The sequence below is a fragment of the Euphorbia lathyris genome, chromosome 2 (genome assembly GCF_963576675.1).
Source record: "Euphorbia lathyris chromosome 2, ddEupLath1.1, whole genome shotgun sequence".
NCBI lineage: Eukaryota > Viridiplantae > Streptophyta > Magnoliopsida > Malpighiales > Euphorbiaceae > Euphorbia > Euphorbia lathyris.
Window position 1 is genome coordinate 86,598,285 of NC_088911.1, and position 72,089 is coordinate 86,670,373.

The 72,089-nt window shown below is 37.8% G+C and overlaps 3 protein-coding genes across 7 annotated transcripts in view; 2 read left to right on the top strand and 1 right to left on the bottom strand.

The window, feature by feature from the left end:
- LOC136218830 (uncharacterized) overlaps positions 1 to 10,988 on the top strand; it is a 14,638-nt gene extending 3,650 nt beyond the window's left edge. Inside the window, exons 9-17 of the mRNA XM_066005951.1 lie at positions 205 to 278; positions 389 to 486; positions 824 to 928; positions 5,730 to 5,827; positions 9,028 to 9,165; positions 9,401 to 9,448; positions 10,230 to 10,344; positions 10,470 to 10,570; positions 10,711 to 10,988. Coding sequence (XP_065862023.1) covers positions 205 to 278; positions 389 to 486; positions 824 to 928; positions 5,730 to 5,827; positions 9,028 to 9,165; positions 9,401 to 9,448; positions 10,230 to 10,344; positions 10,470 to 10,570; positions 10,711 to 10,797 — 864 coding nt within the window. The 3' untranslated portion in view covers positions 10,798 to 10,988. The remainder of the gene's footprint in view (positions 1 to 204; positions 279 to 388; positions 487 to 823; positions 929 to 5,729; positions 5,828 to 9,027; positions 9,166 to 9,400; positions 9,449 to 10,229; positions 10,345 to 10,469; positions 10,571 to 10,710) is intronic.
- A 6,867-nt stretch (positions 10,989 to 17,855) lies between these two features.
- Positions 17,856 to 20,080, top strand: LOC136218831 (small ribosomal subunit protein bS20c). Its single transcript, XM_066005953.1, has 3 exons — positions 17,856 to 18,160; positions 18,391 to 18,557; positions 19,676 to 20,080. Exons 1-3 carry the CDS (start codon positions 18,007 to 18,009, stop codon positions 19,913 to 19,915), a joined length of 561 nt encoding a protein of 186 aa, XP_065862025.1. The 5' UTR covers positions 17,856 to 18,006; the 3' UTR covers positions 19,916 to 20,080.
- Positions 20,081 to 22,220: 2,140 nt separating this feature from the next.
- Positions 22,221 to 30,888, bottom strand: LOC136218832 (pentatricopeptide repeat-containing protein At5g18475). Of its 5 annotated transcripts, XR_010683944.1 has the most exons (7): positions 30,445 to 30,888; positions 23,852 to 23,931; positions 23,694 to 23,776; positions 23,367 to 23,605; positions 23,174 to 23,277; positions 22,969 to 23,091; positions 22,221 to 22,520 (listed from the first exon to the last, which is right to left on the bottom strand). XR_010683944.1 is itself a non-coding variant. In XM_066005956.1 (4 exons), the coding sequence occupies exons 2-4, from the start codon at positions 29,319 to 29,321 to the stop codon at positions 26,368 to 26,370; spliced, it is 1,488 nt and encodes a 495-aa protein (XP_065862028.1). In that variant the 5' UTR covers positions 29,322 to 29,473; positions 30,445 to 30,886; the 3' UTR covers positions 26,237 to 26,367. The 5 variants fall into 5 exon arrangements, 3 of the variants coding, with proteins under 3 accessions (XP_065862027.1, XP_065862028.1, XP_065862026.1); XR_010683943.1 differs by having other exon boundaries at positions 23,367 to 23,776; XM_066005956.1 differs by lacking the exons at positions 22,221 to 22,520; positions 22,969 to 23,091; positions 23,174 to 23,277; ... (1 more) ...; positions 23,694 to 23,776; positions 23,852 to 23,931 and adding exons at positions 26,237 to 26,371; positions 27,724 to 28,644; positions 28,759 to 29,473 and having other exon boundaries at positions 30,445 to 30,886.
- Positions 30,889 to 72,089: the final 41,201 nt, after the last annotated feature.

The window sequence follows — 72,089 nt, forward strand, 5'->3', positions numbered from 1 at the left end:
GGAAAAAAGAATCTACATAGCTGATCTTAAACAGTTGGAACTAAGACTGGTTGTTGTTTTTGTTGGTAGCTGTCGTTAAATGTGATTTCCAATAATATACAAGTCTTTATGCATATATTATTTCATTGATTTCATTTTGATATTCTTTTCTTTGTTGCTATTACCTTTTTTTTTTTTTTGGTTAAATGCTGCGAACAAATAAAGTTAGCAGAAGTACAACATGGTACAGAATTCTTGTCAAGAACCACCCTTATCCAACTTCTTTCTTCTATAATCAGGTAGTTGTTTGAGTATATATTCTAGTTTTATAGAGTTTGAGTATTGCATGATTTAAGACTTTTTGCCCCTCGTGTTTTTTGCTATATATATTTTCCCTTCTCTTTTGAAGCGACCCGTCAACAGATCCAATATTAATATCAAGAGGAATGACGATAACAGGAAGGCTCCTCTCGAAGGAAAATATATACGAGTTCATTAATGAATCTTGTAAGATTTGCTTAATTTTTTAGTGTCCACTTTCTAACTGCATGAAATGCATTTACATTTATCCAGTCATTTGTTAGATTCCATTTCTTTTCATTCATTGCAACTTGTGAATATGAAAGGGTTAAAAACAATCATATGTTTTGCCTTTTCATTCAGAACTACTAAAATTGATGGTCCTGATTCTTCATTCCATGTGCTCATGCATCCAGGGGAAAGGTTCCTTATATAATGGCTGGAATAGCCAAATGTGCGGAACTGTTTAGGAACTGTTTATTCATGTAACAGTGCAATTGACTATAAGTGGTTTATGATGGCCCCAGTGATGCTACAATTTCAGGTGTTAAAACTGTTATCTCAGCCATTGATGGAAGAATTGGATTGGAGAGTCAAGATCTGGATGAATGTGAATGTGCACTTGAAGCATTGGGCCAAATTGGTTTGTGTAAGTATTTCAGCAATTGTGATTATGTTATGTGCCATAGCCAATAAAAGTATAAAAGGTTGGCAGATTGGTTTCAGGTGTTTGTTTATGTTAATTCTGCTTTTAGTGTGTTTGTGTTGGTTTGTTGTAGATAGGGAAGATATTTTACATATAAGAAGCTACTGGATTCTATAACAACAACAACAAAGCCTTAGTTCCAAAATGCTTCGGGATTGGCTAACATGAACCGTCAAACGAAACCGTGAAATCAAGTCGTGTCAGCGACATAAATTCTCTCCCTCCACTCCAACCTATCCACTGTCGTATTTTCCTCAATCCCCAATAAACTCATATCACTCTCAATCACCCTCTTCCAAGTTTGCGTAGGTCTTCCCTTACCCCTCAGCATTGCATCCCTTCGTCACTCTTCAATCCTTCTAACCAGCGCATCAAGCACTCTTCACCTTACATGGCTGTCAGCTATTAATATGAAGTGGACTTTTAACTATTAGCTTGAGCTTTTAGTTCAAACGGTTCCATGACATGGTATCAGAGCCAGTGTGACCAAGTGGTCCAGGGTTCGCTTCCATAGTTTCATAGTGTGACTCATTAGTTTGATTCCTCGATAGTTGGCACAATTTTGGACATCGCCTTTGTTCTTATACAAAGGGATTAGGGTACTTTTTCTCCATTCCGATGACATCTTATTGCTTCTCCAAATCTTATTGAAGAAAGTCGTCAACCATTCGATTCCTCTCTCTCCCAAACATCTCCAAATCTCAATAGGGATGCCATCAGGTCCTACTGCTTTCTTCAATCTCATTTTTTTAATGCCATTTTGACTTTACCTTTTTTAATTCTCCGCATGCAGTCACGATTTACCATATCGTGAGGGATGCTTATATCTCCAACATCTTGTCCACGATCTCCATTAAATAAGTTATCAAAATAGGACCTCCATCGTTCTTTGGTATCCTTATCTCCAACAAGGACTCTTTAGTCCACATCCTTCACACATTTAACTTTTTCGAGGTCTCGCGTCTTCCTATCTCTCATACGGGCAATTCTATATATGTCTCTTTCCCTTTCCTTAGTATCCAATCTTGCATACAGATCCCGATTCACCTTTGCTCTGGCATCTCGTATGACCTTCTTTGCTTCCCTTTTAGCCTCTTTATATTTTTCATAGTTCTCATCACTCCTACATTTCCCCAATATTTTATAGTATTCTCGCTTACTCTTTATTGCTTGTCACATTTCTTCGGTCCACTAAGATGTGTTCTTACCCGGTGACATGCTACCTTTAGATTCCCCTAGAATTTCCTTCGCTACTTCCTTTATACTACACCTCATTTTAGTCCACACTGAATCTATATCTAAATCCATGTTACAAGACCAAATATCTTTTGTGGCCATCTTATCCACAAATTTTTGTTGGTTCTCCCCTTTGAGTTTCCACCACTTAATCTTAGTCTCCACTTGTGGTATTCGTTTTCTTATAAATCTCCTACTTCGAAAATCAAGCACTACTCTATGTTGAGTTGTGGATCACCTTAACCTTACAATCAATATAACTCTTTCTCCAAGCACTCCTTACTAGGAAGAAATCAATTTGGCTCGCATTACCGCCACTCTGATAAGTCACTAAGTGGGAGGTTTTTTTCATAAACCAAGTGTTTATGATACTCAAGTCATAGGCTAATGCGAATTCCAAATTATCATTTCCCGCTTCATTCCTATCTCCAAAGCCAAAACCTCCATGGACATTCTCAAACCAATCTCACCCAGAACCCACTTGTCCATTATGGTCATACCATATTCTCATCCCTAGGAACCTGTTGCACCAAGTCCTCCCAAAAAGCTTGTCTTATAGAGGCATCCAGTCCTATTTGTGGTGCATATGCACTTATGATATTCACAACCTCATCCTCTGTCACAAGCTTAATACTCATAATTCGCTCTTTCTAGACACCGCTACTACATCATCAATATACTCCCGATCAGATCAATGAGAATACCTACTCCATTTCTACCCTTATCCTTTCCCGAGTACCAAAGCTTATAACCCCAAGGAGCTATCTCTTTGGCCTTAGCTCCAACTCACTTGGTTTCTTGTAGGCACATTATATTTATTCTTCTCCTTTTCATAACATCTACAATTTCAACTAATCTTCCTGTCAAAGAGCCTATGTTTCATGTCCCAAAGCGTAACCTACTACCGTTACCGTTACTGTGGACTATCTTCTTTACCCGCACTCGTCCATCATGCGGGGACCCTTGCACATTTGACACCACCCTCGGGTGCCGGGGTGGCACGCCGCTTCAGGGCGACGACCTAGCAACCTTTGCATATTTTTCACTACATCCGGGCCTATGAAGTGCAGCGCGTCGCTATATAGGGAACGCCCCCCATGATATTCATATTTTGGTTCATGTCCATAAGATGTGGCTAAGATTTACGCTGGCTGCCACAAACCTACCGCACCCCTCCTCCTTTGTCCGGGCTTGGGAACGGCTGTAAATGCCCCCAAGTGACACTCACAGGCGGAGTTAAGTTACTGGATTCTATATACTGTTTATTTCAGAAGGAATTCAATAGAAAGGAAGCAAGTAGTTTCAGAACTTTAGTCTAAAGAGATTGGAGGGTTCTCTATAAACGAGCCCTTAACTTCAAGAGATGGAAGAGTTCTCTCTAAATGAGCTCTCAAACTAACCAGAAAATCATGCCCTCTCCAAAGCTAGATCCTAGGACCATAACAGATTACCTGATAAAATAATTATTATAAGATGGAGCTGCTGTCCTTTTTCTCCTCGATAGTGCCATCTCTTGTTGTCTTTTGTTATTGATTTTAGTCTTGGTGGAGATCATTATTTAAGTATACCATTGATAGCACATAATGCCTCCTTACATCAGTCTGTAACAGAACAATCATTCGTTTAATGGACATCTTTTGACATGTTTGACAATGTCATTGTATTTGCCTTTCTCAAATACTTTATACTGTCTATAAAATAGTCAAATCCACTTGCATTTTCATGTATTATCATTCAGGTTGCAACTAATGGGTTATGCCAATTGGATATCTTGTTTTTTTTCCCTTGGTAGGCATTGAGGTTTATTGGATGAAGAACATAAAGTAATGATTGAGACACGAACATGTGTTTCACTTAGATATATGCTTTAGATGTCTTAGTCATTTAGGCATGGCTAACTTATTAGGAAAAATGAGTAACCATTTGGACTATATGCTGAAAGTTTGCACAGCTTTAGAAAACAAGAATTCTTAATATAGTTGGACTATTTAGAAAATATTTGTGTCAGCTCATTTTTGGTATTCATTTGGCTATGCAGAACTTGAATCCCTGTCAAAAGACATAGTAATACCAGTTTCACATTTCAATAGCCCCATTTCTTTTATTCATTTCAAAATATGACAATTGCTCTGCTCTGTAAAATTTATTTGTGCCTTATATTAAATTCACACATGGCACTGATGTTTATTCATATTAGGGTTTAAAAATATTTTAAGTGCCCTCAGACACTGGGCAGGATGGCTCTTAGCCTTAGTTTATGCATTATGGCCTATTGAGCTAAGGAGGACAAATAAGTATTCTGATTTCAGATTTACATTTGATTAATGGCCCTTCAGTTATAGTTCAATTCAATGTTCTAATGAAGAAATTTCATCTCATAGTTGTTCTGTGCTACTTTGTAAATGGCAGTTTTTTATTTGTATATTGCTGGCTTCAGTTTTATTTCCTTCTCGTTTTTTTTTCTTTCTAAAATAATAATAATAAAAAAGAGTTATGGACGAGACAAAGTTGTCGGGCTTGTGAATTAGTACACACTGTAGATAATTTGCAAATATACGTAGTTTTATATTTGACAAACATTACTGAAATGGCCATCCCTCATGGTGGACCTAATTCAGCTTGTACACATAGTTATCTCTCAAGTTCTAGTAGATCACTTCTGACTCTATTTTAAGTAACATGATTGCTAATCTTCTATATTATGTGTGTTCCATGTAAAGTATTTGCATAAATGTGCATCTTTTTGATATTTTAGTACATCCTGGAACTATTAACATAATTTATATGCAAACTTGACTAAGAAGTATTCTTGTAACCACTGGTCTCCTTTCAGCAATTTGTGGTTAACCGAATGCCATTCATTCTGATTAATTTCTATGTACTGAGACGAAATTGAAATTTCACTTTTTGGATCCATTTGTTTCATATTTTTTTTTTTCTTTTGGAAATAGTTTTTGCATATCTTGGTGTTGTTGGAGCTTCCCCCAAAATTAGCCCACTGACTAGAAAATTGACATAATGGGAAATGAACTTCCAGTTTTTGGAACATGAAGAACTGAATTCATTTCCTTGTGGCTCTCTTTTTGACAAAGGATAGATTTTTTTAAATTTTTTTTCTCCCATATATAAAAAATAATTCTGTAGCTATTTTTGCAATTTTTTCTCTTCCACTTTTGCGTCAGTAGTGATAAAAGTTGCATTGGCTTTTAAAAGGTCATTGCAGATTTTTATTGTTTGAAAATAATTTATATTTGTGTGGCTTTCCTTAACTGAAGGTACAATTCTCTGATTGGTGCTTTAGAATTTGCCAATTTTATTAAAGTTCATATTTATATTAAAATATGATTGCAAAAAATTTCCTGTAAAATATTTTGTTCAGACAGGGTTTTTTTTTTTTTTTTAATTCCAATGAAATAAATGGAGAATTCGTCTTTTTTTTCTTAAATTCATTTCTCTTTTAGTGTGTGACAACACTAAATTTTATTGAACTGTTTTCATATGCTTCCAGCGGCTCCTGGAGCAAGTTTGGTACTCTTATCATCACCTCCTGCTGCAAGACATGTTATTGAGGCTGCCTTTGATAGACATTCACGTGGCAAACAATTGGTGAATGTCCTAGACTTAAGTCATTTACTTGTTTATTTCATTTAAATAAATGGAAATTGTTCTTTGTTTGTTGGATGACTTAGCAGAGAAGTGTCCTCAGCCTTGTTCATTTCATGATTTCACTATTTCACTATTTCATTTAAATAAATGGAAATAGAGGCGGGTTGGACAAGTTGAAACGCATCTCACTTTAAGCAAGTTCACGGGGCCAATAGGTCACTTTAAGTACGTTTAGAGGATCAATAGGTCACTTTATGTGCTATTGAGACATCTCCAAAATTCAGGGGGGCAATTGTTTTTTTAGGCTAACTACCGAGGCCTCGATGTATTAAGCCTGGGTAAATTACATAAGTGGTGTACAACCTTTTGGTCATAACACACTTTGGTGTACAACATTCAATTTTGCACACTAAGGGCTTGTTTGGATGGAGATTAATTAAAGTAAGGTAGGGTAAGGTAAGGTAAGTGAGGTTTATAAAATAACTTATTGTGTTTGGATGGAGGGTAAAGTAAGTGATGGTTAAACAATGTAATTGTGTTTGGTTTGAAGGTAAAGTAAGGTAAGTTATATATAAAATTACTTTTATATCCTTATTATTTTAAACTAAATAAAATAAATTAGAAAGCTTTGTTATATATATATATAAAATACAAGCTATAAAAGTTTGGACATTGGATTGAGCTGGAGAGCTTTAGCAATCTCCTTAGCAATTACAAAGAGGCTATTATTTTATCAAAAAAGAAAGAGAGAGGCCATTAAAATAAAGAAAGCATATTTGATGAAAAAAAACTAAAATAAATATTATGAAATACAGTAGTTACGGATGAAATAAAAAGGAGGTTAATTTTGTCCAAAAAAACACTTAACCCTCCTTCCCCTCCAAATTGGGGTGTAAAGAAAATGAGGATATATTTACTCTCACTTACCCTCACCTACCTCACTCTTCATTTTACCTTCAAAACAAACAAGGTAATCTTCATACACTTACCTTACTTTACCTTCGTTAACCTCCATCCAAACAAAGTGTAATATACACCACTTTACAAGTGACCTCCCATTAAAGAGTACAACCGGTAAAAAAGACCGGTCACCTCACCCATTTTCAATTCATTAAAAATGAAACGTGGGCCCCACCATAAGCTAAAGTACTTCTATACCCTTTGATATTTCTCTTTTCGTTGCTGCTATCCTTGCTGCTGTTTCCGCCTTGATTCTTTGCTCCTGATGTCGGCAACACCACTTTGAAACCTCCGAGGAAACCTCACTATCCGGCAGCTTTCGTCTTTTCCCTCCCAAGATAGGTGTATCGTCTTCGATCATCAACAGAGTACTGTGAATGCTAGCAATGTCAGAGTTAAGATGGGTGTATCTTCTTCGCCGTATAAGAAGCTGGGTTCACCTGAACTGAAACCACTACCGCCGTTGCCGAAACACAACTATACACCTACTTACAGAAGTTGCGAGGTTCTGGTTGGTTCGTACGAGGAAGATGAAGCAGACAGTAATACTGAGGAAGAAGAGTTCTTTTCTTCTAAAGGATCATCGAGTAGAAAAGGAAGTCTTGTGCGCGTTGAATTGAGTTGTAGACATGAGTTTCCAGGTGTTCAAGGAGATAATTTTGGGTCTAGAAATTTTAATTCAAGAACTGCATCCTATCCATATTCTAATTAGTGTTCTTCAAATTCCATACCTAGAAGTTCCTCTCCAGCATCAAATTTAAGTCCTAGAAGCACAAAATCTAAATCTTCTCCATAGACTACAATTGAGCATACCTTTTCAAACCCAAGTTGAAACCTTTACATTGGGATAAAGTTTGAGCCATATCTAATAACCCATCTGAAATCAATCTTTGTTTTCCTGGAAGATTCAATTCGAGTGGATATGATTTTCATCAGGGAAACAAATCCAAGATGTGGTGACTTCAAGTTCTATGCTTTCCAACTTCCATTTTTGGGTGTTCTTTGCTTCATCAAAACAAGCTCAGTATGAAAGATAATGCTAATTTTCATCATACACCTTTTGAGGACAGCATAGACACATTTTTCATCATATACATTTTTGGGTCCGTAAAAGGATGAAATGTTTCATATTTGAAGAAGTTAATTTTGAAGGATTTTAGAGAGAAGAAGGAAGATGGATAAGGGAGGAGTTAGAGAGAGAAATTTAGAGATGAAGAGGGATGAGCTGTATTTGGGTCTTTATATATTAAGGGCATTTGGGTCTTTACACATTTGGTGGGCCCATATTTTAATTTTTAAGTTCTTAAAATTGCTGTCATGGCAGGTTGACCAACATTGACCGGTCATTTTTACTGGCCGTACACTTTAGTGCGAGGTCACCCATAAAGTGGTGTATATTAGTGTTCAAAATTGAAAGTTGTACGTCCACCACGTATGTAATTTACCCTATTAAGCCTTGATATTATACCTTGTCTTCCTCACAAGTTCGTATGAATCTTATCATCATGTAGACGGGAGGAATGACCGTAATCTCTGATTGTTTCCCTAGATGAGTTCACGCTTCTAGTGTTCAAATTAAGCATGGATATAGAAGTGTATATGTGATATGGCCCCTACTTTCAGCGATTAGTATGATTGCCACATAAATCCAAAACTACTTAGCTATTGGGAAGATATAGAAAAAACTAAACAGAAAAAATCGATGAATAGTGATTTTCTGAATTACATTATTCTATTTAGAAATTCCATGCTTGTGTGTCATGCACCGGTAGTATTTTGTAACTCAAAATGATAAATGAACTCTTGATTTATAGATTGAGGTAAATCAAATTCGGTGTACAATGGTGTTGTATAATATTGTTCACAACATTGAAGAAGCACCGGATAAATATCTTAAAGGAGTACTCGAATTTGGATATACTTGGTATGGAGAGAGGTAGAAATATAATAGCAGATTTGTAGAGTTGACTGTGCTGCCCAATGGGTCTTACTATCTTCTTGGTCATCAACATTTTTATTGATGGGAAGATGGCTAGTAATTTTAATTTTAAATTGGCTAGTGAGAAAAAAAATTCTTGGAGAAAGCAACTTTCTACGTGTGTCCTTTTTATTTGTTCTGTAATTTTTTGTGCTATGCAAATGTTGTGAATGATCTTTTATTGGAGCAAGTTAGCAAAAATGACCATTATTTCCTTAGTATCATCTGTTTCATCTGAAAATTTCCAAAATAAAAATCACAGGCTGCATTGCATTCTCTTGGAAACATCTCTGGAGAATCTCGACCTGAAAAGAACAGGATCCTTAATGTTGATGCAGAAGAAATTCTCAGAATCTTGATCTATGACTTGGCTTCCAAAACTTCAAAGCTGACACCATCAGTGAGCATTTCTTATAAATAAGTTCTTGGTGTTTTCTTTGTCTTGTTTTCAGCTTAATATTTTCTTTTTCATATTTGATTTAAGTTCCTGTGATGTTTTCATGTTCTTGGCACTAGTAATGGCTTGTGTGCTTGGCGCTTCGATTCTCTTGGACTTGATTTAACTCTTTTTTTCTCCCATTATGCTATTCTCTTCAAATTGTTGATAAGAACAAAATCTTTGGAACAATTGGCAGGGTCTTTTCTTATCAGTTCTTCAGCAGGATGCAGATATTCGTTTGGCGGTGAGAATGCTGCTTCTATTATTTTTTGTTGCCATTTTTGTTTTCTATGAAATCTATAATTTGAACTAGCATTGGGTTTGGCTTATTCCTAAAATTCATAAGTTGTGACCTTTGATCTCTCTCCTTTTTCTTCTTTTACTATAGGCATTATTCATGATTGGGTTTGGCTTATTCCCAAAATTCACAAGTTTTTGTTAAAACCCATGGAGCCGTATGAGTAATCCTTCAAACAAAAACACCATGGATCGTCATTTAGGGCTAGTTGCCAAAGGTGGAGTATACTGGAAAAAGAAAAAACTTCAACCATTTTCTTTTTTGGTTACAATTTTCCGAAAATTCCAATCAAACTCTGTCCAGAACAATTGTATTATATACTACTGACCCCTTCCTCAGTTTTTTTTTTTTTTTTTTTTTTTTTTTTTTTTTTCATTTGGCAAATAAGTGAGTTGAAGTGTGCCTCGTAATCTGAAGCTGATAAATAGGGCAAGATATGATCTGTGAAATTTTATGTAGAAGAGAACTATTGCGTGATCTTTTCGTTAATTACAAAGCAGCATGAATTATTTCCATCTCTTTCAAATAGAAGATTAATTTATACATATCATGTTGGCTCTGTCTGCCTCTCAACGTATTTGATGCAGTATTTCATACAAGAAACTGTCTACCTTTCTTCTTGAGTCTATAAACTGTACCTTGTTTGCGATCCAATCTCCAGTAGTTTGAAATTATGAGATCCATTTTATCAATGATGATTATTATGTTCCTTGTGTGAAAATTCCAGGCTTACAGAATGATAACTGGGTTGGTGGCTCGGCCATGGTGCCTGATGGAAATATGCTCAAAACAAGATATTGTAAATGTAGTAACTGATCCAATTACTGAAACCACGAAAATGGGTACATAATAGAATCTCTATTTTTGTTTGGCTCAAACTTGTTTCTTTTATGTTCTTCTCATTTGGTTTCTCTATACTTGGACACGATGTAACAATGTTCAGAACATGGTCGGTGGAATTTTTCAGGTATGGAAGCTAGATATAATTGTTGCAAGGCAATCCACAAAGAGCTTATGTCCTCGTCCAAACTCAGCAGCAATCCTGCTATTGCTGGAATTGCTAAGAAGGTGAGGTTGAGTTTTTCCTGTCTATTTTTTTCGTGTGAAATAAAATAATCGGCCTAAGGCACATGTATAATCCTGTTGTCTACAATATTTGCTCATATTAATTAATTCTTCATTACTTGATTTTATATTTCTAAATACAGTTGCAGGAAGCTGTTAGCAAAGGTCCATACCTTACCGGCAAGCATCGGGAAGTCCAACCTGCAGTTAAGACAGCAGAGAGATTCTAAGTTTGAAGCCAACAAGAACATAAACGTTTCAGACGAACTTTCTCCCTCTGATTATGTGTATACTTTTCCTTATAGTTGCATATTATACGGTTGAGTGCATACTGTAGGGTAGGTTTATGTGGTTTTTCATGCTAATACAGTCTGAAATGTACTTATCTTAATCTGGTGAAGAATCGCCTATGGTTTTTGCATGATTAAGGAGTGCTAGGATTTTAGGAGGGCTATTATGGAAGCCTTCGGAGAAGACTCTTTCTGTGGGTAAATTTCATGCATGGTGTACAACGTTTGTCCCATTTCACACTTTGGTGTACAATCTTTATTTTGTCTCACTAATATGTACGACCTTATAGGTGACCTCACACTATGGTATATAATAGGTAAAAATGACCGGTCAACGCGAAGTCAACGCGCCACGTCAGCAGTTTGACCGGTTAAAAAGTCAAAAATTGACCCACCTAATATTAAATTACTTTTATACCCTTCTTCCTCCTTTTCCCTCTCTTTATTTCATACTCTAGCTTTCTCTCACTAAAACTAGTTTCACTCTCCTGTCCTCACTATCTTTCCCTTTCCCTCTCAAACTCCTCTCTCTCTACCTTAGTTAACTACATATCCACAATTCGACATGAAAACCAATGAGATTGTGTTTGGTGCAGTTCAAGAGCCCGATGAGGCTGCAGTCATTAAGCCTGTTGATTATGGTCATCCTATTTACAGTGACCAGAATATTCGCTCCTGAACCAATTACCTGGGTTACGGTAATAGGTATTGATGGTATACAAAGGATTTTGGTGTTAACTTCATTTGGCTTAAGGATTTTGGTGTTAACTTCATTTGGCTTTGATATTAATCGTTAAATATTTAGGATATAATAAAAAAAAAAAAAAGGGCGGCCCGGTCGCATTACGCGTCCCCGCTGAGCGAGGGTCCGGGGAGGGGTCCCACCACAAGGGTGTATTGGGGGCAAGCCTTCCCTTGCCAATTTAATTGGCAAGAGGCCGCTCCTAAGACTCGAACCCGTGACCTCTGGAAGTATTGGTCTAGGCCGCTGTAGTGCCTTGAAAAGTTTTAATTAGATATGATCAAAATATTATACACCTGTTGCATAAAATGACACTTAAATTATTATAAGTGGTGTAAGAGAAGGCGTCGTTTTTTTTCTCTGATTACCATTCTTGGACATCTCTTCTAGAAAATTTCTTATATTATGTAACTCCTTTGGATCCAATCATGATTTTAGATTTGTTTATAAGATCAAAGGCTCCAAAACTTGTATCCAATTCATCACACACATCAATCAAAGTTCAATGTTACGGTGAAAACTTGAATAATGTGTTTTACTTGTGTCAGTGCGCATTTTGATGTCATTCAATTAGATAACAGAATGTTTAATTAGCTATACCTTGACAAATAGACAAACAATTTTAGACCTTTGACACGACTCGCCATATGATTGTGGTTATGCAGTTAACTAAGGTAGAGATAGAAAGGAAAAGATAGTGCAATTAACTAAGATAGAGAGAGGAGTTGGAGAGAGAAAGAAAAAGATAGTGCAATTAACTGCAGTTAACTAAGGTAGAGATAGAAAGGAAAAGATAGTGCAATTAACTAAGATAGAGAGAGGAGTTGGAGAGAGAAAGAAAAAGATAGTGCAATTAACTAAGATATAGAGAGGAGTTAGAGAGAGAAAGGAAAAGATAGTGAGAGGAGTGATGTTGATTTTAGAGAGAGAAAGCTAGAGTTGGAAATAAAGAAATGGGAAAGGAGGAAGATGAGGGTGTAAAAGTAATTTTATATTGGATGGGTTAATTTTTAACTCTTTGACCGGTCAAACTGCTGACGTGGAGCGTTGACTTTGTGTTGACCGATCATTTTTACCTGCTGTACACCATAGTGTGAGGCCACCTTTAAGGTCATACATATTAGTGAGACAAAATGAAGGTTGTACACCAAAGTGTGAAATGAGGCAAACGTTGTACATCATGCATGAAATTTACCCCTCTTTCTGTTGGATTCTTTGCATAAGCATCTATCGTTGAGTTCATTTGACTTGTTCCTGGTTCCAATTTAGGTGTCATCTAATTATATCAAAACTCACTAAAGTGACAACAATTTTCTGGTAATCTAAGTACAGTTGAGTTGCAAAAGGTATAAATGACGATGAAAGTAAGTGTAGGTTTAGTTTTATAATGTAGATTTAGTTTTATAATGCACGAAAAGCAAGAAATTTTAGCTTAAAAATTTGATTTTTCTTTTTTTTTGGAAAAACCGAAAATTTGAAAAGATTAGTTTGACAGTTATTCTAGTATCATTTTAAACCTTTCAAATATTAATTATATTTACATGCGCATTTATAAAAAAAAAAGTAAATAATTATAAGATGTTTTTTATCTAATATATTATTTAGTTTTTCTGTTTTTAAAAATAATTATATAGTCCTATGGTTTTTTTTTTTGTTAGCTCTTTAGCCTTTATGTTTGAATCGATCGTTAAATTATATTAAATAAATTTTAAAATACCAAAATTATCCTTTATTTTATGTAATAATAAAACATTTATTTTTTCTATTTTATATTTTTTTCTTTATATAATAACAATTTCTTCAATATAAAATAATTGATTTATTAATTTTTATTAAATTATAGAATTTTAATTTAGTAATTTAAAATTTATTAATTAAAAATTGAATGAAAAATATTTTAAAAATTATTGGAATAAGAGTAAGATTATAATTTTAAAAAGTAATTTTGTACAACTCTAATAAGTATGTCAGCACAACATTCAATAGTTCTGGTGAGTTGGCTAACAAATTACAAGTTAAAAAGATAAATATGAAAAAAAATTAAATGAAAATTAAGATAAATATAAAACAAAGGATAAAGGAACGATGGAGATGGAGGTTCCGTTCCATGGGTTGTTCCAAGTCCATTTATAGAAGTTGTAAATCCAATTAGCTAAAGTAATAAAAGGTAGAGTGGTAGTATTGACAAAAAAAAAGAAAGAATACATGTGTTGTTGGTCATATGATACAGAATAAATAACCCAACTATAGGATGATATGGAGAGGCAATTAGCGTGATTACATGTATAAACTAAATGCTAATCATGCTTGACAATTCGTTGTTGAAATCGAGCATATTCATTTACTGAAATAGTGATTATTGGTACAAATTATGTAAGAGATGGTAAGATGCCATCATGTGCGATCACATGATTAAACTTTCTGGTAGTGGTTCTCCTAGAATACTGATTTCCGTGTAATTTCCAATAGTTCTTCTTAATATGTCCTTCACCTCTATAATGATGACAAATTTTAAGAGAGCTACGGTTTCCAATGGTGTTTGGGTGGCCGTCCTTCCATCCACGATTCGCATCACCATTCTTATAAACAGGGAGCAACCAACCATAAAAATCGGAGAAAGAGAGAAGTTCCCCACTAGTTAGCAGTTGGGTGCGGGCTATATCATACTCGGGATCAACTTTGGCCAAAAAAAAAAATTAAACAAATACTCGCTCCTCTTCATCTCGTACTCGTTTGATACCAGCAACAACAAGTTATATGGCTCGTTTCTCTTCAAATGCTTTTTTAGAATCATTATAATATTAGAACATAGTACGACCCTTTTGTTCAACACGATAACTCCTTAAAAGTAAGTTATGAACATGAGAAAGATCATGTTTACTAGCATACATGGATTTAAGATATTCCCTTAGTTCATTGATAGTGTCACAGTGAGATATAATATCGTTAATAGTGGGATCTAAAGTATTTTGTACCCGATTGAACTATCTACAGTCTTTCATCATCCATTTCTTTCGAGCCTCGGCATCAATTTTAGGTAGAAGTTATCAGTTCAATGATCCCTCAAATCAACACTATTAACATAGTCGAGGATTTTGAGGGATCATCTAACATATTTTGATGAGACTAACTGACACAGTGAATAAGTCACTCAAGAGACCCAAACTCTCTGATAGTTACTCACCCACTAGGAAACCCAACCTAAAAAATAGATACCTAAAAAACTTAAGATTCTTAGGCTCTAATACCATCAAATTTTAGAAAGGAAAAGAAATCTCATTTTATTAATCAAAGTTTACGTCCTATTTATACATATATAGGAACTCATGCTACTTATGGAAACCATAAAGTTATGGTTATATCAAGCTATAGTAGCTTATAACAATGTTTAAATGCATTATCGTATCATTTTTATCTTATTTAATTTTATATGAAATTGAGTGAAATTAGTTTAAATTGAATGAAAATTTATGGAATTTGATAAATTGGCTTAATTACATAAGAAATATAAGTGATATATAATAAAATAATCATTTTTTTTATGAAGGTCAAATAATCAGTTTAATGCTGACACGACTTGATTTGACGGTTTTATATGATGGTTCATGTTAGCTGACCCCGAATCATTTCGGGAATAAGGCTTTGTTGTTGTTGTTTGAAAGAAATCTCTATTGTTAGTTTCATAAGAATTTTGAGCAATTAATGGTCCAAAGCAAATCAATTTAAAACAAATGTAATAGTTTATTTTTATCAAAGGAATATATTTCAATTGGTATACTTCCTAGTTTCACAGTTGAAATATTGTGGGTTGGAATTTTATTACAAACAAATATTAAAAAATAATTTTTTCTTAATTTTTTTAAATATAAATTTGTATTGCTGGCAGTGTTCTAAAAATCGGTCAAGACGGCCGCCTAGGCGGTGATTTTTAGAACACCGTCCTGATTTTCACTAATCAGGTGGCATAAATCGGTTGACCGATTTTTGGCCTCCTAGGCGGTCCCATGCGGCCTTTTGGAAAAATTGGTCCTTGAATTTTATGTCAATTTTTTTTTTAATTTTAAAAAAATATTAAATAAAAAACCTTAAACTATTAAATTTATTTTTAAAAATATTAATTTTATTTTATTTTAACACATTTTTTTATTATAAATGCTATTTTATTGATCTATTTGTTATTTTTTTTAAGAACATTAATGTAAATAATATTAAAATATATATGTTTGCCTATCCTAAATATTTTATATTATTATTTTTACATAGTATAATTCATATATTAATTATATTTAAATAATACTTTATTTAATAAAACATAAATAAATACAAAAAATACAAATCCGATTAATCCCGATTAATCTCCGATTAATCAGTAAGGGTCATGTCCGTCCGACTAGCGTCTAACGTCTTTTACAATCTTGATTGTTGGTATCTATATAGTAAGGTGCTGTTTGATTTTTTTTTTTTGGTAAGAAAGGAAAGGAAAAAAACAAAACCAACAAAAAACCTACACCGGGATTAGTAAGGTGCTGTTTGATAAAATTGAAAAATAAGTACAGAAAACATAAGTACTAAATTTTAAATCCTGAATAGTATAAGTGCCGAAAATATTGAGTGATATAATTATTATAAAAATATTAGTTCATAATGTTTAACTTAAAATGTTAAGTTAAATACTTGCCAAAATAAGTGCTTTTTAATTTAATTTACTAATTTAAGTGGTTGATAAATAATTGTTATCAATGGCACTTCAATTAAAGGGTGAATAATTATAAGGTCTCTATGTTTTTGTTTAACTAATTAGTAGGTTCATCATGTTATTATAAAGTGCTTATGTTTTACTTTAATCAACCCTTTAGTCCTTTTATTTATTTTTAGACATAAAAATATAAAATTGCCTCTAATTATACAAATAAAATAACTTATCTTCTAGTCTTCAAATTTAATCAAAATAGTTATAATGAAGTTTGTATTGTATATATATACCGAAATTCTTATAATTGTGTATATTAATTATAAAAAAAATTATATTTCTTATTCTCTTAACAAATCATTTTTATAATTTTATATTGTTCTATTCCAATTTTTATAATTTTTATAATATTTAGCATTCATTTTTTTAATAAATAAGTTCTATATTACTAAATTAAAATTTATAATTATATAAAAATTAATAAAACAATTAACTGATATTGGAGAGATTATTATTATGAAGAAAAAATGGATATTTTATTATAAAACATATAGTAAAGGGTAATTTTGGTATTTTAAATTTTATTTAGTCTAATTTGAACATTCATTCAAATATAAGAACTAAAGAGTTGAGGAAAATAAAGACTGAAAGACTATAAAATCATTTCTAAAAACATAAGAACTAACTAGTATATTACGTAAAAATATAGAAACCTTATAATTATTTAACCTAAATTAAATAAGTGTTTAATATTTTAATTTAAATCATTAAGTGGGTTATCAAATAATGTCTAAGTATATATAGACGTATAAAATAAAATTTCAAAACATATATATTAAAAAAACTGCAAATTCTTTTCTTCTTCATTTCTCTTCCATTTTTCTGTTAATTTTTCTATTTTGTTGATCTATTTTGAGGAGGACGAAGATCTTCCTTCTTCCTCCTCACACCGGATTAGATTTCTGTATTTTTCTTATTGCTTTTTTAGTCTATGTTCATATATTTCATTGGAACTTTTTATCCGTCTGATTGTATTTGCACTCTATTATTCTCTCGCTTATGCTTTTTTCGGATTTAGCAAGAGCAGAAATGGTTTATCTTGTCCGTAGATCAATAAATCTACGTGGTTACAAAAAAGAAAAAGAATTCAGATCCGAATATTCGGAATGGTCTAAAGGATGAAGTTTGGATTGATGATATCTTTCTATAGATTTGGATTTACAAGAAATATATTGTTGTTTTGTGTTTTTTATGCTTTTTTTTGGATTCTTTTTGCTCTTTGGAGTTATTTTCATCCATTCGTGGATATTGTATTTGTCTATAATCCTGTGAGATTTTATTCTTTATATTTTACTTCTTGATTTTTTTTTTCATGTAATTTCTCAAAAAAAAATGTCAGTATATTGCTTTTTTTTTTTTTTAAATGTCAGCTTATTGTGGTCTTTTTGAAGAAATTTATTGATTATTTATATAAGAGTGGATATAATAAGGTTATTTTAAAAATATTGAAAAGTTTTTAAATTTAAATTATTTGAAGAAGCAAAAAAAAATTGAGATTAGGTATGGACAGAAAGGAAGAAAGTTAAAAAGAAAATACAGAAGGAAATTGACAGAAGGGCCTATCCACTTCCCAGTTCACTACCCCCTCGGTGGATAAGCAAAATCTGCACACTATTATTAGCTCGGAAATAGCTTCAATCTGCCGGAGAGATTATCCATGGCCGCTGCTGTTTTATCTTCTTGTTTTTCCCTTCCTAGAAACCTCAAGAATCTTTCCCTCAATTCCACTTGTTCTGCTTCTTCTTCTACTCCCTCCGCTTTCAGGTCTCTCAGTTTCTCCTCCGCCGTTTCTCACGATGTCTTCAACAAAGGTATTTCAATAATAACCCCTTTCTCTCTCTCAATTACTTCAATGGTGAAACATTTGCATTCTTTTTTTTCTATTGAATTCTACGAATTGCAAGAAATCGCGAGAAATTGAAAGGAAACCTTACTCAATTTGTTTCTTGTTGCTGATATGGTTAACTGGGTCTTTGCTAAATGTCCAATTAATGGAAGGTCTAGGTGCATTTAATCTGTTACTTCTTTTGCATCTGTTTAGGGTGTTTGTCAATGAGCATCGTTAAACGGCCGAGTGGGCATTCAATTGTTTGCGAGGCTGCTCCACAGAAAAAAGCTGATTCTGCGGAAAAGAGAGCTCGTCAAGCTGAGAAAAAGAGAATTTACAATAAAGCCCGCAAGTCTGAAATTAAAACCCGGATGAAGAAGGTCAGCTTTCTGCCTGCCTTATTCCTTTCTTTCATTTCATATTTTTTTCAGTGCTGAGCTATATCATATCTGCAAATGCAATCGGTACAACACTAAGCTTTGCTTATCTTCCGCTCCTACATTTTTGCTTATATGTGAGCATTATGTGAATTTATCCTTCTTTGGTTTTCACTTTTCATATACACTATGTATTTGTTTTGGAAACTGCTATTCAAAAACATAATCATCAATATAAAGAGAATTTTTTGCTGTATCTATTAGCTTGAAACCACTAATCTTACCGGCACGCGAATTCCCTGAGAAAATCTCTCCAGCTGACATTGAATTTTACTAGTGACCTCAGAGTATTTTATAAGCTATTGCACCCACCAGTTGATGTTGGTCACTCTTAAGGTTTGTGTTAAAAAATCATTTAGGAAGGTAGATGCTCTTTTTTTGAAGTGGTCAAGGAATAGTAGCAATCATCAGTTTGGAACCGATTAAAGCAATTTTCTTTGCATAGGGTAAATTGATTTGTTGTTACAAAAGCAACAAACATGGTATATATCTGGGGTAGAGAACACAAAGATGATCTGTTTTCCTCCAAAATTCATTCGTAGAAGCTTTATTCATGTGCTCGTTAAAGTCTCAAGTGTGGGATTAAGTTGAAGACGAAAAACTGGACCTAGTATTGAGTGAAAGAATGTTTGCATACTTTCTATTGCAGCTGAAAATTCCACCACCTGTTGATCTTATGTAAAGGAACTTGAAGAATTGATGCAACCCCAAGTCTCGTCTCGTCTCATAGGGAAACATATATTGCACAATCCATAATAGTACCATCTTTGAAGTATCTCTCTTGAGGAATATCTAAGAGTAGGATAATATGGTATTTTGAACTGCTCTATATACAGTTTTTTACTCATTTAGTATTGCATTGGTTAGAATGAGTAACATTGTGATTTTATGCTCAAATAGTTTCATCGATTATGAATTTTCAGCCTTGAATTGTCTCCTGTTAACACAGTTTGGTTCCTTTCCAAATTGGTTGCAGTTTTAATCTAGTGCACTCTGTTCTATGCAAGTTGCTGATACGACTGTTAGTTGTTAGTTGTTCATAATATGATTATCTATTACAGGTATTGGAAGCATTGGATGATCTGAGGAAGAAACCTGATGCACAAGCAGAGGAGGTGCTTTCTATCGAGAAACTGATCGGAGAGGCCTACTCAATCATTGATAAAGCAGTAAAAGTGGGGACATTGCACAGAAACACTGGAGCACGCAGAAAGTCCCGACTTGCTAGGAGAAAGAAGGCTGTCGAGATTCACCATGGCTGGTATACCCCTGCTCCGGCCACAGTAATAGATTCCACCTAGGACCCCTGGTTTATATTGAAATTGGATTGTGTTAATGTTGTCTGATATGGTATAAATTATTTTGTTGCATCCCCCTAGATATCACTGTAATCTAACTTTCCCTGTTAATTCTTCTTTAAAACGTAGACAACTATGGATTCATTTAGGCAAGATGAGTTGGAAGTTTGTGCACAGGTTTTGATTAAACAGTCTGTAAAACTGTTTTCTGAATAACAGTCATAATTTGGTTGTCCTAAGATGGAATATCTGATTTCTTTTGACACTTGTAGAAAAAAAAAACAGTTCTTATAAAAAATAACACAAGATTTGACATTTAAATAAATTTATTTAAAAGTTCGAGACATTTGTAAATAATTTGTCAATACTGAACATTGTGTAATTTACCCATAATAATTATCTAGAAATGTTGAAAAAACTGTAAACATAGGATATATCCATGTATGCATTTAGATCTTCTATTTTATCATGTATTTGTGGTCACAATCACCATTTTCATATCCACTAACATAACAGTATACATCTCCACCATTTGCATCTGACTGATTAGTTTCAATCCATTTAGACCTTCTATTTTACTGACATTTGAGATTTATTTTCAAACTAAAGGCACATTTTCTTATTTAGGATTTTTTTTTTCTAAGATACTGTAAACGTTGTTGTCGTGTGACCAAGAGGTCACGGGTTCGAGTCTTAGGAGCGGCCTCTTGCCAAAATAAATTGGCAGGGGAAGGCTTGCCCCCAGTACACCCTTGTGGTGGGACCCCTTCCCGGACCTTTGCTCAACGGGGATGCGTAGTGCGACCGGGCCGCCCTTTTTTTTTTATATACTATATCCGTACTTTCATCACTTAAATCCGCTTTATCCAACCTTACTTTTTTTTTCTTTGAAATGCGAAAACTTCTTCTTGTGCCCTGACTAGAACTAGAATAGAACCTTTATGTCACAATCGTCCTTATCATATCCATCAACACATGAATATATCTCTACACCGTTTGCATCCATTGGATTAGTTTCATTGCGTCTAAACTTTCTATTTTGTCACACATTTCTATATGTGGTATCATAATCGTCATTATCATATCCACCAACAAAAGAATATATCTCTGTACCATTTTCATGATCATTCTCGGTGCATGTAGATCTATCTTCTATTTTTCCACACACCTCTATAATGTGTTGTCCTAATCGCCATTATCGTATCCACCAACATAAGAATATGTCTATGCGCATTTTCATTCATTGGATTAGTCTCAATTCATCCAGAGTTTCTATTTTGCCACACATTTCTAAATATGTTATAACAATCACCATTATCATATACACCATTATTATTATTATAATCACGGTATAATTGAAAAAGTCTTATCTCATTTCTTTACGTGTACACAATTTTATTAAAATTCTTATTGTAATTATCGATTTTCTTCTTAAAATGAATATCTATTATCTTGATGAAATTGATTGTTTTCTATCATATATTAATATAAAGTGGACCTTTAACTATCAGCCAATGTTATCAGGCTCGGACCGGACCGGTCGAACCGGTGAGGAGACTAGTCCGAGCCTGTCCGGTTTGTTGATTGCTCAACAAACCGGAGAGACCCAGGAATGAACCGGGACCCGGTGTAACCCCGGGTCTCTAACATTGTACGTGAGATTGAATAGGCGGGCTGGTTTGAAAAAATTGATTGTAGGCGGGTCGGTTTTGAAATAAAAAAAAAATTGTATATCAACAAACCGGAGAGACCCGGGAATGAACCGGGACTCGGTGTAACCCCAGGTTTTTAAAAAAAAAAATGTATAGGCGGGATAGAAAATGATAATATGGTGCGGCATTCGCATAACTCACGTGCGCCCCTAACTCAGTGATTAATCGATTGCACTCCTGCGCATGAAAGAGCATTTTCTTTAGTAATTGGTTAACACTTTGTAAAGTCCATCTACTTATAAGCTAGTTAAGTTTTTCCTTTCTTTCCTATGTGGGATTTAAATGCTTAATTTCCTTTTATTTTCTTCCAAACTATTTCAAGTCGTTCACTTTGAGTATCAATTTCTCATTCATCACTTGTCCGTTTTGAGTTTATAATATATTTTTAAAAAGATCTCATGACATAGAATACGTTGATATGTTTCAATTTATTCTGAACTTAATTTATTCGTTATATATTTAAGACTCAAATTAACAAAAAATAACAAACCAAAAGTTGTTTATAATTTATTTTGGATATATATAATGTATAAAAAATATTTTAAAATTAATTATATATATTTAATATATATAAATATTATTTATTTATTACGTCATCCGGTTCGACCAATCCGAGCCATCTGGTCTGACCAAGTGACCCGTGACCCAGTTACCAGTTCGGTTCTGATAACATTGCTATCACCTCGAGCTTTAGTTCAAACGGTTCATGACATGATATCAGAGTCAGTGTGATCAAGTGGTCCAAGGTTCGATTCATGACAACCTTTCACAATCCTCAAACAATGAAACTAAAAAAAGTATAAAGAACTAAACCTAAAATGAGGGGACACACGAGAACTAAAACTAAAATAGTAGGCAGGCACAACCAAAGAAGCAGCAGCTTGTATCAAGGGGCCCTGCCATAAAATATTGACATATAACTCGATAAGCATCACAGAACATGTAAAATTATGGCTTTAGCAGTAAAATTAAATGGAAAGCAATTGAATCCCCAATTTAAATTTTTAAGTCAAAAACCTCGACCATGGTTCTTGTAAAAAAGAACCAACAAATGTTGAGCCAAAAAAAAAATATTGCAGAATATTTTTTATTCCTTCCATTTTCTGCAATGTAAATAGTCATCATCATAACATCATTCATAACCTTGTAGCTAAATTTACACGTCAACTAATTTTATTTACAGAAGGAGAAAATTCCAGTCACGCCAAGTAAAATGTGTATATCAACAATAAGTTCTTTGTGTATGACATATTTATATATATATATATATATATATCTTTATGATCTGAAAATAGAAGAGTGAAAACACAGCAATCATATATAAAGAGGAAAACCATTTGCTACCTTACATAGATGTTCCCGACCGCATAGGCTGAGCTTCGGTCGGAATTTCAGTCTGGTGATGGTTGTCAAGTGGCATGTACTGTGACATAAATTAATAGACATTATCTCTGAGTCCAAGTAAGTCTGCAATACAAAACATGAAATGTTTATCAGTGAAATTAATGTTTAGAATAAACAAACTTCAAGTGTGTATGACTGGTTTTACCCGAAGCCGATATTTGTAGAAAAAATAGCCAGCAAGACCAGCTCTTGCCACGGCTGCTACGACCACCAATGTTAGAAACCATCCAAGTTTCGATCCGCTCCTTTCTGTTGAATGAATAAATGAATGAAAAAGGAAGTTAGAATCTTTAATTGTCACAAGTACACAAAATGAAAGCTACACATTAATTTGTTACCAGTACAAACATCTTGTTCCTTTATATAAAGGAGATCTCCTTTGCACTTGCATTCATATCCTCCCCAACTGTTCTTACAGGAGCACCCATCACATTGGCAAGCTGTGTGTTCCGCGCATTCGTTGATATCTCCCAACAAAGGAAGAAATTAAGTACCTTCACACTTGTCTCGACCGTCCCCTTTAAAGCCTTTCGGGCATTCACAACCAGATACTTGAGACTCCTACAAACGAGAAACACTAGATACATACTATATATTCATTGCACTGAACTGAACTACAACAACTAAGATTGTACGCGAAACCAAACAGAATAGAACGACTGAACTGAACAGGCGGAGAAAAATAATCCGTCTTTTTCTTCTGACCAACATCCTCCATTACTAATGGAACACCTTGCAGGTCCAAAAGCTGCGAAAAAACAGAAACACAGGGTTAATAGGTTATGCATAATCTACTTTATTATGCCTGAATTAAAAAATGTACCTTCACAAGATGAGTAACCATCTCCCTTGTATTGTATGCCATTCACAACCGGACATTCGCACTCTTCCCCGAAATGTGCCCTTAAAAATGAAAAATGGAAGCAGTAAATTAGTAAAAGCAATCTTCATGTTGAAGAATATATATGACTGTTTCCAATCAGAACAGTGCCTCTTCAGTCACCATGGGGCTGCACTGATTAAGAGCAAGCTCAGTTTTTCGTGTTGGGCAATCTCTATACTTCTTCAGGACATTTTGGATTTTGATTGCTAATTCAGTGACTGAATTTTGCGTGACTTCAGTTCCTGAATGAGAATCTGTGACTGTGCAAACACTGAGTCGGAAATTCAATGTCTGGCAGCGATTCTTTTGAGAATTTTGGTTATGGGGAACATAAAGAAGCAAAGCACCGCAACTTCTCGAGTTGGTTTGCCAAACAAATTTGGTTTTTGAATAAAAGTTTTCCCTGGAAAAAGCTTTCAAATGTTGGATTATGCCAGGCATCTCCGGAAATTTCACTGGTTGGTCTTTTTACATGCATAAAAAGGTTTGAACCCAAAATAAGTGCTCATTCCCCCTTTTCCTTTTCTCAATGAAACAGAATACAGAATGACTACAACAATATAGTTCCAAATCCTGAAAGCAGAAGTAATTGGAAAGGATGAAAACATTAAAAATCAAAGAAATAAACCAAATCAAAATTAACAAAAATAAAAGCAGCCTTATGCTATTATATTAACATAATTCCTTCAATGTATCACAATATTAGTTAAATTAAATACTTGAAATGACTTGTAACGAGATAGTAGACTAAAACAATTCAATAATAATGTAGACATCTTGCAGCATTTGAATTGATAGAACAACTTTTATTATCGAACCCACATATAATCAACAAGAACTGAAGATTGTAACTTTAACTTGAATCAAACTACTGGAAATTTCTAGATTATTTTGTAACTAGCTCATCAAGCAGTTCAAATGCAAATAATAACCTTCTTTCTCTGCATACATATTCAACAAAAGTCGCCCAAGATTCAGGTTCTGGTTTAAAACCCATCTCTGCTAATTGAAATAATAGCATAATAGCATCATCTACCATTCCACCTTTACAAAGGCAAACCAACAACTCATTTGAAGTTGCATAATGGGGTACAAAACCTCTAGTCAACATCAAACCTAAAAGTTCACAAGCCTTCTCCACCTCACCTTTTTGGCATAAGAAATTCAAAATAATCCTGTAACTTCCTTTGTTCAGACAAACTCCCTCAAAATCCAGTTTCTCAAGCATCCTAAGAGCCTCATCAATTCTACCTTCATCACATAACCCTCTAAGTAACACATTAAAAGTTACAACATCTGCTTTACATTCCATTTCTTTCATTTCGTTGAGCAACTCCATGGATTTGTCTATTTCACCAGCTCTGCAGAAGCCATTTATCAATGTAGTATAACTAATTGTATCAGGTTTCATGCCAAAGCTCTTCATCTCATCAAAAACCTCCTTTGCCTCCTGCAACATTCCCCCCTTGCAATATCCATCCATTAGAGCTGAATAGTTGTATATATTTGGATTACATCCATTGTTTCTCATAAAATTCATTATCTTCCTGGCCCTATCAGCCTTCCCCTCATTGCAAAAGCCTTTAATCAGAACACCATAAGTAATAGCATCAGGCAGTATCTGATCCTTTGACACCATTTCCTCGAACAACTCAATTGCTTCTTCGAGTTTTCCGTTTCCAGCCAGACCAGCCATCAGAGTTGAGTAGGTAATCAGATTAGGATAAGATGTCTTAGTCTTCTTCATCTCCTTTACAACATCAATGGCAGACTCAAGATTCCCACTTCTGCAATGATGTTTAACCAATATGTTAAAAATACAGGTGTTTGGCTCTATTTTGAGACATTCCTTCACATGCAACAGCAATGCCTGCGCCAAATCTATCCGCTTCGATTCAACCAATAGATTGAGACATGTGCTAATCGCTTTAAGAGAGGGTTTCTCACGAACAATTGGCTGAATAGCATAGAACATGTCAAGAACTCTTTCATGCAGAGAGGACTTAGAAAAGTGCTTCATGAGACTCAAAAATATGATTTCATGAAATTTGCAAGTTTCATATGTCATTTGATGAAGAAGTGCATCAACAGCCTGAAACTTCCTTGCCTGAGCAAGCTTATGAATTATGATAGAATAGGTAGCATGGTTGTGATTAAAACCTCTTTGCTCAGCTACCATGTTGAATATTTCTAATGCATGTTGTGGATCTTTTTCATGTTTGATCAAATTTATGGCATACTGATGAGAGATGAATTTAGGTTTTCTATGAGTTTCTACAAGGGTGTTTGATGTCCTGGTTGGGGAATCAGAAACGGGGGTTGCTTCTGAGAACTGTAGGGGAGAGATACATGGAAATGAATATGATGTAGTTGAATAGGAAGTGGAGAATAGGCAATGTCTGCGGCAAAGACCTCTTGCAGTCCTCATGAAGGCAGTTACACCTTTTACGTCTTTGTCATCTGAAGAAGATAACAATCCATCAGAACTCTTTTTCAAGTGTGTATCCAAATGCACTTTCAAAACCAAAAATTAGGAAGACATCCATTTCAGAACAGCATCTTCAGAAAAGCACTAACAAAAATAGTAATAACAACCACATAAAGGTGAATATATCAAGAATCATTTGAATATGCTAAATGCTCTAACACATACCCATGTGTTATGAATCATGCAAAAGGATTATTATAACCACATCAACAAACCACAAAAACAAACACAACATTCATTTGATATAGTTCACTGATTATCATTAACTTAACTTTTTCTGATTTCTTTTCTCTGGCATCTTTTCTCCTATAGAGAAATCCTTTGAGAAAAGAAACCACACAAACTTAAAATACCATCCAGCATACACTTTTCTGAGGGGACCAGTCCATCATAAAAGAGAGGGTTTATATGGTCACGTTACATGAAATCAAAATAAGAAGATGACCCAAAAGTTTTCCTTTTTCATTTGACGTACAGACTGCAGAAACTGACAAAGGATGCGGCTCCAAATCCTGGAAAATTTGTATTTTGAGATGATGAAACCCATTAAAAACTCAAAACTAAAAATCTCTGAAATTCATTTCAAATCCAAGAGAAACTAAACCAACCTCCACAAGAACACAAATTTAAATCACGAATGTAAAGTTGAATGATGCTTCTAAATCCCTGATTGAGATGTACAACTCATAACCACCATAAAGTTGAAATTCTAACTTATTTTGGGTTTTGAATTCTGTGTACAAGGTTTCTTTAAGTTAGTCCATCCTCAATCGTGTCTCTTAGTTGATTCCATAATATTGCATCTATGTCCAAACCCATCTTTCTAAATAATGAAAGTTTAGTTTCTGAAACTTAGAAAAATAACCTTCTTGCAAGAAAAAGGTCATCAATTAACATGACTTTCATCATGAATTCCCTGACTCTGTAGACACCAATTTCAAGGTCAGTAAGAAAAATGATTAACGTGCTCACAAAATCTTTGCAATGAAAATTTATTTCCTCAGAAATGAGTCTTTGATGATAGTTCTTCAATATAATTTGATGAAAACTCACTTGCCATCCTCATTGTGCATCTTCCTTCCAAGTCAACACAATCATTCTACAACACCATATCACCCAAGATAATAAATTGTTCTATGATATTCATGTCATTGGAAATATGTTAACACCTTCTTTTGGAGAAATTCTTTCAAACCAAACATAGATTTGTTGAATATCCCAAAGATAAATACAGAGCTGCTATCTTCAAGCATTCAATATATCCAAATTGGTCTAAGTCGACCTGCAAAAATAATAACATGGTTTTTTGAAACGTGAAGATTACCTCACTCTCTTATCTTTCTTATCCTTTTGTTCGTAGTCGCTTCTTATTGCACCTTTTCCCTCTTGTTCTGCCTCATTTTTCTCCACAGTTGTATTCATTTTATTCACCAACATCTGAGTCCTTGGCTCAGGCACCATTCCTTTAGATATCATCTCTTCAAAATAACGCAGAGCATCTTCAATTCTACCCTTGTCATAGAGCCAATGAATCATAACAGTATAGGAACGTCGATCAGGCCCCAAGCCATGTTTCTCCATCTCATTCCAGGTATCTCTTGCTCTTTCCTCACAATCCCAGTCCACATACAATTTCAAGATCAAGTTATAAGTGTCATCGTTCAACTTGCTATTACATTTCTCCATCTTTTCCAAAACCAAGGGTAGCTCCTCCGGTTTCCTCAATGACTTGAGCAAGTAATTGAAAGTTATATCATCAGGAATGCAATTCCCCTTCTTCTCCAGCATTTCATCCAAAAGCTCATAAACCTTCTCCATCCTCCTAATTTTGCACAAATGTTTTATGAGAGAGTTGTACGTAGCCACATTTGGCAAACAACCCCGTTCAGTCATTTCCCTGAAAACTTCCAAAGCATCAGGAACCCTCTTCTTGAAACACAATGCATCAATCATACAATTGCAGATCACAACATCTGGTTTCAACTGTCTGTTCCACATAGATCGATAGATTTTAACAGCAGTGCCTAACTTTCCCTTCTTGGTTAATGCTTTTATAAGAGTTCCAAAGGTAAATAAATCTGGATTGCATTCAGACCCAACTATATCTCTAAAGAACCTCTTCGCTTCATGTACATTTCCCAACACACACCATCCATTCAAAACAATATTCATAGTCTTTATATCCATGCCAAAATCATTTTCTCCTGAATATAGCAAACTTTCTGCAACTTCTACATGCTTATACCTGCATAAACACATAAGAAGTTTCTGAAATGCAACCAAGTCAACATTTAGCCCTAAAGCTCCTCTCTTTTTGAAAATTTCAATTGCCTCCTCTATCTTATGTGCAGCGGCATACCTATTAACAATAATTCGATACGTTTCCTCATTGATAATTCCTTCTCTCTTGGACATTTCATCAAGCACTTGAGTCAACTCACTAAAATGTCTCATTTTACCAAGAATGTCAAGAATCTCATTATATATAGTAGAGTTAATAAAAGTTTGGCCTCCTTTGGAAACCCAATTGAAGAATATATATGCTTGTTTCCAATCAGAACGGTGCCTCTTCAGTACATTCATGATTAGATCTTCCGTCACCATGGGGCTGCATTGATTAAGAGCAAGCTCAATTTTTCGTGTTGGGCAATCTCTATACTTCTTCAGGACATTTTGGATTTTGATTGCTAATTCAGTGACTGAATTTTGCGTGGCTTCAGTTACTGAATGAGAATCTGTGACTGTGCAAACACTGAGTCGGAAATTCAATGTCTGGCAGTGATTCTTTTGAGAATTTTGGTTATGGGGAACATAAAGAAGCAAAGGACGGTAACTTCTCGAGTTGGTTTGCCATACAAATTTGGTCTTTGAGTAAAAGCTTTCCCTGGAAAAGGCTTTCAAATGTTGGATTATGTAAGGCATGTTCTGAAATTTCAGTCGTGGGTCTTTTTACATGACAACAAAATGACAAGGCAGATTAAAAAGGTTTGAAACCAAAATCAGTGCTCATCCCCCTTTTCCTTTTTTCAACGAAACAGAATACAGAATTGACTACAACAATATAGTTCCAAATCCTGAAAACATAATTGGAAAGGATGAAAACATTAAAAATCAAAGAAATAAACCCAATCAAGATTATACACTGATTTCTTCCATATGCCAAATTGAGACATAAATTCACACTTGGCAAAAAGATTTAGTTAAAAAAAAAAGGAAATAAAGGATCATAGTCAAGAAAAAGTAAAGCTATAAATGATACTGAAAATTAAATTTCTCAGGGGAATAGAGAGACACAATAGAGGATATACAGTACCGTACAATCACCTTTTACTCATAACAATAAAGATATAATAGCTTAATGCCTCATAGAAATCACTTCAATCTCAATAGAATGTCAAAATTGAATAAAAACAGATCCGTGTACCCATTAAACACACCTGAAATTTGGACGTAAACACTATAATAGAAGACTTTACCAAAAGGGAAAGAGAGAAGAGCAGTGGACAGGTATGATTATAGCTTATTATGACTGTTTTATGGGTGTACATTAGTAGGTTCGGTTAAAAAAACGAATCGAACTAAAACTGAAGTAGAGTTGTAGAGGAAAGGGAAACGGAACCTAATCGATCAAGGGATTCAATTCCGTTTAAAGCGAACCAAGCTGGCCAATCTTTTTTGAAAATCCTGTGTAATTAAGTAAACCATTATCAATTTATTTAAGACTGAAATGTCTTTTTATTAATTAATTTACTTTTAAGTATCCAAGTCCAGGGGAGAGAAAATTTCGCAAAAACAAGGCTTAATTCATCTACTTCCTACCAAATTGTTCATGGTGAAATAAAGCAGAAAGAGCAGTGCTGCGAAAATAACCAATTCCCAAAACACAATTCCAGCATAAGCAACGTAATATCAGTACAGAACACAGCTAAGCAACAGAATATCAGTTCCAAGTTTTATTTCCAATAAATAAAAAACTAAAACAGCAATCACCATTAACTATTTCAGTAGCATTGAACATTCAGTGGAGCTGAAGAAATCAACTTACAAGGTGATCAAACTGTAGCAGAAAGAAGAGAGCTGAACTGCACGAGTCTCAGTTCGGCCTGGTCTGGAGAGGAGATGGAGGCTCTGATTTCTGAGCTAACAGAAGATAAGAAGTTGAAACTTGCAGGTGCAGGCAGTGGAGTGGAGTGGAATGGGATGGGATTTGGGGAGGATGGGGAGAGAGGACTGAGGGTTTAGTTATCTGAATTGAAGAAGGCAAGAAGAAGGAGGTCCGAATGTCGATCGATTCGGGAACGAGGGTAGGAGGAGGTGTGTTCGATTTGGGAATGGGGAGTTGAGAAGTGGATACTGATTAGGGTAAGACGGCAAGATTATGATAATTGGTAAAATAAGTTAGCAGCAGCAAACAAGCTGAAGCGACCTAGCAGAATAAATTAGAGATTCGAGAGTGGCACGGTGGTCCACTTTGTCTTGTGGAGTTTGTTCTAAAATTAGACCAGATTTGTTGTTTAGTGAAAAGTATACTGAGATATCAAATTCGACATAACGTAATTTAGAATGTTGATTTTAAGAGTTTTTTTTCTCCAATTGAGAACTTATTTGACTTATTAGTAGATAGTCATTTGGTAGATATTTATTATTGCGGTTAGTTGTTTTAGGTGGATCTCTCCGAATTAAAGATTTTAGTATACTTTAGTTTAAGTAATTTGAGGTACTTGATTATTCAAGTCAATTTTAATTAGTACTAGCTTAGAAGTTTCGAATCGAAAAATCGAACAAATAAAAATATAACATATTAAACATTAATTTATAACAAGAAAATTATTTCTAATTCTATTAATAAACATTATATTTATCAACTAGATATATATCAACGTAACTAGATGTATACCAACGCAATGTGCAAATTTCATTTGTTGTTATATATTTACCTTATTTGAAAATAAGCTTACACCTCCCTACTTCCAAATCGACTTCTTTTTCAATGGATTTTGAACTGAATCATATTATGATTTTCAACAAATTCATATTATGACAGTGCTTATAACAAATTAATTTGGTCTAATATATCACTAGTGTAGGTGCCGCGGCCTCGTCCGGACGGACCGGGGGTGGACACCGTTGACGACAGATGCTATGATTGGCGCCGAAAGCAACCAACCGCGGAATCAAGCTGCTCGGCAGGGCCGGAGTTCGGAGTATGGAAGAGTCGCCACCCACGAATGGGAAATGAACACCGATCCCTTGCGGGAGACCGGTGAGGGTTCGGGAAACTTAGGTACGAGCCGAGAATGCTAGCTCCTTTCCGGAGAAAGGCTACTAGGCACCCCGACATCGCCCGGTTATGAACCACCGGCCTCCTACTTAGCATGTTAGACGCTAACGGACTAATCGCATATTTCTTTAAGTTTAAAATTCATTTGAAACCTTTTCTTTCTCGTTTTGAAAACCGTTTTGAGCATATTATTGAAAGCCATATTAGTAAAGAATCACCCATTTACATGAATTTAGAGTATATGGAAGAAAGAGGGAGATAGAAGGAAGAATTAGTTTATTTACCACGTGAGTTATGCTTTATTTTATACATTAAATCTACACTAATCTCACTCCCCAAAAACGAGTTTATTTACATGATTCGTACCTTAATCGCCGTTGGAACAATTTAGGTACGTTTCAAAACCCCGTTAATACATGATGTTCACTCGAATCGCCGTTGGAATGAATCGAGCGTTTGAAAACGTGGAATAAGAAGTTTTAACAACAAAAAAGCGTGATTAAGCATACAAGTCCGTTTATTTTTGTACAAAGCTGTTTAGTTCGGAAAACGATTCAAAACCCCATTATTTACAATGAAAACGATTTTAATTTCAAGGTTCGCTTAATCCGTCGTTGGAACGAATTAAGGTTTTAAAACGTGATGTTTAGGAAGTGGTCTAAAATGATAAAAAAGCCTTTTATTTACTCTTTAGGAATATCTAGAAAAACTTTAGTTTAAATGAACAAATTAAACTCTCTTTTTTGTGGTTTATTTTTCCTTTTTTCACTCAATTAGCCTTTACTTTGAATATGATTACATTAACTAACAAACCAAACTCAAATTCACCCAACCCAACTACTTTCAAAACATATATATATAGGAAATTCAAAAGGAGAATAAATATACCTATTTATATAAACATACATTGTAGTAAAAATGGTAAAAATACATATCGATTAAAAATAAGATGAGAAACATAATAATAATATATATACTATAGTTATCAATAAGTAAAAATGGTAATAAATATAATGCTAGATATGATACACTTTTATTCCAATTTAAAAACATGTAAAAATAATGGATAAAATTCATAAATAAGAAAACTATATTTAAGCCAAAATAGTTTTTATACATAATAAATATATAGAGAATAACCCACCCAAAACAACAAAAGGAAAACATATATATATATATATATATACATATAGCCTTTATAAAACCAAATTAATGAAAATGGTATCCAAATATACAATATGGGTATTTAATAGTAAGTTATTACTAATTATATACTTTGAAAATAATTTTAATAAACATACTATATATTTATACATCTACCTATACAAGAATAAACATAAAAAAAGATGAGAAAAAGGTTGAAAAAGGGGTTTTTTAAGTTCCAGCAGCTTTACCGACGGAATATCCGTCAGTAAGCAGCCTTTAGCGACAAAAAATGGAGAATTACAGAATCAGCTCAACAGTTTTCAGATTTATTCAAACACTTTAAATCTACTCTATTCTATCATTTTGGGCCTCCGAACTACCCAAATTGGATCATAGTCTATAAGGGAGACTCCTAAAACGATGTTTTATTTTAAAACGTTATTTAAATTTTTTTTTTTAAATCTATATTTACAACGTTTTAATCCCGAACTACCCCTAAATCGGGTCACGGTTCGTGTTGGGATTTTAAAACGAGGTTTTTATTTCAAAGCAAAACGGAACATTTATTTAATACGAGACGAGAATTAAATAAATACGGAATAACTAAATGTGATAAATAAATAACTTGAAGTAATAAAAACTACAAACTAAATAAATAAAGGAAATAAATAAATAAATAAAATGAGTCTAGTCCTCGGATAATACCTCAAGATCGGTATTGACGGCTTGATGTCGGTTGATTCCACGAGTTATGATTTTTGTTGGTGTTTTTTCGTGTTTGGTAAAATATTCAACTTTTAGGAATTTTCAACTTTTTTAGGAAAAAAAATGTTTTTTCCCAAAAAAGATCACTTTCTCTCTCTAAAAAATGTTTTAGAGTGAGAAGCTCAAGAAAAATCCCCCTCCGCTCTAATGCATGGGGATCCGTGCCTTTTATAGGCACGGATCCCAAAGTTGGGCGTGCGCCCAACGGGGGTTGGGCGCGTGCCCAACAGGCGTTGGGCGGACGCCCAACGTAGGTTGGGCGACGCCCAACACTGGCTGGGCGCTCGCCCAACGCCGCTGGGCACTCGCACAACGATCCTTAGGCGTGCCATGCATTGGACGACGCCCCCGTTCATTGGGCACCCGCGAGCCACCTATTTGACGACACGCAATCCCTCAGGACCGTTTCGTGGTTTTTTTGTTTTTATATTTTTTTTATTATTGGAATCAACCGCTCTAACCGTCTGCCATGGGTTTTCGTCACAGGTCCTCCGACTCGGTGTCTACAGTTGCCCCTACTTTCCTATTTAACAGTGACGTGTGTGCTTTTTCGAAAAAAACTTTTTCGCGAATGCGACACATGCAATGGAAAACATATTAAAGTAAAAGACACACATAGAGTGGGAGGAGAAATACCTGATCTCCATGTCGCAAGTTCCTTCCTTGTCTTCAGTCTCTTCATCGACCGTCTTCCCCTAGCCTTTTCTAGCGACCCTAGTTTCTAAATCAACCGCAGGTAAGTGGCTCTTTCTAGCGACCCTAGTCTCTACATCGACCGCATGTAAGTGGCTCTTTCTAGCGACCCTAGTCTCTAAACCGACCGTAGGTAAAGTTGCTCTTTCTAGCGACCCTAGTCTCTTTCTAGCGACCCTAGTCTCTAAATCGACCGCAGGTAAAATTGCTCTTTATAGCGACCCTAGTCTCTAAATCGATCGCAGGTAATATGGCTCTTTCTAGCGACCCTAGTCTCTACATCGACCGCAGATAAAGTTGCTCTTTCTAGCGACCCTAGTCTCTAAATCGACCGCAGGTAAATGGCTCTTTCTAGCGACCCTAGTCTCTACATCAACCGCAGGTAAAGTTTCTCTTTTTAGCGATTCTGAATTTCGACGCACTGTTGTCTATGTTTTGACTGGAGTCACAGCCTCGCATACTGAAGTTGTGGATAGGAATGACCTTATCCCTTCGTCTGGAATCTTTTCGGGCTAAAAATTATTTTCCTGGTGACTGTTGTCTGTATCTCGACTGGCACCACTGTTCTATAAATTTTGACTGTTGTCTGGAGTCATCTCCCAGGACGATAGTCACCGCTTGGTAAAAACGCAGGCTGAAACGGACTGCGAATCGGAGGTTTGTGCAATTGGTAATTAATTATTTACTTTTTACTTTTACGTCACATCGTACCTTTTTCTTTTATTACTATCTTGCCATTTATTACCCTTATAAAAGGGTGGTGGGGTTCATTTCCAACCCCACACCTTCTCTCTCTTCTTCTCTTTCTCTCTCTAATCGTTTGAGCATTTTCGCGATGGTGTCGAGTAAATACGATGGCACGAAGGGTATGGAGGTGGTCTTTGAGGACTTGGCTAGCGTCGTTCCTTTCCAGAACCCTGCTTCTCATCTAAGTCGGACCAATGTCAACCGGGTAAGTACCTCTTTGCTTTTTATTTGTCAAGACTTCTAGGTTTTAGCAACCTCATTTGAACGTTATTTGCATGCTAACATTTAAACCTCTTATGAGTCCTCTAGTTAGAAAACGCGGATCTTTCATGCATGTGAACGACACTTTATGATTTTGGAAAGAATATGAACTTTATACATGTGAATAGCCAAAACTGCGTGAATAATACACGTGAATAGTAAAGAGACGTGAATAACGAAATGACATGAACAATGCACGTGAATAGTAAAAACTTGAATAATGCGTGTGAATAGTAAAAACGTGAATAATGCACGTGAATAGTAAAAACGTGAATAGTGCATGTGAATAGTAAAAACATGAATAGTGCATTTGAACAGTAAAAACGTGAATAGTGCACGTGAATGGTAAAAACGTGAATAGTAAAAACGTGAATAATGCACGTGAATAGTAAATGTGAATAATGCACGTGAATAGTAAAAAAACGTGAATAATACTAAACCAACTTTATCAAAACTTGAATTAGATTAAGCTCCTCGCAAGCACGTGGGGGAGTGGAACCCTAACGAATAACGAATTAAATTAAATCCTATGAGGACGATCCTACGAACAGAACTCTAAAGAATGACGATCTTAACGAAAAGGACACGTGAATAGTAAAAACGTGAATAGTAAAAACGTGAATAGTGCACGTGAATAGTGCACGTGAATAGTAAAAACGTGAATAGTAAAAAACATGAATAATACTAAACCAACTTTATCAAAACTTGAATTGGATTAAGCTCCTCGCAAGCACGTAGGGGAGTGGAACCCTAACGAATAACAAATTAAATTAAATCCTATGAGGACGATCCTATGAACGGAACTATAAAGAATGACGTCTTAACGAAAAGGATTTTTAAGTCAAGTTTAGACGAAATTTAAAGCATAACTAGTTAAACTGAATTTCTATCAAACGTATATAGAAGTAATGCCCTTAAGGAATAATGACTCTAGCTAAGTCCCTCTCTTATCTGTATAGTTTCTTTTAGGTCATTGCCACCTCGGGATCCACTGAGGGCATCCATTCCTGGTACGCTTTGCTTCCTATGGCAGTTAGAGCCTGTGTGCGGGAGTTGGGCTTCGAGCCCTTTATTCTGGCGCTGTCCCGTGCCAACGACGTGTGTGACCGGCGTGCCTTGCGCGCACTCTGCGAGAGGTGGGTGGATTCGACCCACACATTTCATCTTCCGTTCGGGGAGATGATGATCTCACCCTGGGACTTTTCTTTACTGACCGGATTACGAGGTAGCGACACACCGTCCCCCTTTACTACGATATGGTGCGTCCCGTGGTTGACCCTGATGAGATGGATGCTCTGATTGGTCTTGGAGTCTATACAAGCGTTAGATCTACCCCGGTGAAGTTCGTCACCACCTTCGGACTACTGAGTCGTCGAGACTTCTGTCATCGAGATGATACGGATAGGGCCACTCGTAGCTTTCTCCTATATGCTTTAGGCGAGACCGTATTTCATACCCAGAGCGGGACTATACATGCAGGCCTCGTTCAGGCCTTTCGAGACTTAGATGCGGTGTCTTCCTATGATTGGGCCGGAGCTAGTTTGGCATACCTCTACCGATTCTTGGACTTGACTTGCCGGCAGCGCAAGGACTTCGGTGGTTATACTTTCACCCTTCTGGTGCGTTTTCTATCCCTAGGTTGTCTTTTATTCTTTTCATGACTCCCGCTTCTGACGCAGGTTTTTATGAGCAGGTTTGGGCCTACGAGAGGAGGATTCTCCCGAGCGTCCGCGGAAGCAGTCCGCGCGGGGCCACGCTTCCGCTTATGGCGAGGTGGAGGGACTTTGATTTGAGCACCGAGGGGAGGCCGACAGTGGCACGATTACTATCATGGATTGATACACGGTCCTTCCCAATTAAGCCTATCCAAATTGCGGGTTTTCAACCTATCGGGAATTTTTTCTTTTTTTCTCTTTTTTTCTTCTTTTTTTTTTTACGAAAAGTATTTCTTAAGCCTATCCAAATTGGTAGGTTCGGAGAACTTCATGCCGTCCATAGTAGTTAGCTTAACCGCGCCTTTGCTCAGCATCTTCTTCACGAGAAACGGTCCTTCCCAATTTGGCCTAAATTTGCCCCTAGGGTCGGTGTGCGTCATCCGGATCTGTTTCAACACCATATCTCCTTCTTTGATAGGACTGACCTTAACCCTTTTGTTGAAAGCCCGGGCCATTCTCCTCTGATATAGCTGTACATGGTAGAGGGCCTCCATCCTTTTCTCATCGACCAACACCAACTGCTCATACCATTTCTTCACCCATTCTACTTCAGGAATCTCTGCTTCTACCGCGATTCTCAGCGATCGCTTCTCAATCTTGATTGGCAGAACTGCTTCTTCCCCATACACTAGGGAGAATGGAGTTGCCCCTATAGATGTTCTAACAGTCGTGTGATAGGCCCACAAAGCAAGTGGAAGCTGCTCGTGCCAATTTCGGTGCGACTCCACGGTCTTTACGAGAATCCTCTTGAGGTTTTTATTTGCCGCTTCTACTGCCCCGTTAGGTTGTGGGCGATATCGAGAAGATCTATGATGCTCAATACCGTACTCTTGGAAGAGACTTTTCACCTCTCCTTGGAACTGGACCCCGTTATCCGTGATCATGATGGGGTACCCCAAACCTGGTGATTAAGTGCTTTTCAATAAACTTCCTCATCTGCTTAGATCCCAACTTGCTAAACGATTCTGCCTCTACCCACTTGGTGAAGTAATCGATGGCAACTGCGATGAATTTGTGTCCATTTGACGCATTAGGCCTCACCTCACCGATGATATCAATGCCCTAAGCTGCAAACGGCCAAACGGGTGCCAATACGTGCAGTTCCATAGCTGGTAGGTGATTATAATCCCCGTGGATTTGACAATCATGGCATTTCTTCGCATATTCATTACAATCTCTTTCCATGGTGAGCCAATAGAAGCATTGCCTTACGATTTTCTTTGCTAACACTGCTACTCCCATATAGGCTCCATAAATTCCCGAGTGTACCGACTCCATTGCCTCACCGGCTTCTCCCTCGTCCAAGCATCTCAATTGTAATCCATCGGCGTGCCTTTTGTAAAGCAAATCATTATGGATGACGAACTGCTGAGCTAACCTCCTGATCACAGCCTGATCCCTAAGTTCTGATTCTGCCGGATAAGTCCCGTTTTTCATGAAACTCACAATGTCGAAGTACCAAGGCTTCTCGTCAACTCCTAACAACATTACATCTTCATAGCACGGTTTGTAGGACCTTTTTAGCACCAAAGGCTTTGAGGCAAGATTCCGTGGATTATCCCACACCGACACCAAAGTGGCCAAAGCATGCGCTGCTTGGTTCTGTGCTCGAGGAATGTGATAAAAGCGGGATTCGCTGAACCTCTGCGCCAACCCCTCCAGCTGGTCTAGGTATGGGTGTAACCTTTCTTCCCTTACTTCCCAGTTTCCCTGTGCTTGTTCGATAATCAGCTTTGAGTCGCCCCAGATTTCAACATGCGATGCTCCCAATGCTGCTAACGACTCTAACTCGTAGATGCACGCTTCATACTCGGCCATATTATTAGTGAGAGGGAATGATAACTTCTTTGCCATTGGGATCCTTTCTCCTTCTGGTGAGATAAGTAGCACTCCTACCCCGGCTCCATTCGAGTTAACCGCTCCATCAAAGAACATTTTCCACGGTATAACTTCTATTGCGTTCAAGTGCTCGTCGGGGAAATCATAGTTTATCTCCTCCTCTTCCGCATTTAGAGGCTGATTGGCCAAAAATTCGGCTACGGCTCTCCCCTTGATAACCTTTTTCGTTACATATTCGATGTCAAATTCTGACAATAACAACAACCATCAGGCTAGCTTCCCTGTTAGAGATGGAGTTCGGTACAAATACTTCACGGGATCCATCCGGGAAATAATGATCACTTTGTAAGATTGAAAATAGTGCCGTAGTTTCTTTGTTAGCCATACTACTGCCACGTACATCTTTTCGATCATGTTATACTTAAGCTCATATTCCAGGAACTTCTTACTCAGGTAATACACCGCATGCTCCACACCGGTGTCCCCTTCCTGGGCCAGCATTGCTCCAATTGATCGCTCCTCGATCGCTACGTAGAGGAGAAGTGGTTTTCCGAGTTTAGGCGGTCTCAAAACCGGTGGATTAGTCAAATAGGTCCGGACACTTTCCAATGCTTGCTGGCACTTATCGTTCCAAACCGTGGATTGATCTTTCCGCAGCAGCTTAAAGATTGGTTCGCAGATTGTGGTGAGTCGTGCTATGAACCGACTGATATATTGAACTTGCCCCAGGAACCCTCTCACTTCTTTCTCATTCTTTGGTGCTGGCATTTCTTGTATGGCCTTCACTTTGTCGGGATCCACCTCAATCCCCTTGTTACTGATTATATAGCCTAGGATCTTCCCCGACGAAACGCTAAAAACGCATTTCTTCGGGTTCAACCTTAGCTTGAATTCTGCGATTCGGGCCAGAAACTTCTCAAGTGCCATGAAATGCCCTTCCCTTGTATCTGACTTGACCATCATGTCATCCACATAAACCTCCACCTCCTTGTGTATCATATCGTGGAACAATGTCGTAGCCATTCGTTGATAAGTTGCCCCAGCGTTTTTCAAACCAAACGACATTACTCTATAGCAGTACGTCCCCCACTCAGTAGTGAACAAGGTCTTTGCTTTGTGCTTCTCGGCCATCTGAACCTGCATGTAGCCCATGAAACCATCCACATTTGTGTGTAAGACACTCGATGCCGCACTGTCAATCAATACGTCGATGTGAGGCAACGCAAACTCATTTTTGGGGCAAGCCTTGTTGAGATCTCTGTAATCGACGCACATTCGTACTTTACCATCCTTTTTTTCGATTGGCACTACGTTTGCGACCCAATGAGGATAGTCGATTACTTCGATAAAACCTGCCTCTAACTGTTTCTTCACCTCTTCTCTGATCTTATCTGCCCATTCTGGCCTCATGTGTCGGAGTTTTTGCTTTACGAGTTTAACATCCGGGTATGTCGGAATGCGGTGAGCTACGATGGATTTATCAATTCCTGGCATGTCTTCGTATGTCCAAGCAAACACTATTTCGTATTTTTTAATTATTCTCTCAAATTCTTTCCTCTCTTCAATAGTTAATTCTTGAGCAATTTGTATAAGTTTAGGATTTTCATCCGTGCCAAGATTGAAAGTTGACATTTCTATTGTATTGATTTCAAATGTAGGCATGTTATATGAATGAGAATGCATGGAATGATCAGAATCAACATCAAGCAAGTAAGCAAGATCAGAATTCATTTCATTGATAGTTTTGGTGAGTACATTTTCAGATTCGAAGAAAGCAGTAATACAATTGTCATCATCAGGGCTTTCGGGCTCCTCATAGGCCTTGGAGGTGCTTGGTTCATCCACCGCTCCCACGGTTGCCCCAGTGGTGATAATTTGCTCCTCAGCATTCAGATCCAACATCATGATCTCCTTTATGAAGCAGCTTGCCTCTCCTTTGCCCCAGCTGGTGATATCGTTGAAGATCTCATAGCCTGGCAGGATCTTTCCCTCAGAGCTAGTCCATGACTCAGAAGTTCCCGAATAAAGCTTCCCCTGACCTTCGTTCACAAAATACTTCTTTAGGCCCACTTTCCCCTCACAACCTTTGTTAGACGGACCTCCTAGCTCATATCCCAATCCCCTCCGGGTGTTCTGACTCTTGAAATCCGGTGATTCTGGCAGCCCCTGATGGTGTGCGCCTAAGCCCATGCCGGGGATGAAACCTCCCTTCATCATCCTTATCACATCGGTGGTCATGCTAGACTCGTAGATCCTGGAAACTTGAAATCCGGAGAAAAGCTGAGGCTCGATCCCCAAGGCCGCTACTAAACTCAATTTCTCAGCTCTGATCGTCACTATTTCATCCTCGTAGGGGAACTTGATCATCTAGTGGAGCATGGAGGGCACACCTCCTAGCTTATGGAACCATGGGCGTCCCAACAACACAGCAAAAGTCACTGGTATATCTAGCACGGTGAACTCTGTTTCTTCCTCATGCGGCCCTACTTTCAGCTTAGCCTTAAAGACTCCTCAATGTGCCTACGACTATCATCATAGGCCCTGATCACGGTTTTTGAGGCAGTCAAATCTCCTCTTTCCACTCCCAACTTGGATAAAAGCTTCAGCGGGCAAACATTAATGGCCGATCCATCATCGACCATCACACAACTAGTCTTCTTCCCATTGATTTCAGCTCGGATATACAAAGGCTTGTTGTGGGCCTTCCCCTCCTCCAGGAGATCTTCATCGGTGAAGGTGATTTTAGTCCTCTTCCGGGCCATGATTGCCCCCACTAATGCCGACGGCTCAGTATCGGTAGAAATGACCAAATTCTGCAGCTTTTTTATTAGATTCTCACGGTGGTACTTGGAATGGCACAAGACTTCCCACACCGTAGACTTAGCTTGTGTTTTCTTCAACTGCTCGAGGACTTGATCATCGGGCTTGGGAGCCGATCCTTCTCCTACCTCTGTCTCAACCATGGGTGCCTTCCCCTCGGCCACATGACCTGATCTTATCATGACAGCAATTTTCGGCTCATCATCAGATTCCTCCCAAATATTGATAGGAATTCTCTACTCGGCATCCTCCTCCTCCGAGGAACTTCCCCAAATATCCACAACCATCAAGTCCATCGCATGAGGGACATTCGGATTAATATGGGAGGGGTCTGATGATCCATACAATGCCCAACCTATCAGCTCGTCATAATTCTTGAGGAACACCCTGTTCATCCTCCTTGCCACTAGCGGAATAGCACCCTTTCAGATGCACATGATTTGCTCCTGATCGCTCAAGGTGACCCGACATGAGGCATACTTGAACCTCCATCTTCTTGTGTATTCCACGAACGCTTCCTCGGGAAACTGTTTGATCCTTTCCAAATCTTCCAACGACCCTATCCACGAAATGTATATCTCATATTTTCGTACAAAGGCCTCCATGAGGGATCCCCAGTCCCCCTTGGTCTTCCCCGAGAGCATTCGGTACCATATCAAAGCTTCCCTCGTAAGTGTTTTTGGAAAGTGTTGGATCAATTCACTTCGATAGAGTCTTGCATCAAACATGTGGGTCCGGAAATGGTTTACGTGGTCGATGGGGTTCTCATCTCCCTTGTACTTAACCATGATTAATACCGCCTCCGGTGTCTCCTCATCGGGTGACTTAGGCATTTCCTCTGGGCGTCCCCATGCAGTGTACTTCTTGATGAACCTCTTAGTCATTTCTGCCCAATCCGTTTTAACGTGCATTGGAAGAGACATGTACCATACCAGTGACTCTCCTGCCAATGAGTTGCAAAACAAGCTCGTAATCTCCTCCTCTTTGAAGCCTAGAGGACCCATAGCCGACATATAGAAATGCAGGTGCTCCATGGGGTCCTTTCCTTCATTATACTTACTAACAGCAGGCAGCGGGTGCCTGATAGGCCTAATTTTTATCGCGCTATGTTTCGCCACCCGTGCTTTGGCTCTTCTATACTCCATTAAAAACAAGCTTGACATCAGTGACCAATCATGCTTAGTCGAGTCAGGTAGCGATTGAAACCACTCCAAAGGTTCGCCCACCAGCGAAAGATAGAACCATGGAGCGACTTCTTCTACTTTGTATGGCTCCCCAAACATAGCACACACGTATCCATACAAATGAGCTTCAGGGTCTTCTACCCCACTGAACAATTTCAACACAGGCGCGATCTTCCGAGATGATACTTCCTCGGTTTCCTCAGTTTTATTTCTATCGTCCATCACTTCTTCCGTTGGCTCTTCCTCCAAAAAAGACACGTACAAACCATTTCCCACATTCCTCTTCTCATCGGAGTCTAACAACTCCTCCTCGTCCTCCCCGAAGGATTCCACAACCATACTCTCTTCCAGCCCAAATCCGATCATGCTCACCCTATGATTAGGCAATGGATTATGCCTAGTGGAAGGGTTCGCTGACGAAGGATCAGCTATCTTCTTTTCCTCAATCAAATCCTGAATCTCGTGCTTCAACCTCTCGCAGTTCTCAATAGTGTGCCCATGATTGCTGTGGAACTCATAATACCCCCTAGCTTGCATCTGAGGAGTAGGCGGTGCTTTGTTATAAGGAGTGAGGGCTTTCAACAATCCCTTTTTCTGCAATCGTTCGAAAACTTTTGCGTAAGTTTGATCAAACTTGGCGAACTGCCTCTTCTCGATAGCGTTAAGTTCAAGCACTTTCACTACGGCAGGTTCTGCATTCGCACTCGGCCCTCCGGCACTATATCCAGACTTCGTCCACTTAGTATAAGCTTTCTTCGGCTCTCCATCCCCCTCGACTGTCAAGGCGTAGCTATACATCTGATTAAAATCGGTGAAAGGCATATACCGTAGCTTATTCTTAATATACGGCAACGTGTTGCCAACTACCATTCGGATCTGATCCTGCTCAAATGGTTTTTGCTTCATAACTGCTGCTTTGGCTCTCCACCTCTTCACAAAATCGGATAAGGATTCCCCAGCCTACTGCTTAGTACTCTCCAGCTCCTTCAGAGTAACCTCAGGCATAGTGTTGAAACTATATTGAGTGATGAATGACTTCGCCAACTCCTTCCAATCTCTCTTTGTCACCAACGGTAACGCATGAAACCACACGAGGGCAGCCCCCTCCATGTAAGTATTGAACAGTCCAAGAACTTGTTCCTCGGTCAAGATCGTGTGTTTCATCACGGCAACATACTGATTCATATGAGCGGTAGGATCCCCAGTTCCGTCGAACTTCTTCATATCAGGGAGTCAGAATTTCAAAGGCAAAGTAGTTGCCGATAAGCAGTTCTTCAAGTTATAAAAATCCTGACTCCCGGAGCTTCCTCCGCGCAAATCATGCACCTCCTGAGTGATGTGCTGCTTCCACTCCTCTTCCTTAGCTTTCTCCTTCTCAAGCTGTTTCTGGATGTAATCCTGATAGTCATCCTCATTCCCGAAGCGGGGACCAGTGTTCACATCATTCTTAGCGCGCTTACTACCACTCTTGTTATCCTTCAACGCCAGCTCAGCTAGCTGAGCTAAAATCGCGGCTAACTGATCATTAATGTTGTTCACGGAATTCTCCAATTCGGCCACCTTTTCGTTGGTCATAGGCATACTGACCGAAGACTGAGTAGACTCGGACGAAGATGATTCAGAAGCCACAACTGCCGACTGTGATGGTTCGGAACTGACAATCTGCAATTGGTCGAACTGTCTGACTAGCCGACTACTCTCACGGAACCACAATCGCTTAATGATGACGTCTGCGCGAGCGATACCCATTAGTATGTATGCATGATTTTATATGCATGATTAGTGGTGTGTGCGTTTATTATTTACGGATATATAAGATAAGAAGAACAAACGTTAGTCTAATTACACGTATCACAACATCTCTCTTCCATCCTTATTCCTCCACACACTCGATGGTCCAAGTCTCTTTCCTAGGATTTTGGTTTATGGCTCACATTGCAGTCCAGGGGACGCGTGATGCCGTCGATTATTGTGGAAAAATGGATCATTCATCAAACAATACAATTCGTTTTAACGTATCAGCGTTCAGTGACTAAGATATCGACCAAATTGGATTGCCCTATTGAATAACTTGTCTTTCGTTATTGCGAGATGCATTAGTTCGGGTTTTGACACCTTTTGAGCGTATCTCGGATTTAGACGTGGTACGAGTTTATTCTTTTGGTTCAATCGTTCGTTATTGACAATGATTCGTCCCCTTTTATTCGCGTGGGTTCGTGTCTCGATTTTTGGATTACGACGGGATCTTTTGGATTTATCGAGAGACGTAACCACGTGTTTGTTTAGTGGCAATATCACTTTTGGATTTTTATTTTAGGGAACGGACTCATCGCGTATTGTGTTTGTTTCTAGCACCAAGATCAGCTTGCTCGCTTTGGCTACGTGAAAAGACAGCGAGTCTTATTCGAGCGTACGATAATCTTTTGACTAGTTACAACTCTTTATTTCTTCCAATTTACGGGATATATCATCTCAGTGTGGTTATAGAAAATCAACGTTTCGTTTAATCGCATGCTTATTCGAAGCAGGGATATTACCGTTCTTTTTCATTTAGGCACGAATTAAGCAAACACGCAGATCGGGCCATATTTCTTGTAGTTTTGGTAACGATCGAAATGATCGAGCCATTAGTCAAATCCACAGTCTCGTCCATATGGTGCAATTATGCGGTTTTTTTATCTTAATTCGGCTTCGTAATTTTTAAGCGGCGTATATACCAGTTCGAGGCACGTATTTAACGACATTGGTTCATTTTCTTTAACTACTCTCGGGATTGACATATATCATAGACACGAAATGATTTTGGTCGTTTTTTTTATTATTCATTAGTCACTTTTATCGAAAGGAATATGATCAAAGTGCACAAAAGGGTTGGAAATCTGGAAGTATTGAAGTGCAGATGGTTTTCTCAAAGTTTCATCGCCTCTGAGAAACCCTTCTGCGAATGGATTAAGCAAAACAAATGGACAGGCCTCTTCTCTCTCGCCGGAAAGGTATATCCCAGACTGGTCAGAGAATTTTACTCCAACTTGTGCGTCGATGAGGATGATGCTGACTACCTGGAGACCACAATAAAAGGCCAGAAAATCACCATAACCCCTGCCTACCTCGCTACATTGCTAAACCTGCCAAACGAGGGCATAGAGTTCAGAACAACAAAGGAGAAAGTCCCCAAAGAAACCCTTGACAAAATCAAAGGATTCTGCAAGCCCAAGGATCACAAAGGGGAGATACCAAGCACATGTATGGGGCAAGATCAAAAGATGGCTCACTATATACTGACCAACTTCATCCTCCCTAAGCTCGCCTCAGCCTCATCTGCCTCCAACTTCGAACAGTGCTTCATATGGCACATGTTGACCTATACTCCACTCAACATGCCCGTCTTTTTAGTGGGGGCCTTTCAACGCAGCGCAAAGAAACTCAGGCTGGGCTCCTTGGTCACCAAGATCATCGAAGACAAACAGGTTGAAACAATAGGCGAAACTGACTCCTTAGGGACTGAAATCACAGCAGCTCTGTTGATTGGATTAACATACAATCAACCATTGAAAGGATATGAAGAAGCTGCTAATGATGATGCTGAGTTAAACGTTGAGCCTGAAAATGAGCCTGAAACAGAAGTGGAAGTTCCTGCTGAGCAACCTAAAGAGAAGAAGATGAAGAAGAGAAAGGCCAGTGAAACCTGTGCCAAAGACATCCATGATGTCCCAAGGAAGGTAAGATTGATGTCTAAAGAAAAGGTCAAAACTGACAAAGCAAAAGAAGGAGCTGAGTCAACAGAGAAGAAGAAAAGGCATGAAGAAGAAGAAGAAGAAACTCCTGAATCTCCTTTGAAGAAGAGGAAGAGAATTGAGTCCATAAGAACAGTTGAAGCTGATCCCGTAGATTGGGTTGTAACAACCCAAGATCATGAAAAAGACAAGGAAACCGCTGCTGAGCAAGAGACTCATACTGAGCAAGAGACTCATGCTGAGTATGAAGAAAATGCTGATATGGAGCAGCCTCAGGAAGGAATAGAGCAAGAAACTGAACATGTGGAAGTCGAGGATCATGCTGAGCCTCACGAGGAGACAGCTGACACTGATCTGGGAAATGATGCTGACCCCTCTCCTCCGAAGCAACAGAAACTCAAACGACTCAAAAAGAAAGCTCATAAAGCTCAGATCATTGATCTTCTTGCAGACTCAACCCTGCATGAACAACTCTTCGGTCTGTCTGAGTTACAATTCTCCTATTTTGCAAATGCTCCTGAGTCCACTCAAAAGGAAAAACAAGCCTCTGTTACTCAGGATGAGGAACAAGCCAAGTCCTTTGAAAATCCAAATCCAACTGTTCAAGAAGGAGAAACAGAAACTGCCTCCATTTCACCCACTCAGGATCCACAGATCAACATGCCTCCACCTCCATCTCCACATGTTGATAACACTGTTCCTACCAGCGCTTTGCCGCAGAGTCTGGTCCCCAATCAAGATAATCAAGCTGGCCAACATCAAACTCCTCCACCACCAGGGCAAATTCCATCCACCGACCCAAACACGACCAAGTTTGACTACTTGAACGCTACTGAGTCAGGCAGACGAATCATTGCCTCTGCTCAATCTCTGCTTCAAGAGTTGAACCCTACTCAAGCTGAAACTGCAAATTCTAATCCTGAATCTTCCCAACTGCCCACAGTCACTCAGCTTCTGAATGAAATAAAAGGGCTGAAGGACCTGATCAGCATAATGACCTCCATTCAAACTCAGCAACCATGACAAGATCACATCACAAAGCTGTCTGAATTGGTTCTTACAATGGTCAATCATTTGAACTCCCTTGAAGGTAAAGTTCAACACTTATCTGAAATAAATTCAGGACATGCTACTTCTGCTGACCTCCAAGGGCTCTTCACCAAGCTCACTCATGAATTAGCCAAGTCCAGTTCATCTACCAATGCTGATTTAGTCACCAATGCTGAGCTTCAAGATTGCTTTACCAAGCTTCATGCTGAGCTGACCCACACACGTGACTTAGTATCTTCCTCCTCACAATGTACCATCGATCAACTGAGTGAAGCTGTTCGTCTGCTCAACCTTCACAAAACACCAATGGAAGTTGACCCAGTCTCCAACAGCGAACTCTTAAGTTTTTCAAAGGCCATCATGAAGGAGATGAGAATCAATAATGCCCAGCGCATATTCTACGACTCTGCCTTGCTTAAAATGTATCACCAATCCTTTGGTCAACTTACAAGTTCCCTCACCTGGCTGAGCAAATCTCATGAATGTCTGCTCAGCATGATCAGCAGTTCCCTTCGGGTTCCTCCACGTGTCCAGTGTGACAGTGTTCCTATCATTAACGGTCTGCGTGAAAGTACTTCGAGACTCCAGCGCTACGCAACTCATCTTTCCGCTCATGCTCGCACTGACACATTTGTGTATAAACCTGATGATGGCAAAACGGGGGAGACAAGTAGAACTCAGCCTTCAGATTATGCCTCAATGAGCAAAGATAAAGGCAAAGGAATAGCTAAAGCTGATCAAAAGAAGAAGAAGTAGATAAAGTCCACTAGATGTGTAGAACTTAGCATAGCAGTAGATAAAGTCCACTAGATGTGTAGAACTTAGCATAGCAATTTTCAGAAATGTGCTTATCCTTTTTTATCTATACTAAGTCCTATTCTTCTCAATATAAGTTGATTAAACTAAAATTGAACAAACAAGAAGTAAGGCATACTCAGTATATATGAGGAAATAGACTGAGTAACATATTTTTGAAAACTGACTTACATTCCCACAAAGTAAAATATCTTAAGAGTAAACGATTCAGAATTAAGACAAGATGTGCAAATCTTACGGGGGAGTCATGTCAAAAAATATCAATCATGGGGTAACTTATAACTGAGTTCCATAACTATGTATTTTGCCAACATCAAAATGGGGGAGTTTGTTGAAACACCTTTCCACAAGATTTTGATTTGACAAAATCATCCATGATTAAGAGGCAATTAAATTTAAATGCTTTGATTTAATTGTACTAATGAGTTTGTTCAATATTGAGTGCAAATATATATATATATATAAAGTAAGACAGGTTAAAAGTCAGCATAAAGCCAAAGCTGAGTGAAATGGAACTCAGCATGGGAGAACAAAGAAGCTGAGTAGAGTAGAACATGCATCATAAGCTTCCTTCTAAATCACCCGAACAAAGCTGACCAAAGCAGAAGACTCCTTCTTGAGAAAACATACAGAACGGACCTGACTAAGAAATACCTCAGCATGAAACTTGTACATTCGACAGAAACGAACGAAGCTGAGTTACAGTCAGAATAAGAATGAAGGATTCGTTGACAAGAAGACAAAATCTGCCGATCCTCTGCACCAATAATTGAAACCTCGAAAATATAGAAGTCTAATTCCAAGAATCATGGGTCTATGGATTATTGGTAAAAGACAACTGACACAAAAGATAAGTCTGATGCAAGAAGACAAAGATCTGACGCCTGAAGCAAACAGAGAAAGGAAATGGCGGAACAGACTGAAGCTGACCAGAAGATGTCTGCTAAAAGAGTCGTTTTGGACTTAACGGCTAAATCACCTCAAATGATTTCAATCACCAGAAATTCATCTATAAAAGGACAATGGTGGTTCTTGGATAACACACAACTACAGAAGCAACAAAAAGAAAAATCCAAGAGAGAAAGATATTCAAAGCACTCAAAAACAAGAAAGATCTTACACCAACTTTTCTATTCTTTGTGTAAATGCTAGATTGATTGTCTGTAATCATCTAAAGTGTTCTTTATCTGAAAAAGAACAAGTGTGTAATCAATAGTAATATTGAGAGGTATGTACTGAGTGCTTGGTTGTACGCATTCAGTGGTAGAAAAATCTAAGTACTGGGTTGTAGTGCTTAGTAGGAGTTGAGTAGACGAATAGAGGACGTACTCTTGCATACTCACTGCCTTGTAAAGGGTTTTGTGCTCTACCTTGAAAGAGCTCAGTATTGGATTGAAAATCCCAGGAGGAACTGGGGACTGGACGTAGGCAGAGAGGCCGAACCAGGATAAGTCGTGCTGAGTAACTTCTAAACTCTCTCTCAATATATATATATATGTATGTGCATGTATTGTTAGTTATATTTACTTAGCTTATAAATTGTTAAAACTGAAACTGAGTAAATCTGAGTGCTGAGCTGGAAGCTGACCACAACAGTGTCAATTCCCAACTCACAAGTAAAGCAGTCTTAGTCAGCATCGTACTAAAACTGCCTTATTATACAATCAGCCGTGCTGACCAAAAGCTGAGCTGACTAACTCCTAAAATAACTTCAGGTCAGCATAATCAAAACGCAAAAAAAAGTTATATTAGTTCCTAACCCCCCCTTGGAACTAATTACTAGGGACCAACAAGTGGTATCAGAGCCAAAAGCTCACTATTCAAAGATCTAACAATCTTGAGCTGATCCCTAAATGGCTGAAAATAGCACTTCGGGACACGGAAAGGGACCAGGCGGGTCGCACAAGTTCATTCATACGAGATGACTAAGTCGTCTTTAGTTCGACTCGTTTCAATGTTTTGGGGTAGTTTGTATGTCAGTTTAAGAGTATATATTAACATATCGTTTCATTTTCTTTACATATTTTAGGATTAGACATGTATCATAGCAATTTGAAAACACAAATTGATTCATTCATCACACCAAAAATAGTAACGGGTAATCCTATGGAAACTTCTAAGGCTACTATATGCTGACATGGCTGATTGCGGGACCTCACAAGACCGCACAAATTCGCCCCTAACGAATGGATGGGGACCCTTTGGCGCCTTACTACAAGGGGGAACTTACACTAGCCTCTTTCGAGCGACGAATGGACTCTCAATAGAGGTTTCGCGAAAATTACCCAAAAGGTTTGCAATAATGCTTATGAATGCATACGAAAAGAAATAATACGATCCGTCCTCGTTATGGGCTTAATACACGCCTTCCGGAATCAAATTTCTCGCTTCCCCAGCAGAGTCGCCACTTGTAGGTGCCGCGGCCTCGCCCGGGCGGACCGGGGGGTGGACACCGTTGACGACAGATGTTGTGATTGGCGCCGAAAGCAACCAATCGCGGAATCAAACTGCTCGGCAGGGCCGGAGCTCGGAGTATGGAAAAGTCGCCACCCACGAATGGGAAATGAACACCGATCCCTTACGGGAGACCGGTGAGGGTTCGGGAAACTTAGATACGAGCCGAGAAGGCTAGCTCCTTTTCGGAGAAAGGCTACTAGGCACCCCGACATCGCCCGATTATGAACCACCGGCCTCCTACTTAAAATTCATTTGAAACCTTTTATTTCTCATTTTGAAAACCGTTTTGAGCATATTATTGAAAGCCATATCAGTAAAGAATTACCCATTTACATGAATTTAGAGTATATGGAAGAAAGAGGGAGATAGAAGGAAGAATTAGTTTATTTACCACGTGAGTTATGCTTTATTTTATACATTAAATCTACACTAATCTCACTCCCCAAAAACGAGTTTATTTACATGATTCGTACCTTAATCGCCGTTGGAACGATTTAGGTACGTTTCAAAACCCCGTTAATACATGATGTTCACTCGAATCGCCGTTGGAATGAATCGAGCGTTTGAAAACGTGGAATAAGAAGTTTTAACAACAAAAAATCGTGATTAAGCATACAAGTCCATTTATTTTTGTACAAAGCTGTTTAGTTCGGAAAACGATTCAAAACCCCATTATTTACAATGAAAACGATTTTAATTACAAGGTTCGCTTAATCCGTCGTTGGAACGAATTAAGGTTTTAAAACGTGATATTTAGGAAGTGGTCTAAAATGATAAAAAAGCCTTTTATTTACTCTTTAGGAATATCTAGAAAAACTTTAGTTTAAATGAACAAATTAAACTCTCTTTTTTGTGGTTTATTTTTCCTTTTTTCACTCAATTAGCCTTTACTTTGAATATGATTACATTAACTAACAAACCAAACTCAAATTCACCCAACCCAAATACTTTCAAAACATATATACTATAGGAAATTCAAAAGGAGAATAAATATACCTATTTATATAAACATACATTGTAGTAAAAATGGTAAAATACATATTGATTAAAAATAAGATGAGAAACATAATAATAATATATATACTATAGTTATCAATAAGTAAAAATGGTAATAAATATAATGCTAGATATGATACACTTTTATTCCAATTTAAAAACATGTAAAAATAATGGATAAAATTCATAAATAAGAAAACTATATTTAAGCCAAAATAGTTTATATACATAATAAATATATAGAGAATAACCCACCCAAAACAACAAAAGGAAAACATATATATATATATATATACATATAGCCTTTACAAAACCTAATTAATGAAAATGGTATCCAAATATACAAGATGGGTATTTAATAGTAAGTTATTACTAATTATATACTTTGAAAATAATTTTAATAAACATACTATATATTTATACATCTACCTATACAAGAATAAACATAAAAAAGATGAGAAAAAGGGGTTTTTTAAGTTCCAGCAGCTTTACCGACGGAAAATCCGTCGGTAAACAGCCTTTAGCGACAGAAAATGGAGAATTACAGAATCAATCCAATAGTTTCCAGATTTATTCAAACACTTTAAATCTACTCTATTCTCTCATTTTGGGCCTCCGAACTACCCAAATTGGATCATAGTCTATAACGGAGACTCCTAAAACGATGTTTTATTTTAAAACGTCATTTAAAAATATATTTTTTTAAAATCTATATTTACAACGTTTTAATCCCGAACTACCCCTAAATCGGGTCACGGTTTGTGTTGGGATTTTAAAACGAGGTTTTTATTTCAAAGCAAAACGGAACATTTATTTAATACGAGACGAGAATTAAATAAATACGGAATAACTAAATGTGATAAATAAATAACTTGAAGTAATAAAAACTAGGGTAAATTTCAAATAAAACTCATGTGGTTTCACTCATTTTCAGATAAAGGACTGTGGTTTACTTTTGGTCAAAACGAGGATTGAGGTTTCGCACTTTTAATAAAACAAGGACTTTTTGGATTAATGCTATTAAAACCATCTTTAACGATTTGAAAATGAAAAATTTCAAGAATTAAAGTTGTCCAATGTCATATTTGCTATGGAACTACATTTTCGATTTTCGAAAATCATATTTTTTAGAACTCTCTCTCTCTAAACATTAACTTTCTCTCTCTTCACCAAACATCATCTAAATAATCTCAAGATAAAAAAGTTGAAGAATTAAAGTTACTTAGAACATTAATAGTTCTTGAAATATGCCGTTTTTGAAGTCATCAATGGTGATTTTAGTAGTATCAATCCAAAAAGTCCTTATTTTGCTAAAGTTGGAAACTTCAATCATCGTTTTGACAAAAAGTAAACCACAGTCATTTATCTGAAAATTAGTGAAACCACATGGGTTTTATTTGAAATTTACCCTAAAAACTACAAACTAAATAAATAAAGGAAATAAATAAATAAATAAAATGAGTATAGTCCTCGGATAATACCTCAAGATCGGTATTGACGGCTTGATGTCGGTTGATTCCACGAGTTATGATTTTTTTTGGTGTTTTTTCGTGTTTGGTAAAATATTCAACTTTTATGAATTTTCAACTTTTTTAGGAAAAAAAATGTTTTTTCCCAAAAAAGATCACTTTCTCTCTCTAAAAAATGTTTTAGAGTGAGAAACTCAAGAAAAATCCCCCTCCGCTCTAATGCATGGGGATCTGTGCCTTTTATAGGCACGGATCCCAAAGTTGGGCGTGCGCCCAACGGGGGTTGGGCGGACGCCCAACATGAATTTGGGCGACGCCCAACTAGCGTTGGGCGGACGCCCAACGCTGGCTGGGCGCGCGCGCCTAACTGTCGTTGGGCGTGTGCCCAGCGCTGTTGGGCGTGCGTCCAACTGCCGTCGGGTGCGCGCCGGCCGCTGCTGGGCGCTCACCCAACGCCGCTGGGCACTCGCCCAACGATCCTTAGGCGCGCCGTGCATTGGACGACGCTCCCCGTTCGTTGGGCACCCGCGAGCCGCCTATTTGACGACACGCAATCCCTCAGGACCCTTTCGTGGTTTTTTTGTTTTTTTATTTTTTTTATTATTGGAATCAACCGCTCTAACTGTCTGCCATGGGTTTTCGTCAGAGGTCCTCCGACTCGGTGTCTACAACTAGCTCTCAGAATTTGTCTATAAAATTAGATTGGTTTCTTGAACTTTATTAGTGTTTCACCAGCTCTTTAAACTTGCTTATTTCGTATCACCAGCTTCTTAAACTTATCCATAAAAGTAGATGAGCTCCCTGAACTTTGCAAGTGCCTCACCAGCCTTTATTCCGTAACAACTAAATACAAAAACTTATAAAACCTACATTGCAAAAGTAATCTTCATCTATTCGAGAGGTAATTTTTTTTCTCTTTTCCTATCTTTCAACCTATTATAAGAGTTAGTGTTGCAAGTTTGAGAGATCGAATAGATGAGGATCGAGAGTTAGTATTATGATTTTTGTATTTAGTTGTTACAGAATAAGCAAATTCAGAGAGCTGGTTAGACATTTGCAAAGTGTAGTGATCTAATCTACTTTTATGGACAAGTTTAAAGAACTGGTGATACAAAATAAACAAGTTTAGGGAGCTGGTGAGACACTAATAAAGTTCAGGAAGCCAATCTATTTTTATGGACAAGTTCAGGGAGCTGTTAATGTATTAAGCCAATTGTTTGTCTATGGCTGGGAGAGTGGCTCTGGTAAATTCTGTAATTACTGGTAGCTTCATTCACTCTTTTATCATTTATAAGTGGCCCTTTGTGCTGCTTACATGTATGACTAGGCATATGAGGAATTTTATTTGGGCTGGGTCCATTAATTGCAAGAAACTTGTCACTGTCCCTTGGAAAATTTGTTGTCAAAACTTCAAGGATGGAGGTCTTGGAATCAAGAATCTGTTTATTCTAAATAAGGCGCTGACTGGAAAGATGGCTTGGGGTCTTCTTCAGGAAAAGTCTCTTTGCTTTAACTTACTTAGAACTCGTTTTCTCAATAGAGTGGGACAGTCACGATATTATATCATGAATTTTTCTATTTGGGGCTCGATAAAATTCATTTTATTCTGAAGTTGAGCATCACTATTTTTGGTGGATTGGTCAACACTCTGAACTTAACTTTTGGAATGGGGCTTAGATGTGTCCTTCGTTGGCTGCATAGGTTGGTCTGTTTGCTAGTCAACAACGTCGTTGTTTTGATTTGGTGGAGGATTATTTGGATGGTAATAATTGGCATAATCTGCCCGTGTTACCTACGGATGTGGAGAATATATTTTGAAATATTAGGCGGGGTAGGGACGATGTTGATATATGTGTTTGGAAGCCTGATGTGAGTGGGGTTCTTGTTGAAACACCTTTCCACATAATTTTGATTTGACAAAATTGTTTAAGTATAATTAAAAACATATTCTAAACACACTAAGTTTAAATGCTTTGATTTATTCTACTAATGTGTTTGTTCAATGTTGAGTTAAATTGCTTATAAGACATAAGGATTAAAAGGCTCAAGCCCAATACGAAAGTCAAAGCCCAAGTCAAACAACTCAAGACAACTCGGCCCATGTCTATCAACACGATGTCGATGTGTACAAAACGCAACTCAGCAAGAGAAGGATCTAGAAGACCTTCTAGTAATAACTTCGGGACGAAGCTGCTGAGTAGATTCGACAAAGCGTACAAGACAGCAGCTGGCTAGAGAAAACTTCCAGACAAAGTGTTTCCACTTTGGGTAAAGTTCAGACGACACAGTATGCTGTCCAGTTGACTTTACCATATAAGGACAGACATTCTGCCGAGCTGACCAAAAGCTGACCGAGGATAGAAGATACTCAAATCTGATTGGCCGAGAGCTCTGAGCAAGTCAGGATGACAACGACAGGAAGTCGTTTCCCTCCAACGGTTATTTCGAAATTCGAAATGACCGATGCCTCAAGACGTCTCTATAAATAGTGCCATCAGAAGCTTCATTCACACGGAACTTGATCAAGCCATTACGCTGACCAAATTTCTACGCAAGTTCTGCAAGCAAAAAGCAAAGCAATCTTACACCAAATTTCATATCTTTTGTGTAAAAGTCTAGAGTGATTATTCAATCATCTAAGGTGTCTTAGCAATCATTGTTTAGGACAAACAGCTATCATTTCTAGAGAATAAAAAGGAGAGGCTGAGTACTCGGTTATAGTACTCAGCAAGAGATTAGGATTGAGTAGAGGTATAGAGGAAGGTACTCTTGTTATACTCAGTTGCTAAGATTGTAAAAGGTTTGAGGCTCTACCTTTAAAGAGCTCAGTAGAGAATTCGAAAGCTCGGAATGTGTTCCGGGGACAAGACGTAGGCTTAGGAGCCGAACCTGGATAAATCTACTGAGTAACGTATTTCTTACCTTAAACTCCTTATATATATTGCTTGCTTAAATAACTAAAAACTGACCAAGTAAAGAGGTCAAGCTGAGTTGTGCGCATCAAACATCTGAGCTCAGGAATAGACTCTAAGTGCTATATCCTGACTCAAGTTAAGAAACTGACCTAGTCACCAGTTGACTAAGCCAGTATCTTGCTGTTTACTCAGCGCAGCTGTCAAAACCTTTTCTCTTAAGAAAAGAAGTCTGCCCTAATTTATTAAAAAGTTTAAATAGTTCCTAACCCCCCCCCCTTGGAACTATACTTGTAACGTTATAAGGGACCAACAAGTGGTATCAGAGCCTAAAAGCTCACTGTAAAAGGTTTAACAACCTTGAGCTGATCCACACTATGGGCGAAAACAGTACTCGGTTTCTCTCAGGAAACCAAACAACTCAGATATTGCCTGAGGGGCTGTCCATCACTCGGCCTCCCCTATTCTTCGGGTCTAACTATACCTTCTGGAAGAATAGGATGAAAAATTTCATTCAAGCTACAAATATGAGTGCCTGACTATCTATAGTGCAAGGCCCATTTGTACCTGTCGAAATTGTGGCTGGCCAAACAGTTGTAAAAGCTGAGGCCAAATGGACAGAGGATGATCTTAAGAAGCTTCAAAATCACACTTCGGCTATTAATATGCTTCACTGTGCGCTCGATGCTGTAGAATATAATAAAATCTCAGGTTGTGAGTCGGCACAAGAGATCTGGAAGAAGCTGGAGGTCACCTACGAAGGAACCAATAAAGTAAATGAGTCCAAGGTGAACCAGCATATGAGACTGTACGAGCTGTTCGAAATGAACAATGATGAGGGCATATCTGACATGAATGCAAGATTCACCAACATCATAAATGAGCTCAAGAGACTTGGGAAGATCTTCACTGAGGAAGAACAAGTTAAAAAGATACTCAGGAGTCTTCCTAAAGACTGGCAAGCAAAGAAGACTGCTGTTGAGGAAGCTCAGGACTTAACCACCTACAAATATGACTAACTCATCGGCTCATTGCTGACCCATGAGATATCAATGAAAAACTTCGAGGTGAAGGAAAAGTCTGAAGATAAGAAGCAGAAATCTCTTGTCATGAAAGCTGACTCCACTGAAGGGAGCTCAACAGATGATGAGGAGATGGCTATGTTCAGAAGGAAGATGAAAAGGCTATTCAGAAAAAATGACAAATATTCTAAGAAGCCTTACAGAAAGTTTGATAAGTATAAAGCTGACTCCAACGACAGCAAATACAAGAAAGACAACTCAAAGCCTATTACATGCTTTGAATGTCATCAAACTGGCCACATAAAGTCAAGCTGCCCCACGCTGAGGAAAGATAAGAAGAACGGCAAAAAGGCAATGGTGGCTACATCGAGCGACAGTGATGAGTCTTCATCAACAGAAGCTGAGGCCACCGAGTCAGCGAAGATATGCTTCATGGCTGACGAACTTGCTAAGCCGTGCGTTTCTGAGCATACTGACCCCTCCGTTGCATCTGAAGATGAGGAGCAATCAAATGAGGTAATACCACTTTCCCAGCTCAGAAACGAAATGGGTAATGCCCTGAGTGATCTCTATACACTTATCAAAAAGTGTAATAAGAAAATTAGAGCACTCAGCAGGCGCTGTGACGAGGTTGAAGAGGTCAAGCTGAGTGACCTCAGATACCTTCTTTAGGACAACTCAACGTTGCATGATAACATGAAGATCATACATGAGTCTGTCTCTGAAGTCCAATCAGTTTCAAAGAAACTGAGAAAGGACGTCACAACTATCCAGAACCAATTAAAGGTTCCAAATAAAAGAAACAGTCCTCTGAGAACTCAGTACCAAGGTACTCAGCAGAGATGGAATCCCCAGCGGAATGTCCAGTGTGACTTCTGTGGGAAGAAAGGTCACACCTCGAAGGTGTGCTGGCATGCTCGGTACTGGGGTGCTGACCAGTCAGTGAGACAACCTAAACAGAAGGTCAGCTGTGACTTCTGTGGAAAGAATGGCCATACTGTCTATGTATGTCGCCATAAAATAAAATATGATGCTTTACCTGTTGCACCTAACAAGCAAGGACCCAAAAAGAATTGGGTACCTAAAAGTAACTAGTTACAATGCAAGTAAGCTTGAGATGTGCTGAGAAGTCAAAGATGTGGTATATTGACAGCGCATGTTCGAGGCATATGACTGGTGATGAAACTCAGTTCATCACGTTTGAGCATAAACGAGGAGGAAGTGTAAGTTTTGGAGACAAAAAAAAGGGTAAGATAGTAGGGTCAGGAACCATTGGAGGTAACCCCACTATTGAGTCAGTCTCCCTAGTCAGCGGACTCAAATATAACTTACTCAGCGTAGCTCAGCTATGTGACAATGGGAGAAAAGTTATATTTGATGCTACTGGATGTAAAATATACGAGGGTAAAACAAATGAGTTAATCTTAACTGCCCCTCGCATAGATAATGTCTTTATGCTAGACTTAAAGAAAAAGTTTTCAAAAACTGTATGCTTAGTATCAAATGAAGAAAATTCCTGGCTATGGCACAGGAGACTTGGTCATGTAAGCATGGACCTCCTGGCCAAATTAGCAAGAAAGCAATTGGTTGAGGGACTGCCTGAACTTAAATTTGAAAAAGATCAATTATGCCACGCTTCCCAAGCTGGAAAACAAACCAAACAATCTTTTCATAGTAAAAACATTGTCTCAACTAAGCGTCCGTTAGAGTTGCTACACTTGGATCTCTTCGGTCCAGTCCAGCCGCTGAGTCTGGGTGGAAGAAGATTTTCCTTGGTCATTGTAGATGACTTCTCTCGGTACACTTGGGTCATCTTGCTGAGTAGCAAGGATGAGACCTTTGAGACATTTTCAAATTTGGTTAGAAAAATTGAAAATGATAAAGACCTAAAATTGGCTCACATCCGAAGTGATAATGGTGGAGAATTCAAAACCCAAAAGTTTGTTGAATTCTGTGAAGCCAGCGACATTGACCACAATTTTTCTGCTCCTAGAACACCTCAACAAAATGGGGTTGTAGAAAGGAAGAACAGAACTCTGGTTGAAATAGCTAGGACAATGCTGGATGAGCATAGGCTTCCAAAGTATTTTTGGGGAGAGGTTGTTAACACAGCATGCTATATTCTTAATAGGGCTCTAGTTAGACCTATATTAAAGAAAACCCCCTATGAACTTTGGAAAGGACGAAAGCCCAACATTGGATACTTTCGTGGCTGTAAATGTTTTATTTTGAATACCAAAGATAGCTTAGCAGAGTTTGACTCAAAAGCTGATGAGGCTATCTTTTTAGGCTACTCAACAAACAGCAAAGCATACAGAGTTTTTGATAAACGAACTCAAGTTTTAGAAGAGTCAGTACATGTTGAGTTCGATGAGACTAACCCTGCAGGTAGATACCAGCCACTGACCGAGGATGATCCACACTCAGTAACCGCTGACCAAGAACCAGCTGCTGAGTCATTCACTAAAAGGCTGACCAAGAGTAAGAGTGAACCTAAGATTACTTTCACTGACCAGTCTACTTCTGCAGAGATTGTTGAAACACAGACAGCATAAGACATAAATCTACCGAAAGAGATAAGGATTCCAAGAGGGCACTCAGAGAGTGCAATCCTTGATTCTGCTGGGAATACCCTGATGACGAGGAATCAACTCAGGAGGTACCTCAACAATGTAGCCGTCATCCCAGTACAGGAACCTAAGAACTTCGCTGATGCTGAGGAAGATGAATTCTGGATGAGCGCAATGCAAGAGGAACTTGACCAATTCAGAAGAAACGATGTATAGGAGCTAGTGCCACATCCAAGGAGTCAGAAGACCATTGGAACAAGATGGGTCTTCCGCAACAAACTGGATGAGCAAGGAAATGTAGTCAGGAACAAAGCAAGGCTTGTAGCTCAGGGCTACAGTTAGCAAGAAGGTATTGACTACGGTGAGACCTTTGCCCCAGTGGCAAGGCTAGAAGCTATTAGGATCTTATGTGCATATGTATCTTACATGAACTTTAAATTATTCCAAATGGATGTTAAGAGTGCATTTCTTAATGGAGTTATAAACGAGGAAGTTTATGTCAATCAACCTCCAGGGTTTGAGGATCCAAAATTCCCAAACCACGTTTATAAACTCAAAAAGGCTCTGTACGGTCTCAAGCAAGCACCACGTGCTTGGTATAAGAGGCTGACCAGTTTCCTGCTGACCAGAAATTATGTCAGGGGCAAAGCTGATACAACTTTATTCATTAAGAGAAAGGGTAAAGATACCCTGCTGGCTCAAATTTATGTTGATGATATAATATTTGGTGCAACTAACGAATCAATGTGCAAGGAATTTAGCAAACAAATGCAGACTGAGTTTGAAATGTCGATGATGGGAGAACTCAACTTCTTTCTCGGACTTCAAATAAAACAAGGAAAGAATGGCATCTTCATCAGTCAAGCTAAATATGCCAAGGAGATATTAAAGAAATATGACTTGGAAAATTGCAAGCCAATATCCACTCCTATGGGCGCTGACACTGTCCTCTGCGCTGACGAGAATGGTAAGTCAGTAGACAGCAAATTGTATCGAGGTATGATAGGTTCTCTACTTTACTTAACAGCCAGTAGACCGGACATTCAGTTCTCAGTATGCTACTATGCTAGATATCAATCTAACCCTAAGGAATCTCATTACATAGCTGTAAAAAGAATCCTTAGATACTTGCAAAGCTCAGTGAACGCAGGTTTATGGTATCCCAACACACATGGCTTTACACTCGTTGGATACACTGACGCTGACTATGGTCGAGACAAGCTAGAACGAAAAAGCACCTCTGGAGGATGCCATTTCTTAGGAAGCTATCTTGTATCTTGGTTCAGCAAGAAGCAGGCGTCAGTAGCCTTGTCTACCACTGAAGCTGAGTACATTGCTGCTGGTCACTGTGTTGCTCAAGTCCTATGGATTAAGCAACAGCTTGAAGACTCTGGTGTTCAAACAAAGACAATTGAGGTTAAATGCGACAATAAAAGTGCAATTGATCTATCAAAGAACCCAATTCAACACAGCAGAATGAAGCATGTCAGCATAAGGCATCACTTCATTAGAGACCATGTACTCAAAGGTGAGATAAAGCTGACCTACGTCCCAACGGATGAGCAGCTTACGGATATCTTCACAAAGCTAGTGGCTCGTGAACAGTTCAGCATACTGAGAGAAGCCATTGGTATGTTTAATCCTCTTCAGTAAATTCCCGTTCTAAAATGTGAATTTATGCTGAGTGAATTACTATGCTGAATGATTTATGCAAATGCATGCTGAGTGATTATTATGCTGAGCACTTAACACAAAATACACATAAATACTGAGTCAATATGCACACCGAGTAGTAATCTTAAACTGAGAAATCATTCTTTCATATACTACTGACCACTCAGAATTCAAAACACTTAGTATTCTAAATGCTGAGTGTTAGATCCGTTGCACTTATTGCTTAAGCACGTGAATAGCCAGGATCTTTGTCGGTTGACAATCCCAAGGCAAAACTGACACATGGATTCGATAAGATCCACTCTTCACCGCTATAAATAAAGGGTAAATCCCCATTCTTTATTTTCTTTACATCCACCGAATTCTAAGGCAAAGGCTTTCTCTCTAAAAACTCTCAAAGCTTCCCAAACAAATTCTGAAACTATGACTAAAGTTTCCTTCAACATTTCCGGTGCCGGCCACCCTAAGCCCAGCTCCGATGAAACCTCCAGGCAAACCTCTGTGCCTAAAACTACTAAGGTCACTACGCCGAGTAAAGGAAAAACTGGGCAAGCTACCTCCTCCCAAGAAAAACCGACCAAAACCAGAACCTATACCAAGGTCTTTGGTAACATTAGCGAATGGAAGGTGGACTTCTCACGATGGGTCTCTGAGTCCTTCGTAACCTCCGAGCAACCCATCTGCGAATGGATATCGCAAAATGGATGGACAGGCTATTCTCTATTAGGGATCACACTTATCCTGACCTCGTAAGGGAATTCTACCATAATCTCCGAGTTGCTGATGACAACCAGGATTATCTGGCAACTGTGGTAAGAGAAAAGACCATCTTCATAAACCCTAACTATCTAGCAAATTTGCTGAAGTTGAAAAATGAAAGAGCAAAGCTGAGAAGATCTGGAGATCAGGACAATACTGGGTACGAAGTCACCTTCTGTAAACCTGAAGGCCACTCAGGAGAAGTCTCCAGTTCCTCTATGGGTCAGCACCAAAAGATGGCTCACTATCTGCTGAGTTACTTCATCTACCCCAAGATCAACTGCACCACCTCAGCAACGAACTTTGAGCAATGCTTCATATGGCATATGCTGACATATAAGCCAATCAACATGCCAGTATTCCTCATTGCTGGGTTCCTACGAAGCACTGGAACTCTAAGACTGGGCTCGCTCATCACCAGGATCCTCATTGATCACAAGATAGACCTAACTGATGAAGTTAAAGCTAGAGGATCTGAAATCACAGTAGCTTCGCTGAGGGCTTTGAAGTTCAATCAGCCTCTGAAGAAAGGAAAAACTGCTGCTGCTGGTGAACAAGAAGCTGAGGAAACAGCTGTCCCGAAGAAAGGGAGAAGAACTAAGGCTCCAGCTGCCCATAAGAGGAAAGTTGTTGAGACCACTTCAAAGAAAGCTGAACCTAAGGCAAAGAAGCCTAAGTCAGCTGTTGAACCAAGTCAGGAAAGACCTCAGTCAACTGAGAAAAGGAACAGGCAAGATGAGCCTGAAACTGAGAAAAGAACAAATGCTGATGAGCAACCTCAGAAGAAGCAGAAGCCTTCTTCACTGACTCCCATCGATGCTATCCCTACTGACATTGTTGTGCCTGGTGACTCTCACTTCACACAGTGTCTAGGAACTGTAGCTGAGCAAGAAGAAGATGAGGTGCATTTGGATGATCAGTTCATTGCACAAGTTGAGGAAGAACTAGATGGTGACAGTTCAGAGGATGAAGAAGAAGAAGAGGCCAGCGGTCAGGATGACGCTGAGGACAATGAGGAAACAACCAGTGAGGTTGAAGCTGAGCAAGCCAATACTGAGTTGGCTGCTGGAGAAGAACAAGAACTTGACCAACACAATGTTGATCAAGTCCAAGAGCAAGCTGACCAGCTTAATGCTGAGCAAGAAGAATCTTCTCCATCTCACTCAGGAGAGTCTATTAAAGCTGACACTCCTCCTCGCAGAAGAAGATTGGTTAAGGCAAGTGAGAAGACAGTCAGCGAGCCTCCTGTTCAACTACCAACTATACCTGACTTTGTTATTCAGAAGCCAACCCAAGACCCTTCTCAACTCAAGCTGAAATTTTTCAAAAGACAACCAACTTCTACTACATCGGCTTCCATTGAAAAGCAAGCCTCTGTTTCTTCACCAAAGGAACACGCCGACTTGAATGCTTCCGCTAACTCAACAAGTCAAGTTGAGCCGATTCCTGTCAATGCTGTTACCTCAAGCACTACACTGACTCAGGACATTCCTGCTCCAGTCAGCACTGACAGCATAAGAATTACCTCTTCTCCACTCAACATATCTGCCGATCAATCAGTTCTACCATAACCCCAAGTGCAGATTGGAACCACACTTCCAATCACTGACCAGTTTATCCCACTAACTCCTCTTCCAACCGGTCATACTGACATAACTGGGCAACTAAATGAAGGATCTCTAAGCTACATGAATGTCACTGAGTCTGGCAAACGCATCATTGACTCAGTACAGACTTTGATCAAAGACCTTCAACAATCTTCTACTCCTGCTGCTGGATCTTCTAATGTAGAGACTACTCAGCTCTCCCAAGTAACTCAGCTTCTAAACGAAGTTAAGGGATTTAAGGACTTGCTGAGTATCATCATTACCTATCAAGCACAGCAAGCTAAGCAGGATTCCATCGCAAAGCTGGCTGAGATCCAGCTGACAACAGTTCAACACTTAAATGCTCTACAACAACAAGTTCAGACCTTGTCAGCTGCGAACACATGCTATGCTACCTCTGATGAAGTGAAGATGCTCTTTGATCAGCTTCACATCGAGCAACTCAAAACCAATGAGCAAATGGTTTCTTATTCTCAGTGCTCCGTTGAGCAAATTGGTGAGGCCGTTCGACTGCTGAATCTGAACAAGCAAGAAATGGATACTGACGCTATGAAGCAAAATGAAATGATGTCTATCACTAGACAAACCTTCAATTACATACGTCACAGCAATGTTCAACGTCAATACTATGACACCTACTTCCTCAAAACATTCCATCAAGTCATTGCGGGTCTGACTGATGCACTTACATGGATAGGCAAAGCTGAAGCCTTCACTGTCAGCATGATCAGCGGTGCTGAGCTTAATATACCCACCGAGGTTTCAGACAGTGGTGTGGCTATTTTTGATGGTGTCAATGAAAGCGCCGACCGACTTAAAGCGCTATCTACAGAACTGACCAGAGCTGTCTTAACCGACACCTTTAGGATTCCTCCTCCCGATGCTGACAAAACGGGGGAGAAAGAACAAGCGAGAACACAGCATGAGTCTAGTCAGTCCAAACAAAAGAGAAAGAAATAGATATAGGCTAGCTCAGTATAGGCTAAGTATGTAGTCTCTATTTCTATGCCTGTCTTCAACTTTTGTTTGTAAACACTGACTACCTATATTAAATATCAATACTTGCATCTTTTGTTCAAACACTGAGTTATGAATTGTTTTCATGCGATGCTGTGTATTATGTCATTATGTATCTTCAATTAAAATCAGCTATGTTTAAATGCTTATAAAATTTATTGATTGAACCAAATGCTGATAACATGTTTGACATTGACTTACATGTAGTCTTATAAAACTCATTGAACAAACAAATTACTCAGCGCCCTCTGAATGATAAAACCTTCCGCTTAATACTGAGTAAAATAGAATATGTTCCATGAGCTGACCTATATCTGAAAACTGACCTTAGACCTACTCGATTAAACCTTCAAGTGTTTAGAGTAAAACTAAGTCAGTAGCTCATCCCTTACGGGGGAGTTTGCTAAGTTATATTAGGTCAACTATCATGGGGGAGCTCAACACTGAGTTCCTCGCTGAATAGTTTTGCCAACATCAAAATGGGGGAGTTTGTTGAAACACCTTTCCACATAATTTTGATTTGACAAAATTGTTTAAGTATAATTAAAAACATATTCTAAACATACTAAGTTTAAATGCTTTGATTTATTCTACTAATGTGTTTGTTCAATGTTGAGTTAAATTGCTTATAAGACATAAGGATTAAAAGGCTCAAGCCCAATACGAAAGTCAAAGCCCAAGTCAAACAACTCAAGACAACTCGGCCCGTGTCTATCAAAACGATGTCGCTGTGTACAAAACGCAACTCAGCAAGAGAAGGATCTAGAAGACCTTCTGGGAATAACTTCGGGACGAAGCTGATGAGTAGATTCGACAAAGCGTACAAGACAACAGCTGGCTAGAGAAAACTTCCAGACAAAGTGTTTCCACTTTGGGTAAAGTTCAGACGACACAGTATGCTATCCAGTTGACTTTACCATATAAGGAGAGACATTCTGCCGAGCTGACCAAAAGCTGACCGAGGACAGAAGATACTCAAATCTGATTGGCCGAGAGCTCTGAGCAAGTCAGGATGGCAACGACGGGAAGCCGTTTCCCTCCAATGGTTATTTCGAAATTCGAAATGACCGATGCCTCAAGACGTCTCTATAAATAGTGCTATCAGAAGAAGCTTCATTCACACAGAACTTGATCAAGCCATTACGCTGACCAAATTTCTACGCAAGTTCTGCAAGCAAAAAGCAAAGCAATCTTACACCAAATTTCATATCTTTTGTGTAAAAGTCTAGAGTGATTATTCAATCATCTAAGGTGTCTTAGCAATCATTGTTTAGGACAAACACTTATCATTTCTAGAGAATAGAAAGGAGAGACTGAGTACTCGGTTATAGTACTCAGCAAGAGATTAGGATTGAGTAGAGGTATAGAGGAAGGTACTCTTGTTATACTCAGTTGCTAAGATTGTAAAAGGTTTGAGGCTCTACCTTTAAAGAGCTCAGTAGAGAATTCGAAAGCTCGGAACGTGTTCCGGGGATAGGACGTAGGCTTAGGAGCCGAACCTGGATAAATCTGCTGAGTAACGTATTTCTTACCTTAAACTCCTTATATATATTGCTTGCTTAAATAACTAAAAACTGACCAAGTAAAGAGGTCAAGCTGAGTTGTGCGCATCAAATATCTGAGCTCAGGAATAGACTCTAAGTGCTATATCCTGACTCAAGTTAAGAAACTGACCTAGTCACTAGTTGACTAAGCCAGTATCTTGCTGTTTACTCAGCGCCGCTGTCAAAACCTTTTCTCTTAAGAAAAGAAGTCTGCCCTAATTTATTAAAAAGTTTAAATAGTTCCTAACCCCCCCCCTTGGAACTATACTTGTAACGTTATAAGGGACCAACAGTTCTAACTATTAAGCTCATGTACGATTGGCTTATATCTCCTCCTACTCAATAGCATTGGAGTCGTTTTTAAAGGTGTCAAAGTGTTCCTCTTGCATACTCGCTTATTGGATGGCGGGCTTATCTTGGGTACTTACCGAAACATGATCAGCTTCAGTTGTGCGGCTGTCAAGTTGTTTCTCGTTGCAGTTTGTGCTCGTTAGATACTGAAATGCTGGACCACCTTTTTGTCTCCTGTCGGTTTTCCAAATTTCTTTGGCATGGTGTTAGCTCATTGTTTGGAAGATGAATTAACACAAACTCAACTCTTAGGAATCTGGTTAATCATGTTGTTATTTAACGTTTCAGTACTCAATTAGCTGATCTATGGGCCGCAGTAATTGTTAATATGGTTTGGGCTCTATGGCTTGCTCGTAATAGGTCCATTTTTTAGGATAAGAGGGCTGATACTTCGGTCACGCTGAGACAGATTTGGGGAGCTGTTCGTGAATCTACTCACACTAGATGGGGCTCCGTTTGGAATTCGCTAGCTGAACTTTAAATCTTAGGTGAGCTCGGGATTGAAAAGCGTCTTGCTAAGGCTTCGCGCATTACTCTGATTTTTTGGCAACCACCTCTGAGGGATTGGATTAAGATCAATACTGATGTCACGGGTGCTCTTGGTCCTGCGGGTTACAGATGTATTTATCGCTCGCATACTGACATGTGCCTTGGTGCGTTTGCTTTTCCGATTGAAAGTTCCTTTGCTTATCTTGCTGAACTATCTGCTGCTGTTTATGCCATTGACATGGCTATCAGCAAAGGTTGGTGGAAAATTTGGCTTGCAAGCGACTCAATGTATGTTGTGCAGATGTTCAAATCTAAATCTTGTTCGGTTCCTTGGTTGCTTACACAAAAATGGTTCAATTGTTTAAATCAGATTGATTATGTGGCTTTTGTGATTTCTCATATTTTTCGTGAAGGTAATCATGTTGCGAACTCGCTTGCAAATTATGGGCGGACGGCAACATCATCGACTTGGTGGGATGTTGTCTCGGATTTTTGTGGATCGATCTTTTATCATGATCGTGTAGGACGTTGCATTTATCGTTTTTCCTAATTTTTTTTTGCTTCATTTTATTCTTTATTCTTTTTGTATTATGACATTTATTTATTCTTTTAATAAATTTGGTTCAGGGCTTTTTTGGGTCTGTGGTGGGGGTGCCAGCATTGCTGGGATGTTCGCCGCTTGCCTTTCATCGCTAACCAATCTTTAATAAAAAATGTATTAGGCCAATTAATTTTTTTCTGTTTACTTTTTCTATTTTATAAACTATAAAATAATTACTCTCGTTAAAGTGGAAAAAGCAAAACAATTATTATGATTAATTATCTAAAGTAATTTAAAAAGTACTCATTCATTCCATTATATAAGTTATTCTAACTTGTGTCACATAAATTAAGAAATATAATTAATATAGAGTAAAATTAATGAATTTGTATTGGTTAACTAACAAAATTATCTCTCATGTAAGGTTGGTGAATAAGCCTTGTAATTTTCAAAAACACATGGACCAAGACAAAAATTTAATGTTTGGACTGGAAAACTAAACTAAAAATTCTTGAAAAACTAGAAAGACTTATATTTTGAAAAAAAAAACTCAATTGCTAGAATGACTTATAAAAAGAAACCGGTGAGTAATGCTAATACCTAGAGATGTCATATTTCCAAACCTTTATCCATAGATCATTGTACTGTGAGTTTTCTCTATAACCATAATTAATAGGTTACTCTTCTGAAATATTATTAGAAGCATTTCAAGTGTTACATAACTTTTATGAGCAGGTTAAATATTAAGTTCGAATGAATTATACTGGAAAAAAGTAAACTTTAATTAGAAAAGTAAAACTTAAAAGAGTGCTTACACAACCTCAAACTCATTGAAATCCAATTTTAAAAGAAAATAGTAAACTATCACAAAAATAAAGTTGATTATTTTGGACAACTTTAACTAAATTCCAAAAAGAACATGATTTTAGCATTGTTATAATGAGATCCATCGTAAAGAAGATGTTCCAGTTAATTATAACTTCACCTTTGGAATGCACTTAAACATTATTAAGTATTAACCAAATGCTTATATATATGATAAATAATTCCAAAAAATAAATTAATAAAGAAGTTTCAAGAGCTGGGAGATATAGGAGGTTTGACACTTAAAAGCAATTAATAGAGAATTTAAGCAAGATCAGCTTTTAGAAAAGAGGATAAAAATGTAAAAAAAAAAAATCTAGATAATGACATGTAAGTGTTGTTGATGTTGATATGTCACTATTATAAAAAGCTATATATTTTAGATTTTATATATAGTATATATGAAAACTATACTTTAGAACTTTATTAATCTGTAAAACAGTTTCTTGATAATACAAACGAGCTATTACATTGCTTTTTATACTAAGAGATCACACACTTAAAGAAACTTAAGCGGTATTTTTCCCGCCGGAATGATGACAGTTGTTGATGAGTTGTTGAGGATGGCTTGTGATGATTGTAGAAAGAATGTACAAGGATTATCACATCACTAATGAGTAATGATCATGCTTTCACAACCCCTCCTTAAGATGGAGATTGGGAAGCATCGAGCAATCCCATCTTGGACAAAGATAGTAGCATATATATGCTTGAGGCTCAAAATTTTTGTGAAAAAATATGTAAGTTGTTGTGTAGCTTGTATATAAGAGGTAACTATAAAACCATTGGTACATTTTCTCTTATGAGATGACAATCAATGTCCATATATTTTGTTTGCTCATGTGAAACATGATTATTTACTAATGCAATTGCAGATTTACTATCACAGTGCATTGTTATTGGCAATTGAACTTTTAGTCCAAAATCACTTAACAAATATTGAATCCATTTTAACTCACAACTTGTTGAAGTCATGCTTTTATACTCTGCTTCAGCTGAAGATCGACTCGCAGTTGCTTGTTTTTTTATTTTCCAAGAAATCATCGAAGATCCCAATAATATGCACGAGTCTATCATTGACCTCCTTGTCTCTTTAAACTTCCCTTAGTCTATATGACAATATGAAGTGACTGTAGTTAAATCTGAACTTCTAGGACAAAACAAACCATACTTGATTGTGCTTTTTAAATATTTAAGCACATGCAAGGTTGTCTTCAAATGATGATCACATGGAATCTACATGTGCTGACTTAACTGTTGTGTGGGAAAAGTCAGCTCAAGTTTAGTAAATTGAAGATATAATAATCATCCCACTAATCCGTGATAAGTAGCATGATTTGAAAGTAGAGTGCCTGGATCAGTGAGCACTATACCAAGGAAATATTTGGCTTCTCTAAGATCCTTGATAGTGAAAAGCATGTGAAGCTACACCTTGACTACCTCTATACTTTCAACATGAGCATTCATGATATGTATGCCATCCACATACATTAATAAGGCCATAAATTTGGAATCATCTTGTTCTGTATTTTACAACCATAAACAATGGTCATTTGGTGATCTTTTAAAGCCATATGCAAGTAACTGACTGGAGATTTCCTTATGTCATTGGCGCCCGACTTGTTTTAGTCTATAAAGGGACTTAACAATTTTACATGTCTGGCCTTTAATTGCCTTTCTATACCTCAATGGTGGTTCCAAATAGATATCCTCATCCAAATATCCATGCAAATAAGCATTGTTGATATCCACCTGTTATATTTTTCAACTTCTGGCCGCCCCAATAGCAAAAAAAAAACATTTTAATTGTGACTGAATTGGCCACTAGACTAAAGCTTTCATGATAATCAATACCAAATTCCCACTTGTAGCCTTTGACGGGTAATTTTCATGCGTGGTGTACAACGTTTACCCTATTTCGCATTTTGGTATACAACTTTCATTTTGTCTCACTAATATGTACGACCTTATGGGTGACCGCACACTATGGTGTACAGCAGGTAAAAATGACCGATCAATGTTTAGTCAACTCACCACCTCAGCATTTTTCATCCTACTCATTTTAAAAAGTAGGACCCATTCCTTATGGAATAACTAAAATACCTTTATCCCTAATATAATTACTAAAATACCCTTATGCAACTCATCTTCCTATCGTTCCTTTTCTCTCTCTAATCCTCCCTCTCCAACTCCCCTCTATCTCTAAAAAAAAGATCTAGAATTTGGAATCCATTCTTTTCACGTTGCTCAATTTCTGGAATTTAGAAACAGTGTTTGTCATCTTCAAATTGAATCTTTCTTTTCACGTCTAAAAAAACTACACGAAGTTAGTGGTGACTATTTGAAGAATTGCACGAAATAGAAGATTAGTTTACCATCTAAGCATTGTGTTGGAGTTTAGTGTCCTAAAGACAATTGTTTTAGGATATAAATATTAATGAATAAATTGTCTATTTAGTCATTTGTTTAATCAGATATATATCATTAAAATGTAACTATATATAAAGGCACAAATCTTTCATAAAGAAAGTAATCCTAAGTTTATTTAAGTAGTTATAAAGTGTTCATACAAGCATGAAGTGAGACTATACTTTATAATACACCAATAGACTTAAAATCAACCCAAGTCAAGTAATATGTTATAGGGGTTGGCATATTACTGTTGAGACTTGCATGTAACAGTGTTTTCTGTCGAGACAGAAAGCTGATCTCACAAGCTTTAGATATTTAGATATCTTGACAGTTACATGGATCCGGTGAAGGAGTTCATTAGGATTGGGACCCGACTTGAGATAACAGTATGGATTGATTTATGTAATGTGTCAACTGTTCATTGTTGAAACACCTTTCCACATAATTTTAATTTGACAAAATTGTTTAAGTATAATTAAAATACATATTCTAAACACACCAAGTTTAAATGCTTTAATTTATTCTACTAATGTGTTTGTTCAATGTTGAGTTAAAACTGTTATAAGACATAAGGATTAAATGGCCCAAGCCCATTACGGAAGCCAAGGCCCAAGTCAAACAACTCAGTACACTTGGCCCGCGTATGTCAAGACGTTGCCGTTTTGAACAAAACGCAACTCAGCAAACGGAAGGATCTAGAAGACCTTCGGGAACAACTTCAAGATGAAGCTGCTGAGTAGTCTCGACAAACGTACAAGACAGCAGCTGGTGAAGGAAAACTTCCAGACAAAGTGTTTCCTCTTTTGGCAAAGTTCAGACGACACAGTATACTATCCAGTTGACCTTACCATAAAAGGAGAGACCATCTGCTGAGCTGACCGAGGACAGAAGATACACGATTGTGATTGGCCGAGAGCTCTGAGCAAGTTAGGATGACAACGACATATAGCCGTTT

Bases quoted from the DNA above. Each gene is read 5' to 3' on its own strand.
- LOC136218831 (XM_066005953.1), top strand. From the start codon at position 18,007: ATGGCCGCTGCTGTTTTATCTTCTTGTTTTTCCCTTCCTAGAAACCTC. The intron at 18,161-18,390 runs GTATTTCAATAA...GCATCTGTTTAG, and splicing joins TCACGATGTCTTCAACAAAG to GGTGTTTGTCAATGAGCATC. The intron at 18,558-19,675 runs GTCAGCTTTCTG...TATCTATTACAG, and splicing joins TTAAAACCCGGATGAAGAAG to GTATTGGAAGCATTGGATGA.
- LOC136218832 (XM_066005954.1), bottom strand. From the start codon at position 29,321: ATGCCTTACATAATCCAACATTTGAAAGCCTTTTCCAGGGAAAGCTTT.